General features: G+C 35.3%; 1 long non-coding RNA gene across 3 annotated transcripts; it reads left to right on the top strand.

The window, feature by feature from the left end:
- The first annotated feature begins 17,022 nt into the window (after nt 1–17,022).
- LOC102152841 lies at nt 17,023–44,243 on the top strand. 3 transcript variants are annotated; one of them, XR_005354157.1, is made up of 7 exons: nt 17,023–17,214; nt 17,938–18,195; nt 21,353–21,455; nt 24,122–24,406; nt 29,321–29,385; nt 42,245–42,299; nt 44,145–44,243. It is a non-coding gene; the product is annotated as an uncharacterized LOC102152841 (long non-coding RNA). The 3 variants fall into 3 exon arrangements; XR_005354158.1 differs by lacking the exon at nt 21,353–21,455; XR_005354156.1 differs by lacking the exons at nt 21,353–21,455; nt 24,122–24,406.
- Nucleotides 44,244–72,089: the final 27,846 nt, after the last annotated feature.

Here is a 72,089-nt window from a genome sequence, read left to right as displayed (position 1 = left end):
CCTCCACAATCTATTACTTTCCTAGAAAGCTATTCTGTAGAGCCAAAGGTACCAATTTATAAGAGCTTATATATAAAGATAACTTTTATAGAGTTGTTCAAGGTAATGAAAAACAAAAATAATAACAGGAACAAAAACCCAACTCTCATATGTGTGTATGAATACATATATTAATACTTATCTACATATTTGTATGTAGTCTATAAAAGATTATTAAAATGTGGAGGAAAATATGTACGAATACACACTGAGTTTTTAATATTGAGTTATCTAAGGGAGAGGGGTTGTTGCAATCAGAAAAAAGAAAGGGAGGAATGAAAAATAGGTGTCTTTCCTAAAACAATGTATGTCATTCCACTTACAAGGAAGAAAAAATCATGTGATTAAATATACTCCTCATTATAGCAGTGGGAATTAAGGTTTTTTTCTGTTTTGTATTATTTTGTTTTTACCTATTTTGGGTCAAGTAGAAAGATAATAGATCAGTATTTAGAGAATTCCTATTTTTGATATGATAATGAACTAAAAATCAAGTTAATGAAGCCACATCATAATTAGGTTATTTAATAAAAAAATACACTGCATGTAGAATCAGTGAGCTAGAAATGTTTTTTTTTTTTTTAAAGCTCATTAAAAATAAGTCCAACTATATTGAATAAAATAAATGTAATAATGTTTTTGGAAATTAAGTTAGCCACTTATATCTTCTCATAATGGAGCCTTTACATTATTTGAAATAGGATGAAAGCCAGGAAACTTTCTAGTCAAAAATTAATCGATTGATAGTGAATGATCTAGAAATCTGTTCATTTAAATTAGTCTGTGATAAGTCTTAAAACTAAAAACTTGAAGTAAAATTGCTTTTAAAGTTTTTCTTTCTTTCTTTCTTTCTTTCTTTCTTTCTTTCTTTCTTTCTTTCTTTCTTTCTTTCTTTCATCTTGATAGTTTGCTTCACTTCAGTTCAAACTGCTGGAAGCTGATCCTTTTTATGTCCATGTTTCAGGAAGTGCTGAAGGTCAGATCACTCAAAGCCAACCCCATCAGACATCCTACCAAGATAATCTCTAAAGAGGTCAGAGGTGGGAATGACACAGAGAAGTGGCAGGTATTACCAGTCCAGTTCAAGGGATTTCTCACTGTTCTCATAGGGGACCTTGTTTCAGTGGAAAGATAAAGGGTTGCAATGAGAAAGTAATGGAAATCCCTCCATTTTATGCAGATTTGTTTTTTCATGAGATAAAAGTAAGAAAACATTTATGTTATTTATAGAGAATATAGTGTTTTGCTGAAGGCAGATTATTTATTTGGGGTTTATAGTGCTCCACTGAATTGTGCCTCAATTTTTATGTTCAAGTCCTAACCCCCAGAGTGACTGTACTTGGACATAGGGCTAGTGACAATGTGATAAAGGTTAAATAAGACCATAAGAGTAAGGTCTTAATTCAGCAGGGATGGTGTCCTTTTAAAAGGAGAGATACCCCCTGTGAAGAGAAGGTTGCCATGTGCAAGCCAGCAAGAGAGCTCCCACCAGAAACTGAATGTTGTTGGCACCTTGATCTTGAACTTGCAGTCATCAGAACTGTGAGAAAATTTCTCTTGTTATTTTTATTATGGCAACTTGAGCAGACTAAAACAACTAACTAATAAAACAATGTGGTTGTGTTTGTTTTCAGTTTCATCTATGGTTGCCTTGATCCTTTTGATCTCTGACAAAGGGGATGAATATTCATTTCAGTCAACAGTTTCATTATAATCATTTTTTTTTTAACAAGAGTGCACTTACTATCAAATTCATTGTGTTTGAAAGCCCCCATAATTTTATGTAACCATTTATTTTCATGTGTTTAGTATTTGGGAAATAAATTTGTCATTTTCAGTTTTTTATACTTAAACATATTTACACAATTTTTCCAATGTGGGATTTGAGATGATGATGGATAAAGCTTACCCAATACAAAATTCAGTTTCCTTCATTATGCTTAAAATTAGATGTTTAAAATTTACTACCTGGGCTTCAGTACTTCAGACTTATAAGTATAAAGAGTTTGTTGAATATCTACTGCAGTATATTTACTATACAAATGAAAGCACTGATGAAAGGGAATTTAAAGAACATACCCTCAATTGTAAATTTTATCAGTAGTGAGAAAGGAAAAATATTGCTGGCATAGTGGCAGTGAAAATTGAAACACAGACCACAACTTACAAAGTGTACCCTGAATCACAAAATAGATAAAAGGTGCCAGAGAAATTATGTTTATCACACACTGAACTCATTCTTTTAGCACCAGTTTATTTAGACCAATCTGGTTTACATAAGACCACACACAAAATGATCAACAGTGATTTCATATGGACTCACAAATCCTAAAGATAAAGACCTCTGACAGTTCCAGCAACCTTTGCATTTACATAGTCTGATGACATCCTATGACTCCAGCACCCAAAAATCCATTTCTCCTTCCTTGATTACACTCTCTTTCTTTTGAGGTACCCTATGAATTCCCATGGTGTGAAGTCTCTCTGGCTGCATCAAGTAATAACTTTTGACCACAGGTGTGTACTCGGTGGCCTTTGGTTGATGGAAATTAATATTAGTCAAACCAAGAGTAAGAAATCATAGAGTTCTTTGTATTGTATTTCAGAAAGACTTCCTCTTCCTCTTTTCCATTTTATCCTGGCAAAAGCCCACTCCATTTTTTCAAATCAGATTTCTGGTTAAAAGAAATCCTATCTTTCTACTTTGGCCTTTATTTATTTCCCATTTTGAAGATCATAATGGGAGAACATCTTAAAGAATATTAGTTTCTGAATTCAGTACCAATGGCAAAAATTATATATAATCAAAATACTCTAGAAAAGCTATCTTAAATTTTAACTAAAAATAATATATATTGTTTTGTACAGGCACATTTATTTAATACAGTAAAATTATATTTGATATAATTATATATCATATTGTAATATAATGGACAAAATTACACATCGCACATACTGATGATATTCATGTTAAAATTTGATAGGGGAATTTAAATTATTATTGTTAATTCTTTTTCTATTTGATTTTCATAAGCTTCCATAGATGTATTCTTGTTATTTAAAATTCACAAGTGATATAACTATACTGTAACACTGACAATCCAGAGCCTACTTATATATTTCAATATATGTGTTTGTTTCATTTGAAATCATAATAGTTTTCAGGCAATATGTAGTTATTTTTTAAAGGTCATACCACGTGAGAATGTGGAAGATCTATAAAAGCTACAATGCTGGGTAAGTCCAGTCACTACTAGCAAGTAACCAACTAGTTAAAGAACTCCAAATATGGGGATCCCTAGGTGGCTCAGCGGTTTAACACCTACCTTTGGCCCAGGGCACGATCCTGGAGTCCCAGGATCGAGTCCCGCGTCGGGCTCCCGCATGGAGCCTGCTTCTCCCTCCTCCTGTGTCTCTGCCTCTCTCTCTCTCTCTGTCTATCATGAATAAATAAATAAATCTTTAAAAAAAGAAAAAAAAAAAAGAACTCCAAATATGGGGCAGCCCCAATGACCCAGTAGTTTGGTGCTGCCTTCAGCCTGCGGTATGATCCTGGAGACCCAGGATGGAGTCTCATGTCAGGCTCCCTACAGGGAGTCTGCTTCTCTCTCTGCCACTTTCTTTCTCTGTGTCTGTCATGAATAAATAAATAAAATCTTAAAAAAAAAATAAATAAAGAACTCTAAATATGTATTTTCAAATTATCTTGAAATAACATAAAAATTAGAAATAATTAAAACAAAAGTGTACAATAAAAATTAGAAAAGCATAAAACAAAATGTACATTACTTATATACTTAGGAACATTAGATTTTTCTCAAAATGTAAATATCAGAAGAGATATTTACAAGTATATACTTGGTTATCTAATGAAAATACGTAACAATATAGTAGAATAACATCTGAAGTTTGAATCTGAAAATAGTATTTGAATTTCCCTATTTCAGATATTTGAAGGATTATTGTGGGTAAGTCATTTAAACTCTCTGAGATGATGTTTTATCATATAATAGATGCTCTGTCTGCCTTTCAGGTTTATTCTGAAGTTCAACAGGAATGATGCAGACATAGAATATTGAACCTACATATATATTCCGTTAAAGTTAGAGGTTCTAAAATCACATAACAAAATAAGTGATATATTTTTAAGAGTGAAAATATTTCATGAAAGAAGTGTCTTTTTCATGAAAATAATTTTTTTTGTCATTTCTTCACTATTATGTCAGATTAAATATTGCTTGGCAAAATATAATGGAAAACATATTTCTACCACATGGGAGCTAAACGACCTTAATATAACCACTTAGCTTCTCTGAGCCTTAGTTTTCTCATCTGCAAGTTTGAGATAGAGAAAAAAAGAGCAGAAAATTGCAATCAGATTAGGGTAAGGTTCATGGTTACTGAAACGGCAAAATAGTGCCCGATCCCTTCTATTTTTCCATTAGGCTAGTTTAACAATGTTTCCCCATTCTGTCTTTTTTTTTTTTTTTTAATGATTTTATTTATTTTTTTGAAAGGAACAGAGAGAGAGAGTGTGTATGAGCCTGGGGGAGGGGCAGAGAGGTAGACGCCCCGCTGATCAGGGAGCCAGAAATGGAGCTCCATCCCAAACCCTTGGATCTTGACCTGAACCTAAGGCAGATGCTTAACTGTCTGAGCCTCCTAGGTACCCAATCCCAATTCTCTTCCTGGGCCTTCCCTCTTTTCCGCATGAATCATCCCCCCCACTTTTCCATGTCAAGGCTAGAACTCAAAACAAAACAAAACAAAAAATCAAGTTACTCCTGGGATTCTAGGTGAATTCTCCTTACTCTTTCAATATAGTTCAGCCTGGGCATATTTATGTTCCTATATAATCTGTTCCATCTAATAAAGAATTATCATCAGCCTTTACTTGCTATGTAAACTAATTAAAGGTAGAAAAACAGAGGACATAAAGAGATGACTTAACTTTAAAAAATAGAATCTTGGGCAGCCCTGGTGGCTCAGCGGTTTAGCGCAGCCTACAGCCCAGGGTGTGATCCTGTAGACCTGGGATCGAGTCCCATGTCGGGCTCCCTGCATGGAGCCTGCTTCTCCCTCTGCCTGGGTCTCTGCCTCTCTCTCTCTCTCTTTCTCTCTCTGTGTATCTCTCATGAATAAATAAATAAAATCTTAAAAAAAAAATAAAATCTTCCCTTGATTTTTAATACATGCCTCTCACCAAATGTTTTTGTTTATTCCTGGGACGATTATAAGATGCTATGACTATATATTTTCACAATAACTTTCTATTCATTTTTATTCAAATGAGATGTCCCTTCTATTTAATGTGATGTTGACTTTTGGAAGGTAACTCAAAGTGATAAACCAGGGTAAGCACGTTGTTTCCTTACCTGAGAGTCAAATGAATTTTCTGCATCATTGTTGATTTTTTTTTAAGATTGTATTTATTTATTCATGAGAGACACGGAGAGGAAGAGAGGCAGAGACAGAGGCAGAGGGAGAAGCAGGCTCTCTGCAGGGACCCCTGGATCACTCCCTGAGCCAAAGGCAGATGCTCAACTGCAGAGCCACCCAGGCGTCCCATCATTGTTGATATAATGGAGATTTTTGTATTGCCATGTTTTACTCAGAAATCAGGTGTGTTCTCATCACACAGGACAAACTAACATTTAGTATGAAATTACAAATTGTAGGGCAGCCCGGGTGGTTCAGTGGTTTAGTACTGCTTTCAGCCCAGGGCGTGATCCTAGAGACCCGGGATTGAGTCCACATCAGGCTCCCTGCATGGAGCCTGCTTCTCCCTCTGCCTGTGTCTCTGTCTCTCTCTTTCTCTCAGTCTTTCATGAATAAATAAATAAAATAAAATAAAAAAAGAAATTACAAATTGTAAAAACATGCCTTTTAGTTTTTTTAAAAAATTATGGCTAGTATGAAGTACTTTTACATTTTCTTTAATAAATTTTAATAAAACAGACCAAAACATGTCTTAATAACTTACCTATTTTAAAAAATACCCAATTAAAAAGAATTAAGAAGCATAAGCCCTGAGTTGACAAAAATAAAGCCAGAGAATATTTAATTATATGATGAATTCAGATTATGTAGGCAATATTGAAAATTATGAGAAAGAAATCCTAAAATATTTTTCCCCTTTTAGTGGCAGAATTTTTAAGTTGTGAATTAATGAGATTGTGTTTTTAGCTTTCTACTTCATATTGCCTTATTTTAAATCTCCATAAAGCATGTCTAATTTTTAGCCAAAAATGAATGAAATGACAAAAGCTTTTAATAATTCATAAAGCAGTAAAAGAAACAACCTAAAAATGTATTCAGAAAGCGAAGACAGAAACTCTGTGATTTTTTTTTATTGATACCCACATTTTCATAGTAATTATAAAATAAAACATATCTCTATTTTACTTGGATTATTTGGCATCAAGTATTTCATACAGACTGATTCTGTGCAGACATGTAGAACTGAAGTTCAGATTTGTACTAGGAAAAATCTAACAGTACTGCATGTTTTGATTGGAATGAGTGGTTGAATTTAAATAATTTTGGTTTATTTATATTTATATTTTATGAATACAATGAAGATTTTTTGGGGATTCATTTACTCCTTGGTTTCAAATGAAACTGTAAGAATATTTGTATAGTCATTACTTTTGAATCTTAAAAACAGGCTGTCATGTTTAGCCTTAGAACTACAGGAAAGTAATTAAGAAATTGTACTAGTTTTAAGGAAAACTGCATATCAGTCTCCTAACCCAGGGTTGTTGTCGATGGTTCCCTAAGTCTAACTGAATTAAATCCAAAATCTCTTACTGCATTGACAGTTTTCCACTTTGGGAATTGTTACAGACTAAACTGTCTACCTTCAAAATCTGTATGTTGAAGCCCTAAGCCCATGTGACTATACTTAGAAATAAAGCCTTAAAGGTGGTAATTAAAGTTAAATGTTATCGTAAGGTGGGGCCCTAACCCTATAGAACAGGTACCATTATAAGAAGAGATAGAATCACCAGAGCTTTCTCCCTCCCCACGTGTGCATAAGGACATAGAAAGGAAGGAGGTCCATCAACAAACTAGTAAGAGAGGTCTCAGTAGAAGCTAACCCTAATGGAGACCTTGATCTTGGTTTTCTAGCCTCTAGAAGTGTGAAAAAATCAGTTCTACTTTAAGAAAAGCCATTGTAGGTATTTTGTTATGGCAGCCCAAACTGACTAATACAGGGATCTAGTCTCCCTTTTGAGTCTTATCTCTTCCTTCTGTTGCAACTACATTCATTTTAACAGCTTTCACTTATAATCTTTTTCTTCTTACTTATGTCTCATATTTACCTGATAGGATTCTACCTAAATGCTGAAGTCTGTGTCAAATCCACCTTGAAAATAGTTTTCTTCTTTCCCATATGTTCCTCTCCCCGAACCGTTTGGAGTCCCATTAACACTTTGCATATCTCCAGTGTAAACATGATATATTGTCCCATATTTTATCTCATTGGTCATCTGCCTTACCTTCTCTATTAGATTAACGAAACAACATATAAAGTAGTTAACTCTTTTGGAGTGCCTGAGAACCTAGTATGTTCCAATTTATGATTACCACTTGCTAGGTGTTTTTTATTGTTGCTATTGTTAAATGAAAACTAGAAAAAGGAAAATAATAATAATAATAATAACAATAATAATAATAGAAAATAGAGAAAGGCAAATTTAAAGTCAATATAAGTTCTTTCTCACAATCATAGGTGTTAGAAAGTAAGCAATAGTATCTCAGCATCACAATAGTATTTCAAACAGGATATTTAAGATAGAAGTGTTTTATGAGGAAAGATGGGATCAGATTACCTCCATATGTCCTTTAAATTATTGTATACAGGGACTTGAATACAGATGTATTAAGTAATTTTTTTAAAAGTAATTTTTAGTTCTATTTATTTGAGTTGGTTGTATATCAGGTTAGGTAACTAGCTGCAATCCCTATGCAGTTATCAACAAAAAACAAGATATGTAACTAAACAAAGGTAAGCAACACAAACTAATTTATATCTCACTACAGTGTATGGCTTACTTTATGCTGGAATCCTTTATGTGGAACTCATTTGAGTTCACTATTGAATTTGTGGGGATAAGAATCAATTCTTTCATTTAGAAAGAAGAAGCTATGTAAAATTTTGCCCCAGATTCTTGACTTAAAATAGTTCCCAGTACAGAACATTTTCTTTCTATTTTTCTTCTCACTCCAGCTGCCTAAAAATCTTTTTTTTCTCTCTTGCTATCATTTTATGAATTATTCTGTATCTGGCCTTAACATAAGATTTCATGAAAAAAATAGAGATATCTCTGTCTCTGTAGGTATACCTATATTCTGATGGAGATTTTAGAATGCAGAGTAAAACAGAAGTAGGCTGAAAAGTACTGTCCTGAAGATAATTTTTATAGTATTTATTTTAAAAATTAAGTTGAAACATAACATACATTTCAGGTAACCTACTTGACATATCATTTTAAGTTAATAACTAGTTATTTTTATCTTTTAAAGCATATGTAAAAAAATTACAACATATTATAAAGCTATTTTTCCCCTACATGAGGTTTGCATCTTCATCTATTTGTTTTTTTAAAGATTTATTTATTTATTTTAGAAAGAGAGATTGCATGAGTAGGAGGGGCAGAGGGAGAGAGTGAAGGAGAGAAGCAGACTCCCCAATGAGTGTGGAGCCTGATGCAGGGCTTGATCTCACAACCCTGAGATCATGACCTAAGCCGAAATCAAGAGTCAGATGCTCAAACAACCGAGTCCCCCAGATGCCCCTAGGTTTGCATCTTTAAGAGAAAATATATTTTGAAGGGTGCCTGGGTGACTCAGTAGATAAGCATCTGCCTTCAGCTCAGGTCATGATCCCAGGACCCTAGGATGGAGCCCCTGTTTGGCTCCCTGCTCAGCGGGAATCTGCTTTTCCCTCTCCCTCTGCCTCACCCTCTGTGCTTTCTCTCAAATAAACAAAATCTTTTAAAAAAAGAAAATACATTTTGACAATTCTCTATTTCAGAATATATATATCAAATCATACCAGGTTTCTTCCAAATTAAACTAGAGCCTGAGAATTTTCTGATTATTATAGTAAAACTTTCAAATTTATTCACTCCCTCCTTTGAAAGATATCAATGACTTTTGCCATGTAACTTGTCTGCCTTGCACAAAAGCTGTATACTTCTCCATTCAATTGACTTTCGGCTTGGCCATATTACTTGCCTTGGCCAACAAAACATGAGCTAAAGCAACAGCATATCAGTTCTGAGCAGAAACTTTAATAGTCATTGCATATGTTTGTTAGTTTTTTTATTCCTGTCCTTTCCATGAAAGAACAGCATATATTCAGAGAATTTCTCTGTGAGCCTTAGTTCCAGAATGAGAAAACATCAGGAGCAGACTTACAGTCCTAAATCAGAAAATCCGAGTCTGATGCACAACCTTAAGTAGAACTATAGTTGACCTGAAGACCATTTTGGAGGAGAGACAGAAGTTTGCTACTATAAACCACTGCAATTTGGGATTATTTGACTAATACAAAGAATTTAGATTAAAATGGCCTTATTAAGTATCTACCAAAGATAATCTTCACTACCTAAGACCTGGCAAATAACTGACTGGGGTTCAAAAGACATCCAAGTATAGCTTATATTGATACATTTTTCTCTGGTTAGAATATTTAAAAAACCAACAGCTTTTGTTTTTAGGCTTATAGACTTTAAAATTTCCCTGGGAACTTCCAGGAATGGAATGACATGAAGGTGGAATAGACATACTTCTCTCCATTTGTCCCATTAAATACAACTGAAAAGCCTGGCATTCTATATGAAACAAATATATGAAGATTCTAAAAGATGTAAAGAAGAAAGTAAGATTGTTTAGGGAGCTCAGAAACCGATGATCAACAGTGTTTAATACTCTAGGTTTCCCTTTTTGCCTCATATATCCCATACTTGAAGCTAAGGAGATAGCCAACGAGGAAATACCAAAGAGCACAGGCAAAAAAATTCACAATTAATGACTCTTTTCTCCAGTCAAAGGTACAGCCTAGCAAGACTGAACTTTTACATAATAACTGCTTTAATCCAACTAAACACCACAGAAAAATTGTGGCCCTACTCCAACCTCACCAGTAAATGCTAAGTGGGGAACCTAGATGTCTACACCTGCAGCTGTCATGAAACAACCCAACATGTCCACTGGGATGATGTCAGACTGCCAAACAGGGAGGTGGAATTTTCCCTGCTGCTGGATGGTAACAAAGAGGCCACCTTGCCACTTCTCTACTAGAATAGTGTCAAAAGAGACCTAGAGGAGAGTCAAAAGGTTTACCATTACCCATTGTAATGAGGTCACTTTCACCAGTGTCAATGGAGCCCACAAGAAGATTCACCATGCCTAGCAGTAACAAAAAATACCATCCCTGCCCTAAATCCATCACAAATATAACAGTATAAAGTGGTTGAAATTGGAATAGGAAAAAGACATTCAATGAAAATACTTACCAAAGGAAAGCAGGAGTGACTATATTAATATTGTATAAAATAGACTTTAGATCAAAGAAAATTACAAGAGACAGACAAGGATATTATATAATGATAAAAATTTCTATCTACTGCAGCAAGAAGATACAGCCATCATAATTGTGCGTGCACCAAACTGTTTTTTGAGCTGCAAAATATGTAAAACAAAACCTTAGAGAACTAAAAGGAAGAAACAGAGATGTTCACAATTCTAATTGGAGACCTCAACACCCCCTTTTCAACTACAACTAGAAAGAAAATCAGCAGTTAGAAGAGTTTAATAACACCATTAATAGAATCTAATTGGCATTTATAGAACATCCCACCTGATAATAGTAGAGAACATGTGCCTTCAAGTTTCCATGAAATATATACCAAATATACCACTATCTTGGGTCATGAAATGAATCTCAACAAATTTTAAAACTTGAAATCCTACAGAGTGTTCTCTCTAACCACAATAGAATCAAACTAGAAATAACAGAAAGATAATAAAACTTGAAACATTTGAAAATTAAATCACACATTTTAAATAATCCATAAACTAAAAAAGAAATTTTAAAGGAAATTTTAAAAAGCTCATTGAATTAAATGAAAATACAACACATCAAATTTTGTGACTCACAGGTAAAGCAGTGCCAATAGGAAAATTTATAGCACTAAAAATACACATTAGAGAAGAACAAAAATCTCAATACAACAATCTAAGCATCCACCTCAAGAACATAGAAAAAGAAGAGCAAAATAAACTTGATGACAACTGAAAAATATTTTTTAATGAAGGTAAGAGAATAAATCAATAAAGTGAAAATAAGAAAATTGAGAAAAATCAATGAAACTATAGGCTAGGTCTTTCTAAAGTCCAATCAAATCAACAGATCTCTAGCAATAATAACAAAGAGAAAAATAGAGATGACATACAATTAAATATTATAGGATATTATTACAGACTTGTAGACTTCAAAAGGATAAAGGGAGTATATTTGGAGTATGACAATCTACATAAATGTAATATGTGTGACAATGAAATGACGATTTACACAAAATGGACCAATTCCTCAAAGAACATAAGTGTTCTTGAGAACATAACAATTCACCTGATATGAAATAGATAAATTGAATATCCTTATAACTACTGAGAAAATTTAAATTATAATTTAAAAACTCCCAGAAAAGAAATTTCAAGGCCAGACAGCTTTACTGGAAAACTCCACAAACATTTAAAGAAGAATTAACATGAATTCTACAATCTTTTTATAGAAAATAGAAAAAAAAAAAAAAAGAGAAACACTTTCCTATTCTTTTCATGATACTGGTGTTACCCTAATACCAAAACCAGACAAAGAAAGTAGACAGACAATAGGGTAGAATTAGGAGAACTAAAGACCAATAGGTCTCATAAATATAAACACAAAAATCTTTAAAATATTAGCAAATAAAATTGAGAAAATATAAAAAAGCATTATACGCCATGGCCAAGTATCATAGGATAGCGGTCTAGTTCCATATTTGAAAATCAATCAACACAATCCATCATATTCACAGGCTAGGGAAGACAAATTGCAACATCATATCATCCAATCCAGAAACAAAAAGACAAATTGTAACACCCATGCATAATAAAAGCTCTCAGAAAACTAGAAGGGGAAATTCCTCAATTGGTTAAAAAAGAAAAACAGCTATCATTATACTTAATGGTGAAAGATAATGTTTTCTTCCTAAAATTGGGAACAAAGTGAGGATTTCTGCTGTCACCATTTTCTTTCAGCACTACTGGAAGTTCTAACAAGTACAAAAAAGGCAAAAAATGGAAATAAAAATGGAAAAGGAAGAAACAAAACTGACCTTATTTGCAGATGACATGATTTGCCCCATAAAAATCTTAAGGAATCTAAATTTTACTCAATGAATACTTTATTATCTTATTGGTCTTATTACAATAGGTTTCATGAGAATATGCTATGAAAATCTTAACAAAAGCCATGGTACTTCAAACGTTTCAATTATCTTCACTGTTTTGTTCCTACCATATTCAATCCTATTTGGATAGGATATGTAATGTTATAGTTCTTTGAAATTATAAGAGATTATTTAGATCTCTCCACTGTTGAGTGCCGGGGTTGAGTTCCTGCGCTTAAGACCAGACAGTGATCCACAGAAAGGGTAAGAAAAAGAAGGATGGATAGTTGGACACATTCAAGACAACTTTCTAAGAATTGAAAGGCCACCCAATGAGAAATGTATGTAAAGTCTGGGCTGTGAAATTTGAGCATCTCTTGAAACCCAAGCTTGTTTATTATCAGCTATTCATTTTACCTAATAACTGATTATCTTGGCACACCCTTTGAGATGCTGTTCAGAACAGTGCAAGATCGTAAAAATAAAACTTTAAGAAATATTGAATGGGAGTTAAATTTTGCTGCTTCCCATCCTTTCATTCCAAAGAAAAATTTCATCCCATAGCTTCAAACTTTGACATTCTGACTTAACTTCCTTTCTTTTGACTGAAGTTATGATGTTCTCTTAAGTTATATCCCTGGGATATATCGCCTGGGAGTAGGACTTGTTTTCTTTCTTCCAACTAACATTTTGCTGGGCCAAAAGTATACTGTGTAAATAAAACAAGTTTCTGCTTATAACATGTAGAAAAGGTTTTATACAAAAGTGCTCTGCCCAAATCTAGAATGTCCATTTCTTTCTTATTACACATTTGTACCTAAAAAACAACTCAGACACTTAGTGTGATTTGAATATATTTAGAAATCACATTTATATATTCTCACTGTGATATCTATGACTATTGGTCGAGTATAAGTCTAAGGTGGGGAACGAAATTATTTAGTATGCTACATCAATTAGCCAAGGCAAATTAAAAAAAAAAAAAGTTTGTTTTAGATAATGCCCAAAGTAATTGGGAAATGATAACTTATTAATTGAAGTCCCCTTGGAATCCTTGGTAATAATCTCTTCATTAAAGAGCTGTTTTATATCATACGTACATACATATATATGTATATTTATATAAGGCGAGATAGAGCAAATGAGAGAAAGAGAATACCAACAACCATTTTACTTTATTTTTTTTTAAGATTTTGCTTATTTCCTTGAGAGAGAGAGTGTATGTCAGAGAGAGCATGAGCAGAGGGAAGGGGCAGAGGAAGAAGCAGACTCTCCGCCAAGCAAAGAGCCCAATGCAGGACTCAATCCCAAGACCTTGGAATCCTGACCTGAGCTAAAGGCAGCCTTTTAACCAACTAAGCCACCCAGGCGCCCACCAACAACAATTTTAAATATAAAATGAGGGGATCTCTGGGTGTCTCAGTGGTTTCGCGCCTGCCTTTGGCCCAGGGCGTGATCCTGGAGTGCCGGGATCGAGTCCTGCCTCGGACTCCCAGCATGGAGCCTGCTTCTCCCTCTGCCTGTGTCTTTGCCTCTCTCTCTCTCTCTCTCTCTCTTTATGTCTATCATAAATAAATAAAAATAAATCTTTAATAAATATATATAAATAATAATATTTAAAATCATCTTGGTAAAATGTTGGTGAAGGGTACATGGAAAAGTCCCTTCTACTACATTTGCAAATTTTAAGTTTAATGTTATTTATTAATTCTTAAAAAGTGCTATTTTGAAAATAAAACTTCATGAAACTTCTCCCAAATTTATTCAGGGACAAAGGTGATAGTAGCTATCACTAAAGGTGCATAAATAAATAGACTTATGTTTATGTTGTTAATACTTATTCACATTTAAAGATAGTTTCATAAAGATTAAACTTTGAAGCATTTTACTGGTAGGGACAATCTTCCCTATAGATTACCAAAAAACAATAGAATTACTAGCAGAGTAGAAATGTCATGCTTAAGAATAATACAAGATACATTAAAAAGCTGGGGAACAAAGGTAGTGTTGCAATGGCATTTCACCCTTTCTATCCATCCAAGAATAGAGAATATATGAATCACTTTGACATAACATCAAGTCTTTTTGTCTTCTGCAGTGACTTTCTCACATGTGTAAAAGTAATGCTATTTTTGTAAGGAGAAAATTGATATCCCAATAAATAAAAACCAGGTTATAAAACGCATAATGCATAACTGACACTGATTTAAAAAAAATAGGTATCTATAACATGTGTTCTGAAAATGAAAAATCTTAGTTCCTAAACCAGTTCAGGAAAATTTTAACAAATGAAAACAATAATTAATTCTATTGGGCTTGTCCATTTTAAAATTCAAATATAAGCCAAATAAGGAAAACTGAAATTTAAGGGTTGGGATTTTTATAGATTCTGATTTTTAAGGAAAATTTGTGAACTAGTAAACCAATGACCTTTGATTATATCTCCACAACCTGAACATAGGTCACCAATTTTGTTTTTGGATTTTGGAGAGTAATAGGAAATGCAGGAAAAGTTTCCAATTTGTTTTAGTTGGTTTACTTTTTATCACAACTCCCTACTGTATTCAGAAAATTAAGATCATTAAACTCCAAGAAGTTCAAAAGATATTAAAATTAAATGAATTATCAGAATGAAATAAACACTTTCCACAGAACAGTTACTCTATTATGTAAGGTTTAGACCCTGAACACAATAGGTAGAAGCGCAAACTGAAATCTGCAAATAAGAATCATTTTAATAATGTTTTAGTCTCTTACATACTGATTGAGTTTGGGGCATTTTAATTTAATTTTTAACAGTTTTCTTGTTTTTCTAAAATTTATCTTACCAGCAATTAAATCTCTCCCTCTTCATCTTTATCAGAAGCCATTTCCATGTTAAACTGGTTAAATTATTTCCATTCCAGACTTTAATATGTAGCTTTGTACCAACTTAAAAAAAAAAAATCTTAACCTACAATAAACTGGACCACCCCATAACCTTGATTTATGTTTCAAGCTTTAAACAAAAAGTTTGCATCTGTTACCCTTAAAGTCTGTAATTAGTAGTTGAACCACCACAAAGAATTAACATGATGTCATGTCTAGACAACATGTAAATTAATATGAAAGCAATTGATTTACAAACTCTATACTAATACAAATTAATCTGAATTAAGTTTAATCCCCAGTTATTAACTGATTAAGTGTGGCTGTTGGTAGCTACAGAATGGTGATTTCCATCTGTGAATTTTAGGGACACTTAATCATTGATTCTGTATGGAGCATAGACCATGACTGCTCCCAGCACAGAAGAGCTAGAGAAGCAAAACTGAAATATACAATTTAAAAACATGTAGGAAGCTTTTCTTAAGTGTCATAATTAACTTTTGGCAAGGGGGATGTTTCAGGCGTGTTGACTCTGGCTGTGACTGGCACACCATCCCTCTTATAAAGTGCATTCATCTGTTCTGAAGGAGAATTTGCTCTTGCTTTGAGCAAACATGAAATCAAAATTGCCAATATGTTCTTTCTTTTTTAGCAGAATTATCACAATTTACTGTGGACAGAAAACACATCATTATTAAGTACTGATCCCTGTGAAAGATATTTGGTCTTTGGGATAATCATAATCCCAAGTCTTTAGAGCAAATCAACAGGTGTGTACTCTCAAACCAGAGGAGGTTATTTATTCAACCATCTCATATGTTTTGGGAGTGCCAGAAAAATGTTTTATTTGTCCTATTTACCAAAAACATTTATTTTTCTTTACATATTATGGATCTTCCCCCAGTTTTTTTTTTAAGAATTGCTTTTGTTTTGTTTAGTTTTGCTATTTTGTTAAAGAAATATCTGTACAAGTAAAATTAGCTTTTACTCATTTAGGAGTGCTAAAAATTCAACATGATTATCAGAATATAACAAAAATGTTGGTTTTGCTTCCATTAGCCAGTTCCCATAATTGCATTCATAGTATTTTTCAGATAATTGGAAGCCAAGAACAATCCTATCAAATTATGAAAAATATTTTCCTCTTTTTGATTTGGTGGTCATTAACTTAGTTTGTCAGAAAATTCTCCAGCTTATGTTGGAACAAAATTCAGGAGTATTTTATGACTATAATATATATGTTTGATAATTAAAAAGCAACTATGTAATATCAAAACGAGGGTCATTGTATTTATATAGACTCTTTTATAGACATCCTACTCATTGTCATAATAACTGAGGCTGTCATGACCGTAGTCTGTGCCTCACATGAAGCCCTAAACAATTCTGACAGGCTGCAGCTCATTAAGGGACAGTCATTTTGTTGAAATGTCTATCAGCTCGCAGGGATGCACCAAGATGAATAGGCCCAAAACAATAGGCCCATTTGTTAGAGCAGTAGCTTCTCTAATACATGATGAGACAATCAAGCCAAGCTGCCTTCGGCACAAAGACATAATTAATCAAATGGACAAATGGTTCAAAAATTGCTCTAGTATATTCTGTAGTGGACAGAGGTTTCCATGGAAACATTGGCGTTTGCATCACAGTTAATGACCATTCTGTACAATGAAGGCTCCCCCTTCACACACACTTCTTTACTCCCTCTCCACTACGCCTGCTCTCCCCACTGTTCCAACCATTAAGAAACACAACCTGGAGAAAAACAAACAAAACAGGGAGAACGAAGAAGCATAAAGGAGAACCTTGAGTACCCGATTTTCCTATCAGAAAATCTAATAGTTCTATTTCAGGATTTATAAAAGTAATTGTGAATTTACTATCATGATTTCATTACTTCGACATATAAATATATAGGAAACCAACTTTAAACCATGACTTTTAATGGTATTAAATAACTATAGTGGTTTCATTGTAGTGTTTACAGATACAGCTTAGGTTATGGCAGTGACTTAAACTGTATTTTAAAAATTACATTGCAACATCTCTAAAATGTTAAATGAAAATTTAGGAAAGTCTTGTGAGAAAGGAAGATTTTATCTTCAATCTCTGGAGAATGACACAAAAATATTAGGTATAAGTGTGATCTTTTACAATGTGTTCTGAAACATCATTGAGTAATATCTAATCAGGCTATGGGCAACCACTACTTTGTACCTAAAACATATTCTCTATAGATAACTGAGTCAATTTGTTTTTGAAAGTAGTTTCTTGTTACTTTATGGTGGCTTTTGAGTTTTTAATCATTGCTCACCATTTCCCCCGCAAGAAGACAGCTTATCAAAATATTCTTTCCAATCACAAAAAGTACAATCTTTCAGAAGTGTCCTGATAAATGCAATATTCTTAATCTTGATAGTTTAAGAAGCACAAAAATAGCTAATTTCACGTGTGTTAGAGGGTCCAGTGTAGTACTTGAAATAAGAGTTTGATTCTTTGGAAAATATATAACAGGTAATTTATTGAATTTTTTTCCTCTAATGCAGTTTTCCCTTTCTCTTAATTTTTTTTTTTTATCTCTGTACAGGAGCTGGATACCTTTGTAGTGTCCCTTGAAGGCATGTTCTTTTCCTGATATTTAAGTTTTTATTTTTAAAAGCCTATGACAATGGAATCCTTTGCTGGTGAGAAGCATGAAGAGAGAATTTCAAGGCTTTTGGAGTGAGGGTGGCCTAGGGGACAAGCACAGCAAGAGAACTGGTGATATTTTTAAGACTTGAAAGGAGAAAGTAGTTTCCCAGGCCTGAAAAATTGAAGAGCCCAGACCAATATACTGGAAGTGATGGTTAGTTTTATGTGTCAACTTAACTGGGCTAAGAAATGCCCAGTTATCTGAGAGTTGGTAAGACATTATATCTGAGTGCATCTGTTAGAGGTTCTTGAACAGATTAGCTTTTGAATTGGTGGCCCGAATGAAAAAGATCCCCCTTACCAATGCAGATGGGCATCATTCAATTTCCTATGAGCCTGGATAGAAATAAAGGCAGAGTGGTTACTTTAGGTGGAGTAATAATTGGCAGAGTGAGATAGGAAGCTCTTTATTCTTGAGCTGCTGGGACATCCATTTTTTTCCTGTCTTCAGACATGGGCACTCCTGGTTCTCAGACCTTCTGGTTCTCAGGCCTTTGTGTATGGACTGAATTATATAAGTGGCTTCCTTGGTTCTCTAGCCTGCAGAGAGCAGGTCATGGGACTTCTCAGGCTCCTGAATTGTGTGAGCCAACTCCCATATTAAATCTCAACCTCTCTCTCTGTCTTTTTTTTTTTTTTTAAATTTTTTTTTATTTATTTATGATAGTCACAGAGAGAGAGAGAGAGAGAGAGGCAGAGACACAGGCAGAGGGAGAAGCAGGCTCCATGCACCGGGAGCCTGATGTGGGATTCGATCCCGGGTCTCCAGGATCGCGCCCTGGGCCAAAGGCAGGCGCCAAACCGCTGCACCACCCAGGGATCCCTCTCTCTGTCTTTCTTCTCTAGATAGATAAATAGTTGATAGATAGATAGATAGATAGATAGATAGATAGATAGATAGATACATACATACATACATACATACTTATACTATTATATCTATACAGAGTTATATAAATATATATCTCCTGTCATAAATATATCCTATTAGTTCTGTTTCTCTAGAGAACACTGATACACTGGACAACACAGAAAGAAAACTGCCAAACTCAAAGAAGACTGGCTATATGGTACACTTAGGGAGGTTGTAACTAAAGACAACCTGTCTGGGTACAGATTTCTTTGTACAGACTCTGTCGGAAGCCTACTTTCAAAGAGCTATGTAAGGTGAACCCTGAGCATATCTGTAGTTACCAAGATGTATGGAAGGAAGCCCATGGACCCTAACATGACTTTCCTGTATCAAATTGGTATTCCATATTCTTGTACCATCCTAGAATCAAAAGAAATCAAATCACTACCTAACTTATATACAAAAAATTGGTATTTCTTGCACATCTAAATTTGTAAATTTTATTTTTGTGCCAAGTGTTTTTTTTTTTTAAGATTTTATTTCTTTATTCAGAAGAGATACACAGAGAGAGACAGAGACATAGGCAGAGAGAGAAGCAGACTTCTAGTAGGGAGCCCGATGTGGGACTCGATCCCAGGACTCTGGGATCATGACCTGGGCCAAAGGCAGATGTTCAACCACTGAGCCACACTGGAGTCCTGTGTGCCAAGGTTTTGCTATAGAGAAGAATGAATGAGAACACTCTTCTTATTACTTACTAAGGTAAAGAAAAGGACATGGACATGGACAGGTGTTCAGTTAAACTATCCGGTAAGGGTTTAAGCCATGTAATATTTTTCTGTAAACATTTTATTGAATTCTAAGATACACACAGAAAAGGTACACAACACATACATAGAATCCAGCTCGAGAAACAGAACACTAAAAAAATAAAAATAAAAATAAAGAAACAACATTACCAATATTCTGGAAACTTCCTATTTCACACTGCCGATTATTACTCAAACAAGGGTAACCACTATTTAGACTTCTACTGCCAGAATTTTTTTTTTAAGATTTTATTTATTCATGAAAGACACACACATATTGAGAGAGAGAGAGAGAGAGGCAGAGACACAGGCAGAGGAAGAAGCAGGCTCCATGCAGGGAGCCCGATACAGGACTCAATCCCAGGTCTCCAGGATCACACCCTGGGCCAAAGGCAGGTGCTAAACCGCTGAGCCACCCAGGGATCCCCTACTGCCGGGATTTAATTCTGCCTGTTTCAAGTTGTGGATACTATATTTTTGAGTTGATAGGTACTCTAGGTATTCAGGCTGGAATGACTACGTAAATACAAAATTAATAAAGTGATAACAGAAACAAATGAAAAGAACAGGAAAATAAATAAATTTGGAGAGTTCCTTGACATTATATGGGCAGTTTCTGTCAGTGAAGTAATTTGATACAATATCTACCCAGTTTGCTTACATGAAGCAGTGCCCTGGTTCACCTTACTCCATAGCAACAAGACTACCTCTATATATGGATTCATCACTGAATGGTGCTATTTATATGAGGAAGACAGTCTCTTTAGGACCCAATTTCTTTAACTGTAAGAGGAATGGTAACATGATAATGTTATTAGAAAAATAATAAAATGACCTATCACGAAATACTTTGAAAATTTTAGGATCCTCACAGTGAAGCTATGAATAAACAGGTGTCCATTATATTTTTGGTGGGAATGAAAAATAATCCTACCATTGTGCTAAGGAGGGTGGAAATATCCACCACAATTACAGTTGTATTCACTCTTTGATCCAGCAGTCCTAATTCAGGAAATATATCCCAAAGAAATACTTTCCCATGCATGAGATAACATATACTATATATAAGGTTATCCACAGCATATTATTTTTATTAGATTAGAAACTCAACAGTCCAAAGGATTAGAGCTACCCACGAGTCCAAATTTTTGTTTGAATAAACTATGGTGTATCCACACCGTAGAATTCTATGCAATTGTGAGAATGAATGAGAAGACTTCAATGAAGCAATTTCTAGGATATATTTTAAGTAAATAAACTGATATTTAGGATTGTATATATAGTATGCTACTGGCATGTAAGAAAGGCAAAATAAGCATACATTGACATTTCTTTGCATTTGCATAAATCATCACTGAAACGATAAACATAAAGCTGAGAATGAGGGAAGAATAGAGTTGATAGAAACGGAGCTGAGGTGGACTTTTTAAATATCTTTTAACAAATTATTTTGAAAAAACTTAGGCTTACAGAAAAGTTGAAAAATAATAAACAGAGTACCATATACCTTTCTCCATGCTTCCTTAAATCTCAACATCTCATATAGCTAAAAAAATAAATAAATAACATTAGTAAATACTATTCATTGAAATACAGATTTTATTCAGATGATTTTATTCAGTATTTCAAATGTTCATTTTTTGTTTTAGAATCAACCAAGAATTCTCTTGCATTTATTTCTTATGATCCTCAGTCTTTCCTAGAAGTCTGACAGTTCTTCATTATTCCCCTGTTTTGATGACACTTTGAAAGGTATTTTGAAGAATGTACCTTAATTGGGTTTGCATTATGTTTCCTCACAATGATCTTGAGGGTATGCATGTTGGGGAAGAAGATCACGGACAATGGACCTTCTCTACTGCATGATGATCAGGGGGCTCATGTGATGTCTCATTTCCATTGGTATTAATCTTGATCACTAAAATAAGGTGGTGTCTGAAGGTTTCTTCATTGTAAAGTCACTATTTTCCCTTTGTAAATACTGTTTTGAGAAATATAATCTGAGATGAGACTATGTAAAAATCTGTCTCTTCTTATACTTTGCCAAACAATTTTAGCATTCACCCATCAATCTTAACCACAGCAATTATTACTGTGGTTTTCTAATGGAGGCTTTTAATTTCCCTCAGTCATTCTGTGTTTATTAATTCAAATTCTATTATTAGGAGGAGTTGTCCCTTCTCAGCCTCTTATTTATTTGATAACTTATTTATATCAGTATAAACTCACTGTGTATTTTGTATGATTTAATTTTAATTCCTTTTTGGTTCTATCATTTAAACTTCCTCTTCAAAAAAAACCCCCTTTTTTAGAGGTTTTACTAGTGTTTACAATATACATGTTAAAATTGTCTAAGTACATCTTTACATAACAATATACTGTTTTATGTATAGTACAAATACACTATAACCTAGTATCCCAAATCTTCCCTTTCTCTTGTGACATTGCTGTTATTTGTTTCATTTATCCACATAAACATAAAATATTACTATCATTGCCCCAAATCATTGTCCTTTAGGTCAGTTAAGAATAAGACAAATGAAAGAATTTATTTTACCTTCATTTATTCCTTCTCTGATGCTCTCCTTTCTTTTATGTAAATGCAAGTGTCTGATCTATATCTCTTTCCTTATGCTTGAAAATCTTCTTTTAACATTTCTTGCAGGGCAAGTCTGCTGTCTGGGAATTCTCCCAGTTTTTGTTTATCTGAGAAAGTATTTCTTTTTTACTTTGGAAGGATAATCTCAATGGATATAGAATTCATGGATGCAGTCTTTGTTTTCAACATTTTAAAGATCTCATTCCACTCTGGCTTGCTTTTTTTTTTTTTTTTTTTTTTTTTTATGAGAAGTCTGCTGTAATTTTTATCTTGTTCTTTTGCATGGAAAGTATTCCCCAATCCTTGGATTCCATCAATATTTTCTCTTTATCTTCATTTTTCTGCAGTTTAACTCTGTGATGTGTCTATGCATATTTTGAGTATCCTATTCTCTAAACTTCTGGTTCTATGGTTTGGTATCTATCATTAATTTGGAAAGCTCTCAACCATTATTATTTCTGCAAACATTTCTTCTGTTCCTTTCTCTCTTTCTTCTCTGATATTCTAGTTACACGCATTTCACAACTTTTGATATTGTCCTCCAGTTCTTGGATGTTCTACTCTATTCCACTCCATTTCATTCCATCCTATCCTTTTTTCCCCCTCTTTTGTCCTTTAGCATTGTAGTATGAGAATTTTCTATTTACTTATGTTCAAGTTCAGGGATTCTTTCCTCAGCTGTGTCAAGTCTACTGACTGATGCACCCATCAAAAACAGTCTTCATTTCCAAATCTGTTTTTCATTTCTAGCATTTCTTTTTTCTCCTTTCTTATAGTTCCCATCTCTCTGCTGACATTCCATCTGGTCTTGCACATTGTCTACTTTTTCCTGAAGAGCTATGACCATATTAGTCATTGTTACTTAAAATTTCCTGAGATAATTCCAACATCTTTTTTATATTTGAGTCTGGTTCTGATACGGCTTTGTCTCTTCAGATGGTGTTTATTCCTGCCTTTTGGCATGCCTTGTGAATTTTGTTGAGACCAGACACATTACACAAAGTAATAGTAACTGAGGTAAATAGGCCATTAGTATGAGGATGTGTGTTAATCTGTCTAGGGGTTTAGGTACACTTAATGTTCATTTTAACTTGTAAGCACCAGAGGCTTTGCATTTCTCTAGCGATCTTGTTTTCCACTCCTCTTGGCTTTCAGTTTCCTTTTGTCCTGTTTTTAGAGAGAGTGCATGTCTTGAAGCCCTTTTTCTATAATCCACCTTTATTACTTCTGGAGGTTTGTTAGTATTATGATAGGTTATGGAGAAAAAAGGGTGTACTCTAATTTTCTGATTAAATGTGCATCTTTTTAAAAAAGATTTATTTATTTATTCATGAGAGACACAGAGAGAGAGAAGCAGAGACATAGGCAGAGAGAGAAGCAGGCTCCATGCAGGGAGCCTGATGCACGACTGGATCCTGGGACTCCAGGATCACACCCTGGGCCGATGGCAGGTGCTCAACCACTGAGCCACCCAGGTGTCCCAAGTGTGCTTCTTTTAATAGGCCGGTCTTGGGGATTTGGCCAATGAAGTATTTCTGCTTCTCTTCAAAGGGTAGAGCTTTGATCACTCCTATCGACTAGTCTTTCTGGCCCTAGTATTTCTAGTATATTTTCTTGAAGCCATCTTCCTTGTTGACTATGGCTCCCCCCCATCCCACGCCTTAGGTGACATGGGAAGATAGAATCTCTCTAGAGTGTATTTTCTTTCCCCAAATTGGGATATGTTTCCAGATTCATCCTCAAGTGATGTCCTCCATCCTAGAGATTAGGAAGGGTCTGTGAGAGTTTCACAATACCTACTGCTCTCTTTTCCTGTTAGAACCAGGGAAATGGAATGGAATGGAATGGAATGGAATGGAATGGAATGGGATAGAAGAAAATATCTAAGAACTGTGGAAGAACCAGGACCAGCTCCTTAGGAGCTTTCTCAGATCTCCCAGTGAAAACCTGACGGTGTTCCTGGAGGAAAAGCCTGAGAAGATATTAGGGGATCCCCTCTACGTGCAACCTCTAGGAGCTTCTCACAGCCCATAGTCTCTATGCAACCTGGTAATTCCTAATGTACACTGCACAAATGATCCTTGATTGGCAATTCTTGCTCCAGGTAAGCCAATCTCAGGAACTTTCTCTCCCTGGATGCACCTGACTCTCCAGTTTTTGGGAATGCAGTTTGTCCTGCAACCTTAGTTCTCTTGCCTAAGAAAGTCATTGATTTTCGGTTTGTCTAGCTTTGTCTTCTCAAGGTTAAGAGTATTGATTTCCAATCATTTTACATGTTGGGCTAAAAACTGAAGTCCTCAGATTCATGGATATATATTTTATTTGGGGGTTATAATCTAATATCATTACTATTTATTTTGTTGCTCAAATTATTCCAGCCTTGGTCACTGAGAGCTGTTTAATTTGACCCTTTTGTCCCCCTTTCTTTCTCTAATAGTGAGATCCTGACTCTCATTATCTAAAACTTATTTATTTATTTTAAAGATTTTGTTTATTAATTCGTGAGAGATACAGAGAGAGGCAGAGACATAGAGGGAGAAGCAGATTCCCGGCAGGGAGCCTGATGTGGGACTCCATCCCAGGACCTCAGGATCACGACCTGAGCCAAAGGTAGACACTCAACCACTGAGCCAGCCAGGTACCCCTAAAACTTATTTATTTGTTCAAGCCTAGTATTCATATAAAGCAGTTTGATAATATGTCCCATAGGTGCATGTGAAATAAGTCTACCAACTAAAATGCAATATCCCTCTAGTTCTTTTAGCCTTAAGCCTTGTACGATCCAGTCAAAACACTATTTCATGGTTACTTAGGTTGGCTTTTTCTTCCCCACTCACTTCATTGTGTTTATTTCATTCATCTGTAGGCTCCTCAATCACAGTCTGCATTCTATCCTGGGTGACTTCTGTACACCTGTCTTCCAGTAAATGGATTCTGTCCTTGGCTGTACCCAGTTTACTATTGAGCCTACTGAAGACATTTTTTTGTGACTGTGTTATGCATTTTTAGGATTTTCATCTGAATCTTTATTATAATTTCTAAATTTAACCACCTGTCTTGCATGCTGTCTACTTTTTCCTTAAGAGCCTTTAACATAATAATCATAGTTATTTTAAATTCCTTCTCAGGTACTTTTAACATCTCTATCATATTTGAGTTTGGTTTTAATGACTGCTCTGTTTTTTAGGAATGTGCTGGTTTTTCTTACTTTTTTGGTATGCTTTCTAGTTTATTCCTGAATATTTTCTTGAAGCCATCTTCCTTGTTGACTATGGCTCCCCCCTACCTGCCGCCTTAGGGGAGCAATTTGTTTAACCCATTAAACCTGGTTTTTCAGATTTGCTGTTGCTATGGTTACTCTCAGGTTACCACAGGTTTCAAATTCTAATACTACCATGTGTTTAGGGTAGGGGTTTTCAGAGGGCTTTTTATTTCAGTGCTTGCTCCATGCCAATCTTACTAGTTCTCTTCATACTGGACCTCAGTGAAGGTCTGTCTTTTACAAATTACTTATTACTTAATGCTTCTTTTCCTGGGGTGTGTGCTTGAGAATGGGGGCCACAGGTGTAGTTGGTCTCTATTCTGATTAACTGTTTGACATAGGCACTATATATCTGCTTCTTTGTCCTGGAGCTTGCTTTGGAGTTCTGAGTCCATTAGACCTTTATGCCCATCCTCCAGGTTTCAAGTTTCTTTTTTCCTATTTCCTTCTCCTAGCTGCAATGGGTTTTCACCAGTGACCCATGAGCACCAGTGTGCTGACCATCCCCCCCTACAGGTTTAGGTTTTTTAGTTTTATAGGGAAGATAGAGGAGAAATGTCTCCGTTGAAACTTGGGTGTCTCCCCCACCTCTATAGAAGCTACTGACTGTTTCCCTCCTCTAGTTCTGTACCACAAGGGAGACTTTCTCAGAAACTTTCACTTTCTATGAGGTCTCAGTTGCCAGACCTCCTGGTATTTGCAGTTCCCAGGATTTTTCACCACTTCCCATGCACATTTATTCTCCACCAATTTTCCAATAACCCGAGCTGACTTGCCAATAAGGAGCATATAACCCCTTCTTGCTGTCCAGCTGCATCCTGTCCTGGTAAGCCACTGTTCTTATCTTGTGTTTTCCTGGAGGCTCCAGTCTTTTCTTAGATTTTTTTTGGACCAGTTGACTGCCTTGCAACTTCAGCACTCCAATGGATTCCAGAAAAGTTGTGAACTTGCTGTTGTGTGTATACCTTTTTATATCACTGTGAATTTTGAATCATGCAAATGTATATTCACAAATTTTAAAAAGAAAGAAGTGCAAAACAAAGTAGTACCTACTCAAAACTCTTGCATGTGAGAAGCAATCTGTTCAAAAAAGTATAGTAGTAGATCTTGATAGATTATTAATATATGTAACCACACCTAACTATAGAGGAAAAACTAATACTAAAATTCTCCATGCCTGAACTCAAACTCTAAAAACCTCACTTTTGCTAAAAGTAAGAACAACAAATAATCAGTGGAGCCCATATTCAGATTAAAAGAGATGCAATGATACAATTGTTGCCATGTACTAATGGAATTTTATGATGGCCTTTGCTTTCAAATTTGAATTAAGCTGCACTTCTGTACTGAAACTTCATTTTTATTTATGACATAGTTATGCACTAATAGCCTTCCTACCTTTGGTGGTAATCTTATTTGCCTGGCTATATAAATTGTTCTGTTTATTTTTTGATTTTTATTACTTTGAAGATTCTTTCATTGAACTTAGTAACTATTTTATTTATAACAAATTTGTTTTCCTTCTAGGAATTTATTCTTCTCTATACACATTCACACACAATTGCAGATGCTTTTATTGAAATGAGTTTATATCTGTGTATATATATTTATATATACATAAAATATATTGCATATTTTTCCTACTTATGAAACATTTTAGCCACCCTGAAATTAACATCTATGTATTTTAATATATTTATATATATCCCTTAATAAAATTTATCGTGCTCAACTCATTGTAGATGTTGGAAACTTGATAAATTTCTCTTATTTTATAAATGGTAAACATAAGTTTACCATAAGTTAGGTATGAAGGAAGTATTTTATTCCATATTTACTCATTGGATTGCTTGGGAGCTAAAATTAGAATACAAACATTTAATGAATAACTTCTGCAGTTTTCCTCTTGTCAAGGAACCAAGTGACACATATTCTGAAAAGCACTTTTTTCTGAGCTCTACTAATTTACCTTTTGTGTTAGACTAATATATTTAATTCATAATAAAAGAAATTTTGTTAGCCCTGTGACATCCAGGATACTGTTCAATTCCTGAATAAAAAACAAACATGCAAGATAGAATTAGCAGTCCTTGTCTATCAAGAGCTTACAATCAACTGGGCAAAGCCTAACAAGAGCAACATCCTGTGTATCAGACCTGTTTGTGACTCCTTGTGATATTCTAACTTCTGAAATTGCCAGGAGTAGAACAAAATTCTTTTCAATGGGCTGAAGGTTCTGTATTGTTAGGCAGGCCTGGTATGAGTAAAATTTGTGCTGTCACTAAGAAGAAAGTGAGCTTATTTCCAGATTCCATGGAATACTCTACAGTCTCTTTGACCTTGGCTCTTAGACATCAAGCACAAACAAGTCTCAGAGCTCACCAGCTGATGAGGAAATAGTCACCTGGGGGCACCTGGGTGGCTCACTTGGTCAGACAACTGCCTTCTGCTCAAGTCATGATCCCAGAGGCCTGAGTCTGAGCCCCACGTTGGGCTTCCTACTCTGCAGGGAGCCTGTTTCTCCCTCTCCTTCTGCTGCTCTCTCCCCCTCTCGAATAAATAAAATCTTAAAAAAAAAAAAAAAAAGAATAGAACCTTTCAAGATGGGGTTCCTTTATGTACAAGCCAGAAAATGAGAGTTAAAAACTACTGAGATAGTTTAAATAGGAGGTTAAAGAAATATAAACATTGCTTTGTTGAACACTTAGATGATTTTTTTTTTTTGAGGTATAAGAGAAAGCAAAAAACAAAACAGTAACATTCACAGAGGGATAGAAAGATCAAACTAGCTTAGGTATGTCAAGAAGGGAAGTTTCACCTAGAAAACAATATTCAATATTACAAACAGAGCAGAATGATTGGGATAGATAGATAATATAAAAGGGCCTTCTATTGTAGTAGCATGGTATAGATTCGAAATTTTAAATGAATAAAGTTCTCTTCCAATTTACTGATAAGGAGCAAGGTACAGTTACCTTAGGGTTGAGTAGGGTTGACAAGAAAATATTGCCCACCCCTCCACTCCCCACCATTAGTGAAAGAAGCAATAGACAGTGAGCTTTGGACTCAAGTCTCCAGGGTTAAAGCTCAGTTCAGCTACCTATAAGCTGTGTATCCTTAGATATTTAACCTCTCTGCCACTCACTTTTCTCATCTGTTAAATGGTAATATGAGTATCTCATAGTACTATTTTGAAGATTATAAAAAAATACTATTGATAAGTGTTTAATAGGTTCTTTATATGAAATCCTGAGTCATAGATACCATGGAATTCAGAATTTGAAGTAACAATGATCATATACTTTATGTCACATAATACCTATCATGGGTTCTGAGGAAGCACACATGAATAATTCTGCAGCAAAAATATATGAATTTTAATACTAAATGGAATAAAGAATATAAACAGATTCTTATGAGTCCATTTCAGGTGTTGATGACAAATGAAATCAACCACAAAGTTCTCCCAAATTTTTAGTTTTTTAGAATTTTCTAGATAGAAGATTTGTCTATAAAAGATCATGAGCAGCAGGAGCAACATCACTATCTAAAACTATAGGATGGTATCAGGTGTCAAGTTTACTCTTGACAAGAAAGTGTCTTTACTTAGACACCTGAAAGCATTTGGAGTCATCACAATGATGTGGAGACCCTCTGCTTTGGTAAGTTTTATTTTTGTATCTTGTAATGTTAGCCAAGACTTCTAATACAAGGTTAATAATTGTTGGTAATAGCAGCATCTTTGTTTTTTTCCAGATCTTAGGAGGAATATGTGAACTGGTTAAAGTTCCAGAAAGCTTGATACAAATTCAGCATATTAGGTAATTTGGTTTATAAGAATCACAAAATACCCATTCAAGTACCTTTTTTCTATTAGTGGCTCTATATAATTTTGACAAGCTTATAACTATTTCTGTGTTTTCTGAATTATTCTATACAAGAAACTAGGTGGACTTCTGGTTTTTCAGTTGTACATGAAAGGAGCGTGGAAGTTGCCACTCCTTGCTAACAACCACAAAGAGAACAGACTGAGAACCTAACCAATCTTAAATCTGTAAGAGTGAGGAGGACACAGGGCAAATCATTGCTGTCCAGACTGAAGAGGCAGACAGGTGAATACAGGGAGGTGGGTGTTACTAGAGCAGAGATTAGGAGAGGAATAGCCCTGGATACTTGTGCTGGGATAGGAAAATATGAAACATAATTGAGGAATTGCTAGAGGCTCAGTGTAGACAAGTCTGAGAGTTAAAATCTTCATGGGAAGATGGGGAAGTAGAGAGGTCCCTACAGTTTTGTGAGATTGACCAGAATCTCACAATAAATGTCAGAGAAAATTCCCCTTGTGCTTCTGGCACTGAGAAGTAAAAGTTTGAAATACTCCAAAACATTCTAGTCTTTGAATGAGGCCTTTCCGTAGGGCAAGCTGGTTAACTGAAGCCTAAGATCCCAGGTTATTATCAGCCTAACTGACCTGGGGATGGGAAATACCAAAATCCAGCTCACTCTGCTAGCCTCTCCCACATTAGGGGTGTGAAAAACCTGAGAAACACTCATGAATTTCACATTCCAGAGGCACATACTCACTAAAAGACTAGAACCTAACCATGGACTATGTTTCCATTCCCCCTACCTAACCACCATATTGTCAATGGCCTATTTACAGCAGTTCCTTTAACCTGTTACATCATGTTATCATGATGTTATCAAAAAAAAAAAAAAAAAAAGATAATGTATACCTAGTGGCAAAAACACCATTTGAAGTTACAGAGCAAGCATAAGAACCAGACATGGCAAGGATGTTGGAATTATCAGATCAGGAATTTAAAACAACTAATTAATATGTTAAGGGCTCTATGGATAAAGTAAACCATATGTAAGAACAGATGGACAATGTAAACTGAGATTTGGAGATTTTAAGAAAGAATCAAAAAGCGATGCTAGAGATAAAACAACAACAACAACAACAAAACCCAAAAACCTCTCTAACAGAAATACAGAATGACTTTGATGAGCTTATTATAGACAAGACACTAATACATCTGACTAAAGAAACTCTGAGTTTGAGGATACAGAATAAAAACTTCCAAAACTGAAAAAGCAAAGAGAAAAAGACTGAAAACAAACAAATAAACAAACAGACAAACAAAAAACACACATCAGAATATCTATAGACTGTGGAATAAATTACAAGAGGTATACCATATAAGTACTGGAAATACCAGAAGAAGAGACAGGAATAGATGAAATATTTGAAACCATGAAAACTTCCTGAAATTAATGCCAGATACCAAATCACAAATCTAGAAAGCCCAAAGAACATGAAACAGGGGAACCTGAGTGGTGCAGTCAGTTAAGCTGCCAACTCTTGGTTTTGGCTCAGGTCATGATCTCAAGATTGTTGAGATTGAGCCCTTCCTCAGGCTCTCCACTCAGCATGGAGTCTGCTTGAGATTCTCTCTTCCTCTCCCTCTGCCCCTCTCACTCATGTTCTTTCTCTCTCAAATAAATCTTAAAAAAAAAAAAAAGAACATGAAGCAGGATAAATGCCAAAAAACTACATCAAAGCATATCATATTCAAATTACAGAAATCAAAGATATAGAAAAAGTTCTGAAAAGAGCCAGAAGGAAAAAAAAAATCTTAGAGAGAAAAGATAAGAATTACATGCAAGTTCTCAGAAAACCATGCTAATAAGAGAGTGGAACGAAATGTTCAAGTATTGTGGGGGAGAAAAAAACCATCAATCTATAATTCTGTTCCCTACAAAATTATCTTTTAAATGTGAAGAAATACTTTGTCAAACAAAAATTAAAGAAATTCTTTGCCAGTGAACCTGCTTGGCAAGAAATAGTAAAAGTTTTTTTAGGGAACTTGGTATTTCCCCAAACAAATTTTAAACAAGTTTAAAACAATGTCTACAGAACAACTTATATACAAATGTATAGCAGTATTGTTCATAATTATCATACTTGATAGCAACTAAGATATCCTTCAGAAGGTGAATAGATAAATAAACTGTGATACAACCAGAGACCAGAATATTTACTAGAAAAAGATCAGTGGCTTCTAGAAGTTAAGGGGGAGGGAAAGATAAATACACACAACAGGGATTATTTTAGGCAGTGAAACTATTTTGTATGATACTATAATGGTGGATATATACATACACCTACATAAGTATAACAGTGGATATTATACATTAGTACAAAATCACAGAATACACAATACCAAGAGTGAATCATAAAGGGTAGACTTTGAGTGATAGTGATGTGCCGATGTAGGTTCATAGATTGAAACAAATATACCACTCCAGTGGGCAAATGCTTATAATGAGGGAGGAGGGGATGAGGGTATGTGAGAAATCTGTACCTCTGCTCAATTTTGCTATGAACCTAAACTGCTCTGTATTACAAAGTTTAATTTTAAAAAGTACAAAGTATTTTTTTTTAACTGTCAAGTTCAACACTTTCAAGATCAGGAACTATTGTTCTGAAAAATACACTGATAAGAAAATAAAAGGCTAACCACAGTTTGGAAGAAAATATTTGCAAACCATATATCCAAAGAGGATTCATATCTAGAATATGTAAAGAATCCTTCTAACACAATATTAAGATAACAAAATTTAAATTGGTCAGAAGACTTGAAAGACAAAAATATACGGATGATAAAATATGCTCAACAGTATTAGTAATTAGGGAAATGCAAATTTAAATCATGAGACAATACCACATAATTGCTAGAATGATTAAAGTTTAAAAGAATGATAACATGAAGTGAGAATGTGGATCTATAGGAAATCTCAAACATTATTGATGGGAATATAAAATGATGCCATCATTTATGAAAAAATTTTTTTGATAGTTTAAGTTGTATGTAACACATATAAGTAATTTAAAAAAATACAAAAATATACTTTCATCCAACATCTTCTCTCTGAAGTTTTAAAGAACTTTATTCATAATAGCTCAAACTAAAAATACCCCAAATGTTCATTAAATATTTAATGGATTAACAAATTGTGGCATATTCATACAGCAAATACTACTTGTAGTAAAAGAATACAAACATAAGGGAATGATCTACTGATATATACAATATTACAAATTAATTATTTTTAGATTTTTATTTATTCATGTGAGAGAAACAGAAACATAGAGGGAAAAGCAGGCTCCCTGAGGGGAGTGTGATGCAGGACTCTATCCCAGGACCTCAGGATCATGACCTGAGCCAAAGACAGATGCTGAACCACGGAGCCACTCAGGTGCCCCCACAAATTAATTTTAAAGCATTATGCTAAATAAAAGAAGCAGCTACAAAGCTGGTTTCACACATATTGTATGATTCCATGAACTACGGAGTAATATGTAAAAAGCAATGACTATCTAAGGGCTGAACTGAAGCAAAAGCAGGCAGATGTTATAGATAAGTCAATATTTCGTAGAAGATCCAAGACTTCTGAAGACTGAAGCAAAGCAGGCAGTTGTTATAGATAAGTCAATATTTGGTAGAAGATCCATTTCAAAAAAAATATTTGGTAGAAGAGAACAATCGTAGGTAAGCTTCCTGGTTTTATCACTCATAGCCTGAAGGCAGACATCATTAGTGCAATGCTGTACAAGTAACATATGAAAGTGATAAGACTTTCTCATTGGACTGATGAGCCAAAAAAGGCAGAATCTGGGACAACTACATAGCTGAAAAATTAAGAGGGGTCAGAGTCAAATGGGGAGAGGATCTTTAAAAAGAGATAAGGTAGAAAAAAAAAAAAAAAAAAAAAAGAGATAAGGTAGAAACACATTATACCTAAATATCTGACTGAACTTGCCATGCACCACCTAGAAAAAAATGGCAATTTAGTTCTGCCAAGATAACCACTCAAAAAAAAAAAAAATCAATCAATCAATCAATCAATCAATCTTCTTTGGAAGTATATAACATAATCTAGAAACTCAACAATGTATAATTCACAACATCCAGAACCAAAATCCAAATTATTCAAATTTCAAAGAAACAGAAAAATACCACACTCAATGGAAAAAATAATCCATGAGGACAAAACTAAAGCTGATCAAGAGTTTGGAATCAAGACAGATTTTAAAGCAACGACTATAATTATCTCCATGGATATGGAGATACATTGATGATGAATATAAGAAATCTCAGCAACGGAATAGAAGCTATTGGAGAATAAAAAAGAAAAAAGTGAAAAATGCAATCCAAAATAAAAAGTGTATCTAATGGGATTAACAGCATATTGAAGATAAAGTGAATGAAATCTAAGACAGATCAATATAAATTAGCTACACTGGATAACAGAGACAATAAAATGCAAAATATGAACAGACTCAGAGAAACTACAACTGAAGATGGTCTAACATATATGCAATTACAGTTCCAGGAGAGAAAAAGATAAAGGGACAAAATAAATATATGAAGAAATGTAGCGTAAAATTTCTCTAATTTGGTGAGAAACAAATTTCAGATTCAACTTATTGGAACACAAGGATGGTACATGCAAAGTAAATAGCACCTAGGGACATACAGTCAAATATATGATTAATTTGAAAGTTTTGAAAGCAGCCAGAATAAAACAACATATTACATGCAGAAGAACAAAATTTACTTGAGTTCAGTCAAGGTAACTCTTACATCTCTACTAAGTAACACAGAGATATTAGGAATATTAGAAATTTAGTAGATATTTACTAAACAAATAAGAGATTTATTGAGATGTCCAAATGAAGCTATAATTATTTGAGCGAGCGAGTGGAAAAATACTATACTTGGGGTAGAAAAGCGCATTTAAAGTTCACATCGACCATCAATTTGCTGAGATTCTGAACAAGTTCCTTAGTCTCTATAAATCTAATCTTTACAAAGTAATTGTGAAGATGACATAAGACAATCCATGTGAAAAATGTCTGTTTCTTAACATACAGAAAATGTAATACTTAGTTGAATCTAAATGATGTTTCATGTTTTAATGTTTCTTACAAAGATACTGTTGATTTTCTGCAAGGAAAGGCCATATTTGTTGTGCTTTCTTCTGTACAAATGGTTTATGGACTAAAAATAATTGCCCATCATAAAGGCAAATTACTTGTTGACATCTGCAAAACTACTTCAATCTTTTAAAATCTTGTCCATATATCCTCTTGAGCCCTAGTATGATGATAGAAATTTTAACTTAACGCTTCTAGTTATTGATTTTCTACAACTGGCCATCCTCCAGAATTGCCTTAAGTGAGTTTTTAAAAATATTTGTTATATTAAGATTTCTAATAAATAAACTGAAATTAAAGAATTTTCCTTAAAATTATTTATTAGAATTTTATTTTGTACTTGCCAATGAATCTCATTAAATACTACTATCTAATATCTATCTCCAAATAGCTACTAATATTTTTAACATTTGCACCACAATAAAGTTTGATGGTTTAACAGCTGTAAAAGTATACTGCACTGTTTAGCTGCACTCTCATTGCATATACAATCAGGACTTATTTAAAGCATATCAAATATACATAAATGTAAATTTTTTATCTAGTAAAATTGAACTTGCCCAAGGTTGGCTGATATGTATACCTCAAACATATAGGAATCTGCTTTCCTTTTTTATGGACTAATGTTTACCAAAGAAATTTCTTTGACAAGGTTTCTGAAACAAACTATGACCTCCTACAAAACTGAAGTGGTCAAAATGAGAAAATACTACTAAATCATGGACAATACTATGTTTTTACTTCCCTGGAATCTGGAGATTAAGAAAAAAATACGTTCTACTCCAAACCATGTCAGGTTGGGATTATTATCCTAATACTATGAAGACAATTTTTCATTAAGTCACAGATTTTTATGTGTGAAGTACAAGCAGAGAATTATCTTTATGAAATGGGAGAAAATTGCAACTACTTTTCAAATGTAACCTTGACATTTTGAAAAGTGCAGTAATGGATCTGTCCCCATGGAGACAAATATTTTACTCTTCATTTCTGCGCCAAAATTCAGCACATTATACCCAGATCTGATCTAGTCTCTATGGTCCGTCTTGGGGGGTTATATAGTTATGAAGACATATCTGAATTAAAGCAAAGTTTCACTGAATATTTCTGTTCTTCAGAAATTGATATTGACAGTTGTCTTTTTTTTAAACTTCTAAGTTTTTCAAGATAAAATCTGTTTTTATGCAGTAAAATAGATGATGCAATCAAAAGAAGAAGTTTGTGAGAACTTAAAAGCAGCTATAAGCCCTGGGACTGAGAACTGGATCCTACGGCCCCATTGTCCCAGTAGGACACATTTATAGAAATAAATGTCACTTAAAAACATCCAGATTTTGCCTTCATTTTACCCCTTATTAATACTAAGTGGAAGAAATGCTTAGATTTACAAAAATTCACTGATATGTGTGCTATTATTTTATTTTTTATCCTCTTTGCATTGAGATAATATGCAAAAGTGCTTTACCTGGTACCTAAAAAAATTAGTTGTCCAATAATGTGTTCATTTTGGTCTTTTAGTTGTTTTGTTTCATTCATTTTCCCCTTCATACTTGAAAACATACTAATTAAAACATTCTAATCAATACAAACAGCAGACCTCATGTTTATTATTTGCAGAACTTTCTAAATCTTTAGAACAAAAACAAAACTTTTTAATGAATCTCATAATTAGCCTATTTTTATTAGTAATTTCATACATGTGGCTCATCAAAATGTTGACTCTGTGTGTGTGTGTGTGTGTGTGTGTGTGTGTGTTGAGAAATAGGAGAACTTAGATTTTTGTCACCACACCAATGTGCTTGACTTGGTATTATCTCTTCTTATATTTCAATGTTGTTGTCTATCTCGGTGTCTAAGGACCTAGCCTTTGAAAACTCTATAGAACTTGCTAAGATTTCAGTGCAAACACAGTAATTTCACTTGAACACCCTATCACAAGATATCTAAACAGCAAAATCACATAGTTAATCCAATTTACTTCAATGGCTTACTTATTTCAAGGCTTTGTTTTTTCTTAGTCACTTTATGTTTTTACTCTCCAAATGGAATTTTGCCTTTGTGCACCTTCATTTCCATAGGCATATCAAACTTAACATAGTTCATTTGCAAAGGCAAAACTTCATAATTCATTTCATGCATTATTGTTTTTAACTTAATTGATTTTTCCTCATGGAAAACTTTAACACGTAAAATTACATAATGCATTTGTTTGTTTACCTATTTGCTGTCTCTCTTCTACACTAGAATATCAAGTCTATGAGGACAAGAACTGTATTTCTTTGCTGCTATATCTTCACTCAATGTAGTACCTATGATACATCAGATATACAATAAATATTTGTTGAATGGATGAGCAAATAAAAGTATGGTAAATATCCACCTGTACTTGTTCAATCCTATGGAGGGTCAGATATTTATAATTTTAGGTGGGACAGGATGGCTCGAATGGAATGGGATTGAGTATTTTGTTTCCCTGATGTCATTTAGGCTCTGTTAAAAGCCCAGAAGATTAGGCTGCGGTTAAATCCTCCTGAGGGCTGATATTAAAAACAATGCACTGAGGTATATCAAAATAGTTTCTGTGAGAACCTGGTAAAACTTCGAGATAAAACACGTAAAATGTATGTGGCTGGTGGCGGTGGGGGGTTGCTGTGACTGGTCCCTATGGAGTTTTTGTCTCTTAGACTTGTCCACATTGAGCTTCCAGAACGTTGTCAAAGTTCACTTTTCCCTCCCCCAGTACTGCTCCTGCAGAGTGTTCTGCTAGTGGATTTCCATCACTCAAATTCATCTGTCTTTCCAATTCTAGGGATAGTAGTTTTCATGTAACCTCACTTCTCTTAGAGATCTGAGAAGAGCTGTTGACTTTTTAGTTTGTTCACTTTTTACTTGTTAGAATACAGTGGTGACTTCCAAACTTTTTTATATGGTGGACTGGAAATTGGAAGTTCAATTCTGTGTGTTCTTTGTCCTCTTTAAGAAATCTTTGCCAAACTGAAAATCAATTTCTCCTAATTTTTTTTCTAAAAGTTTTATAAGTGGGGGTTTACATTTAGGTCTATGACTCATTTTGAGTTAGTTTTTATGATCATCCTTAAAAATACTTTAAGTGGGGGATCCCTGGGTGGTGCAGCAGTTTGGCGCCTGCCTTTGGCCCAGCGTGCCATTCTGGAGACCCGGGATTGAGTCCCACATCAGGCTCCTGGTGCATGGAGCCTGCTTGTATCTCTGCCTCTCTCTCTCTCTCTCTCTCTCTCTCTCTGTGACTATCATAAATAAATAAATTAAAAAAAATACTTTAAGTGATTTTTTTGTGTTAAAAATTTTTAAAAATCATTTTTGTGCAAAAAGTATGTATGTCCCACCCTCAGAGATAATGCACTTTTAAGTGAGGAAAATGATACTGCTAGCAGTTTATTGTAAAAATTAAAGTTCATTTCATTATTTGTATTTGGCTATGCCATATATTTCCAGCACAATTTGTTGAAAAGAGTATCTCTACCCCCATTGAATTGCCTTGGTAACTATGTCAAATGGCAATTGGCTTTATGTATATGGTTCTATTTCTGGTCTCTCTAGTCTGGTCCATTAATATATATAAAGATCTAATTTTTAAATAATCACCACACCCACCACAGGGCTTGAACTCAGAACTCTGAGGTCAAGAGTCACATGATCCACAGACCAAGCCAGCCTTGGACCCCTCATTCACTTCTCTTTTATCTTTACGCTAATGCTACATTGTTATGACTTTTGACCTTTATCATGAATCTTGAATTTAAGTGGTGCAAATCTCCAAAGTTGCCCTTATTTTTCAAAATTATTTTGGTTATTCAAAGTTCTTTGCATTTCCACACGTATTTAGAAATGTACTTTTCAGTTTCTATAAGGTGTCTGATGGGAATTTGATTGAGATTGATTTAATCTATAGGTAAATTTGGAGATAATGTACATTTTAGTTTTGATTATCTTGGTCCATTTGTCACTTGTTTTTAGGCTTTGTTAGGGAAAGTCTAAAATAGCCTTTACTCTATGGTAGTTCATCTCTGCTATGAAGCATTTTATGAGTCTGCTCTGAATACTCCAGTTATCCAAATGACTTCTAGACCTGTGTGATCTCTGAATTATCCAGCATAGAGCTTCCTAGAATTTTCACCTGCTTAGCCTGATGGAGGTTACTCCTTTGTGTGCAGTTTAACATGCAGCCAATATTCAAAAGGATCCCTCTGCCATTCTTTACAGTATGCTGCCTTGCATGACCAGCTGGCATAGGCTTCCCCAACAGTAATTTCTGTTTTCTCAATCCAACAAGACAACCCTGCTCCCCTTGGGTTTCTCCTTCCAGCGCCACGGCCCAGGAAGTGCTTTTAGACAGGAAATGAGGTAACCTTGGCTTCCATCTCCATTTTCTTGCCTTAAGTGTCATATTCCAGTGCTGTATGTTCCAATATCTGAAAAACAACTCTTATTTCTGCTATCTAGTTTTTAATAGCAAAAAGAGATATTTGGTTCCAGTTACTCCAACGTGGATACCTTGAACTTGTGAACCTTTTAAATAGAATTCTCTTTTCTGCTTCTTGCTTATACAATAAGACATATGAACATTGGTTTGTATGGTGGCTTTGTAAAATATTCATACATGGGACCTTTTTCTCTTTTGTTTTTCTTTTTCTTTCTTTTGTATTTCTCCCACAGAAACAGAAATTTTTTTTTAAGTCATATTCTTCATGCCACCCCATCATCCTCCTGTTGAGAGTGATTATTGCTAGGTACTCTAACGACGTAACATCTCAAGCTTAACAGCTTAAATGATTATTTCTCACCTAGTCAACAGCCCAGTGTGATGAGCCAGGCAGATTCTATGTGGTAACTCAGGTATCCAAGATCTTTTCATCTGTGATGCTGCTGAATTCAGAAGAGCAAGAAAAGAGAACAGGGGGTGATTATGTACAAGGTATAATGATCAGGCCTAAAAGTGCTATTTTTCATTTCTACTACATTTCATCATCCAGAACTCACTCTCATGGTTGCAAACTACTCATATGGAGTCTAAAAGATACAGTATTTCATTGCGTTCAGTAGAAGGCAATGGTGTGGGTAAATGACCCAGTCTTTACCACAAATGCTAACTCATACACAATTTCTTTATTATTTTATTTTATGTCATTTCTTCCTCTGTATCTCTGATTCCAAGGCCCATTATCAATCCTTCATCATAGGCAATTACTTTGTTAGTTTTTTTTGATATGATTTTTATTCAAAGCTTTGAGTTGTTTAGACATACATATAGTTTAGATATAATTTATTTAATTTATATTGTGCCTAAGAATTGTTTTGAAATAACATGTTTTAAAACATATTTCTGTCGTCATATGTATCTCCATAGAATACTGGAGATTTAAAATTTTTAATCACTTAGTATCATAATTTGAGATTCTGATTTAGTATTTATAAGGTAAGGTCTGAACACTCAAAATAGGAAAGAAATCAAAACACTAAAACAAGCAAAGATAAAATAAAATAAAACAAAACAAAATAAAAAAATGCAAAAAAAAAGCTGTCAATAGAACTGAGATTCATAGCCATGATAGAGACATAATGACCTAGTTTTCACAACTTATTAGAAACTATATTAAGAACTGTCATTGTTATTTGTAATCTCAAGGACCCCAAATTATGCTAGTTTCTTCCATTTGTATCTTTCTTCCCCCAAATTACTTTATAGGGATCTATCTGATCTATTGATCAGAGATGAATACTCTATGTCAGAAATATCCTACTAGACTCTATATTCTTAATACTTCTAATAATGCTCTGATAATAAAATAAAAAAGTACTCATAAACAACATTTGAGAATTTTATTTTTTTTAAAGATTTTACTTATTCATGAGAGACACACAGAGAGAGAGGCAGAGACATAGGCAGAAGGACAAGCAGGATCCCTGCAGGGAGCCCAATGTGGGACTTGATTGACTTGATCCTGTGACTCTGGGATCACGCCCTGAGCCAAAGGCAGATGCTCAACTGCTGAGCCCCCCAGGCGTCCCAGGAGGTGGTGTCCTCAATCTTAATCTTCTCAGGTCAGTTGTCTCTCTTCTATGATTAATCTCCCCCCACCCCATCTTTCCATTTCTAAGTTATGCCAAATAATAATTGTAGCATCAGAGAATTAAGTTATGGCATGCACAGCTTGTACTGAATTACTTATTTTGCAGATTTTTTGTATATTTTTTATTGGAGTTCAACATATAGTATAACACCAAGTGCTCATCCCATCAAGTGCCCTGCTCAGTGCCCGTCACCCCATCCCCCTGCCCACCCCACCTTCCACTACCCCTTGTTCATTTCCCAGAGTTAGGAGTCTCGCATTTTTTGTCACCCTCTCTGATGAGAATCATATAATTTTAATGCTGAGAAATGTCTTCCTAGACATTTCCCTATGCACATGATACTTGCACATACACATACAGCACATATTCATATTCTTGTAAAAAGAATATAAAATGCATACACAAATTGAGAAACAAACCATGAAGATAGTTTACAAATAAGGAATTGTTCAAATCAATTTAAAATGTTCAGTTTTTCATAAATTTTCTGTAGGCCCATTAGCAAATTGGAGATTATTTTGAATGACTATCTTCTTGGAAAGTATATAACTCTTCTAGCCTCAAAAAGTAACAGAAATGACCAAAAGAGGGAATATTATTGATTGAATAGTTTCAATGAGTTCTGAGTTCCAAGGTTGGAAAGTAAACTAGAGAGTTCCAAATGTGGAATTCCTGACAAGTCAGAGAAGCAAGTTAAATAAAAAAGCAACTAGCAAGGGGTGAAATATCCTAAAATTTGTTCATTACATATATGATGTCTTTAAATACACAGGTTTTGTTGTGCTAGAAAAGCACTTCTATGCCTAGTGTTTTAAAAGTTTGTAATCACAAAAAATGTTGAACTTTATAAGTGTTGTTATAGGGCTCTTGGGTGACTCATTAAGTTAAGCATCTGCATTTGACTCAGGTCATGATCTCAGGGTCCTGAGATCGAGCTCTGTGGTGGGTTCCCCACTCAGTGGGGAATAGCTTCTCCATCTACCTCTGCCCCTATTCAGACTTGTGCTCTCTTTCTCACCCTTTCAAAAAAAAAAAAAAAAAAAAAATAAATAAATAAATAAATAAATAAATAAATAAATAAATAAATAAAATCTTTTAAAAAATGTTGTTATGACATCTATCAAGATATGTATTTTTTTCTTAAGTACAGTGACACATTGCCTGACATTCTAATGATAAATCATCCTTGAATGTTTGGATTAAATCTTTCTTTAATAGAATGTCATTGTCACGTATTTTACATAGTAATGTAATGCTAGTTGCTATATTATTTTACTTATCTTACTTTTCCTTTATTCCAATTTTTTTGGTTACCTTTTTATTGTTGGACTAATTTCATTGTATAGGCTACCTCAAATCATTTTTCTGATCAGGTGGGATATAAATAATCACACATTTACAACACTGAAATGTAAACAAAAGAGCAACTTCAGTTCTCATGTTTCCTTCATTGAAATAATAGTTATATTTGTATATATACATAAATATGCAATTATATATATATTTGTACCCATATGAGATGTTACTATCAGTATATTGAGCAGCAATTTTCAATCACTCCTTAGGGCATGCCTCCCTGTTCTATTGATGTGACACAATTATGTACTAAGAACACTGAAGGTAAGAAAACACAAAATTGAGAACTACTGGCTTAAAGGTAATTGATCTTCAAGGTTAATGTGAATAGCAAGATGATTTAGTATGAAGGAGGTAGAAGTTGAATGGCTAAGCTCCTCAATTCTCTTTCATGCTGTATGCAATGGAGTTTAGTATAATTTCTATTTCAAATTTAATTTCTAAACGCTATCTTTATTAAAATATCAAATAATCAGGGTCACACAAAAAGTAAAAATAGTACAGATACTTAGCTATGTTTTAACTTCTCTATACATATATATTTCTGTCACTGAAGGCTCTAGACTGTTGCTTCAGTATAGAGAGACCTAGCCCTAGAAACAGGAGTTGTAACACCAGAATCATACAGTAGCAATGCTATTAAGTAAAAGTGTGGGAAATAATTCTAATTGAGAATATCTTCTACCTTTCTATCAGCTGAAAACCTCAACTGTTAGCCTAGCATCTTACGCACTAAAAACACCAGGTACACAAGATCAAATAGTATTACTGCTTGTATAATTTTTCTTATGGCTGCCAATTAGGAAAATACTTCTCAGCCTATCTGTACATTTTAACACAGATTTAATTCCTAATCTGGGGATAAGATAAATGATTGACCCATCTGACTCAACAGTAGTATCAATTTGTCTCTTAGTAACCATGGACTATATGAGTATATGGGGGGGTGCCCACTTAAATTATTTTATATTCTTTGTTATGGACTGAACTTTGTTCCCTACACCCTACAAAAAAAAAAACAAAAAAAAAAACAAAAAAAAAAGTATGTTGTAGTCATAATTCTCAGCATCTCAGAATGTGATTCTATTTTAGAAATAGGATCTTTACAGAATTAATCAAGTTAAAATGAGACCATTAGGGTGGGCCCTAATCCAACGGAATTGTTATTCATACAAAAAGGGGAAATTTAAATAGAGAAACGGACACACGTAGAGGAAAGACAATATTAAGAGACATAAGGAGAAGACAGCAATTGACAAGCCAAGGAGAGAGGCCTACAACAGATTCTTACCTCATAACCCTTGAAAGGAACCAGTCCTGCCAACACCTTGATTTTAGACTACCAGTTTTAACTCTGAAACAGTATATTTCTTTTGTCTAAGCCATGCAATTTGTGGCACTTTGTTCTGGCATCCCTAGCAACTAATACACCCTTGTATCGATGCCAAGTGGGGTTATTAGTCAGCACGGGAAGTCCAAAGTGAATTCATCCAGTCTTTCCTATTGCCTTTCCATACCAGGAAAACTTATACTCATGACCTTTGATATGGTAATGTGATGGCTTTGGGTGTGGTGGTAGGATCTATGAAATTTTGTCATGTGTATGCTCCTTGTCATTGATGTCACTTGCCTATATAATTCTTAATTACCTAAATACTTCTCAAAGTAGTCTGTGCCAGGGTGTAAGTTCTAATATGAGCTACTTGAGGCAGTTAGGAGTCGTAAAGACAGAAGTCTCAGTATTTTTTTTTTTTATTATTTATGATAGTCACAGAGAGAGAGAGAGAGAGGCAGAGACACAGGCAGAGGGAGAAGCAGGCTCCATGCACCGGGAGCCCGACGTGGGATTCGATCCCGGGTCTCCAGGATCATGCCCTGGGCCAAAGGCAGGCGCTAAACTGCTGCGCCACCCAGGGATCCCAGTCTCAGTATTTCAATCTGAGAACTTAACCAATAGAAAGACCAAGTCTGAATAGTAAACCCAGGAAGCAAGTCACTGAGAATAGGCAGCCCTCAAAGTTATGCAGATCTCTATGATGGGGGGTGGGAGTTGGATGACTATAGGAAGTGGTTCCAGAGAACAGGGACTAACCCATTTTGTCTCCATAGGTGAAGTTTGATTATGAAACACATCTTTTGTGTCAACATTTGAAAAGCATATGAAAGGTTAAATATCCTCCCCTCAATAAAACACTGGAGAAACACAAAGATAATATTGAATCTGTTGCAAAAAACATCAAAATGGGAAATGAGAAGCTTGAGATTATAGCTTATGTGACTTGGGACTGCCAATGTAAGAATCATCCAGACCCAGGCCTACAGGTGAAGGAAAAACTCTCCAACTGTATTCCATCATCAAGAAGAGTAGTACTCGTACCCCTGAAACTAATAATACACTAAATGTTTACCTACCTGAATTTAAATAAAATAAAAAGACTTCCATTCATGAAAGAAGATGTTAGTTGAAAGATGCTTTCAAAAAAAGGAAGGAAAAAAATAAAGAAAGAAAGAAAGAAAGAAAGAAGAAAGAAAGAAAGAAAAGAAAGAAAGAGAAAAAGAAAAGAGAAAGAAAGAAAGAAGGGTAGCACTGAGAGACTCTATTAAATAATATTCAGGCTTAGGGCACTGAGTGTATCTTTTTTGTAGGTAATGCCAGCCAGAAGACCTGGTATGTAAAAGTCTCGGGAAAAGTATCTATGACTCTTGATCCTATTAACTCATAATGTTCTTTAAATGTTATGACCTTTCAATTCTGAAGATTCCATAAATGCCTGAGACTGCACCAACCATTCTAGAGTGATCACCAGAACCCTACGAAGAAGACCCGGAGAACCTGCAGTCTTGAGGCTGATAAAGAACTCTCTAAGACCCTCTGAAAGGTTTTTTTTTTTTTTTTTTTTTTCTGACACAGAACACTTGATACCCAGAAAAAAATCTCATGACTCATATTATTGTTAAGTTTTTATCCAATACTTCAAGTTATTTGTAAACTAGTTTGAAATGTCAGAATATAAACATGCAGAAGACAGTGTAATGGAGGTCAGTGGTCTAAATTTTCTTCCATTTCTACAGTTTCCTGCCTAATATCAGAAGCCATTATGATCTGTAAAAGGACTGTAGCAATAATAAATATATAGAACCAGAAGTTTACTTGAGGTTGAGTAGCAGACACAAGATTTGAAACAAGGTCAAGATTGTTTGGGAGTGAGAACAAACAGCAGGTACAGAGAAATTGAGGCAAGTCCAGGGAATTGCTGTAATCAACCAGGAAAACCTACCCTTTATTTTTCTAATTCACTGTTAAGATATTTGGGGTTCATTTAAACAAATTAGAGTAAGGACAGACATTTAGATAGGATAAGATTCCATTTTATGTAGCTTCTCTTACATTCCCAGTTACTGTGTTTGTATGAGAAGATTGCTGGACTTGATGCTTCTCTAAAGAGTAGTAGGTTCAGGTGAGGGAGGTAGTTAATAAATACCCTTGTCCGTGTATATAACTCCAGAAATAAGCACCTAGGAATTCTATGAAAGACATAGAAATATGGCATAGGATGCAGTCTTCCAGAATTGAGTTTACTGATTCAGTCGACTGTCATTGTGCAGGTGATGGACACGTTGGAAGAAGGCAGGTAAGAAAAAATTTTGTATAGTGTTCTTCAGAGTCAGGATATGAACTGAGAGCACTTTCAGAGACTTAGTGTAGTGAAGGCTAAAGGCTCAGTCTGAGAGCAGACTGTCTGTCTGTAGTGGAACTCACTACAGAAGAAATTAAATAAATTCAAACAAAAAATAATATTCTGTTGAAAGGAATATAACACAACTTATTTATCTATTACATGTTGATAGGCAAGAGTTGTTTCTAGCTTTTGAAGAGTACTGATATGAACACTAATATATACATGGGCATATGAACTCTTTTGTGTTTAGAAGAGGAATTCTCTTAACTATAGAGAACAAACACTAGAGGATGGGTGGGGAGATGGGTAAAATAGGTAATGGGGATTAAAGAGCATACATATCATGAACACTGAGTAATGTATAGAATGTTGAATCACTATGTTGTATACCTGAAACTAATACAACACTATACATCAACTATACTGGAATTAAAATTAAAACGTAATTTAAAAAAAAAGAGGAATTCTATGATAGAGGGTATGTGTGGTTGATGGACATAACTCCAGTGCAGGATTAAAGAATGACTTCATTAAACTATGACATTGGTTGCAAAATCCTATCTCTGTAACTTCTGACTCTGACATAATGTCTTCTTTGCTTAATATTTCATATTTTCAATCCACAGCTCTGGGCTTACCTGTTATTCTTTCTTTCCTAATAATTATCTCTTTTCAAACATGAAAATACTAATGACAAACTCCTTGACTATGTGCTTAATATTTTTAAAAAATATTTTATTTATCTATTCATTAGAGACACACACACAGAGAGAGAGAAAGGCAGATGCACAGGCAGAGGGAGAAGCAGACTCCACGTAGGGAGCCCGATGTGGGACTTGACCCTGGGTCTCCAGGATCACGCCCTGAGCTGAAGGCAGCGCTAAACTGCTGAGCCACCCAGGCTGCCCTGTGCTTAATATTTTATTGTTCATCTGATCAAGTCCCATTTAACTTTCTTCTTCTTTTTTTTTTAATGCTAGCCCCTGATGCAGTTATTCTAAGAAGTTACTACTCCCAACTGTTCTTCATATCCATTTTCTTTTGGCCACTTCATATGTGTCTCCTCATTTTATTATGGTTAGGTATTGTTGTTATTGATTTTACCTCTGCCCTGGCCAACATCTGAGGACCTCAACTCTAGGGCCATAACTAATTAATACATTTTAATATTCCAGCGCCAAGTAGGCAGAATGTATGACCCATAGCAGATGATAAATAATACTCACAAATATATGAATAAATGAACATATATCTCAATTTGTATAAACTCAGTCTCTTGTTTAGGCATGGAGTCTCCTCTTTTTGCCTATTGTAATTAAATTAATCTTTTTATGTTTGTCTCATATATTTTTTTATGCCATACATAGGGCCCACTTTTGCCAATAGTTTTTTTAAAAAGATCTTATTCTGTTGATTAGTTATTGAAATACATGCATAGATGAAGAGGTGTTAGTATTAAGGTTATTTATTTCTTTTAGAGAATCCTGAAAGAGATAAAACAGTTCTTCCAGCTTCATAGTGTGTTCCTAGGCTAAATTCTATTGCATCTCCTCTCATTCAAATATTAGTTTTTTGTCATCTGATTTATTACTACTGTGAAAGCCCTTTTTATTGTATATAATACCAAGATTTCTATATCTATGATTTAAAAACAATGAAGATAAAAACATTTTCTATCTAATTAATCCATAGAATTAATTTAGTTAAGACTTCTAGTTATTGCATGTTATCAGGGATAGGTCTGAAATTTAAAGTGACATGAGTACAACATTCTCCCATCCCTCCAGAATCCCAAGTGAGAGCAAAAAATAAAGGCTCAAATTTACTAACTATATATAAAGATGTAACCCAAAATCTATAAAGAACTTACCAAATCAACACATACAAAAAAGAAAAAATCCAGTCAAGAAATGGGCAGAAGATATGAACAGACATTTCTCCAAAGAAGGCATACAAATGGCCAAAAGACACATGAAAAAATGCTCAACATCACTTAGCATCAGGAAAATACAAATCAAAACCACAATACTACCTCACACCAGACAGACTGGCCAAAATTAACAACTCAGGAAACAACAGATGTTGCTGAGGACGCAGAAAAAGGAGAACCCTCTTATGCTGTTGGTAGGAATGCAAAACGATGCAGCCACTCTGGAGGCTCTTAAAAAGGTTAAAAAGAGAACTACCCTACAACCCAGGAATTGCACTACTAGGTATTTATCCAAAGGACACACATATAGTGATTTGAAGGGGCACATGCACCCCAATATTTATAGCAGCAATGTCTGTAATAGCCAAACTATGGAAAGAGCCCAGATAGCCATCAACGGATGAATGGATATGGACAATGTGGTATACAATGGAATATTACTCAGTCAACAAGAAGAAGGAAATCTTGCCATTTGCAATGACATGGATGGAACTAGAGGGTATTATGCTAAGCAAAATAAGTCATTCAGAGAAAGACAAATGCCATATGATTTCACTCATATGTGGAATTTAAGGAACAAAACAGATGAACAAAGGGGAAGGGAAGGAACAATAAAACAAGATGAAAACAGAGAGGGAGGCAAACCAGAAGAGACTGTTAACTCTAGGGAACAATTTGAGGGTTGCTGGAGGGGTGGTGGGTGGGGAATGGGATAATTGGTGATGATCATTAAGGAGGGCATTTGATGGAATGAGCACCAGGTGTTATATGCAACTGATGAATCACTAAATTCTACCTCGGAAACTAATAATACAGTAAATGTTAACTAAATTGAATTTAAATAAAGATTTTTTTAAAAAAATAAGTAATTCATTGTCTCCTTCTGGATAACCAATTAAGAATAAAGAATAAACAACTATTGGATGGGCATAAAGCAATGGTTATGAAATCAAATACATGTGCAGCAAGCTAGGATCTTTCTTTTCTCATCACTTTAAAAAAGGAATTATTATTTGTGGGTATTTGCCAGGTTAGAGTAAAAGTATATCGTAAAGTCAGGCTTTCTATGAAGAACCTAAATACATTAACTGAGAAATTATGTGTCTTTAACATTTGTTTTTAGAAGTGTGATAATTTGATGTAATTTTTGTCCCTAAAAGACATATTTATTAACTTAATACAATTTTATATTAATTTGAAGGTTGGTGACAACTTATTTTCTGTGCTTGAAGGTTGTTTTTATTGCTTCAAGTATTATTTTGACAACTATAAATGCCAAAGATTTTGAGAAAAGCACTTTTGCACAATCTGTTGGAAAAAAAAATGGATCCACTGATACATAAAGCAAATTCTAAACTTCATGTTTTCAAGTATCTTCACAGATGTATGCCTTGATTTTAATTTTCCTCTTCAAAATACTGATAATGATCCCTACCTGCCGTCTTCACAAAGCTGTTCTAAGACTCAGTTGAAATGGGTATGAAAGCAATTTGAAAAATCTAAGAGTTCTGAAATTAAGAACTTTCATACAAAAGAGTACTCTACTAGTCTTTTGAGAGTTTACATAATTAAACTAAGTGCTTAATTTTCTAAGTTATGGAAATACTCTGGAGAATAAGCATGATGGGTCACTTGCAGTGTGAGTTTCTACAGTGTGACTAGAATAATAAGTTAGCAGTTTTGTAGGGCTAAAGGCTTCCGTTTCATTCTGTTAAAACAAATTGGTACCTATGTGTCATGTTTCTCTTGAGTTTTTCTTGGCATTTCATTGGTTTGGGAAAGTTTCTGGTTTGCCACTCAGTAGTGATTTGTTTATTTATAATTTGGGAAATGCCTTTTTATTAACTTTAGGAATACTTCAGGAAACAAAGACATTTTTGCTCAAATACAATCCACTTACTAAGTAATATCTGCTTTTAAAAGTGCATTTCAGTTAGATCATACGTATCTCAATAATAACATCTACCAAAAATATTTAAGATCTACTATTCTAAGAGAATGTTAGTTCAGGCAATTTTCATTAACAACAAACACATCAGGCATACAAACATATATCTTTACATACTATGTAGACAGACATAGATAGGTACAAATTATATGTCTCTATAGACAAGTATGTATGTGCATGCGTACAGACACTCGTGAAGAAAATTTTTAAATCTGCCTTGTTGAGGGCAGCCCAGGTGGCTCAGTGGTTTAGTGCTGCCTTCATCACAGGGTCTGATCCTGGAGACCGAGGATCGAGTACCACATCTGGCTCCCTGCATGGAGCCTGCTCCTCCCTCTGCCAGTGTCTCTGCCTCTCTCTCTCTCTCTCTCTCTCTCTCTCTCTGTGTCATGAATAAATAAATAAACTCTTTAAAAAAAAAATCTGCCTTGTTGAAATGTACTCTTAAAACTGTGTTGATCATTCATAGCCAATAACATGAACTCCAGTAAGTTTCTCTTATCTCACAGAGCCTTAGAGATACCATCCTCATATGCCCTTTCCCATTTAGTTGAGTCTTTGTCCATCAATCTGTCACTTTTGGGCATGAATAGTTAAATGCGCATTTCTTTTCTCTGAGTTATGTATTTGAAATCACATTACTGGGCTCCAGGTACATGTAAATGGTGGTCAATATAGACCACTCTTGGAATATTAAACAGAAACTCTGTGACTTTTGGCAAAAATATTTCATATCCTTTCTCCTTTCTGTTCCTTGATAGTGTAAAAATAACATGGTATAGTGAAAGGAGCATAAATGCATATACCTATAAATTTGAATGCTGCCCATTATTTCATTATTTCTTTTAAAATAGAGATTATAGTATGAATCAAGAGATAACGAGCAATCAAATTGGTCCAGAATCTCTATATCTCTATCTCCTTCCTTCCTTCCTCCTTCCTTCCTTCCTTCCTTCCTTCCTTCCTTCCTTCCTTCCTTCCTTCCTTCCCTCCTTCCTTCCTTCCTTAAGTATAATCAACTGCACCACCCAGGTGTCCCCAGAATCCCTATTTTCAACATAGTTGTTATTGTGTTATTTTATGGACAGAAAATGGTATTGGCTTGATGAAGAGAATGTGCAGTGGCTTATTCATCACTTGGCTAAATAGGTGAATTCATGAATTTTCAGCTCAAAATCTATGCTGGCCGTCTGTTTCTGAATACCTGAGAATCTACTACAGTAGTAAGGGAGCCTCACAAAGTTTTAGGCCTTTAAACCTTCTCCAACACCTCTCATTTCCTTTAGTTTTATAAATCTCTATGGAATTTAGCTATAAGTCATTCACACTTTAGTGAAAATATACTCAATATTCATCTAATGAGTATACATTATATTCCAGATATTGGGTGACACAGATGGTATCTTAGAAATAGATTGAAAAATTCTTCCAAACTTTACTACCTAGAGACAAATCTTAAAAGGAGGAAGCAGGATAAAGAGTATTTTTGTCTAGATGATTTAAGCAGTCCTACCCACCTTCCCACCACTGCTGGGAAGCAGATAAACTTTTAACTTATTGACAAATTTCTCAACTATAAACTCCCACACTCTACAAGGCTTCTTCTATTCTCTCATGTCTTATCCACAAATTCTTTCACTGTTTTCTCCCTTTAAAGCCATGCTTCATTTTTCAAATTTGATGTGCATTGGTGCCTTCCCTTTTATGACTTTAACTTCTTGACTGATTTTATCGACTCATAGACAGTACCTCCCACAATCACTTGCAAAAAACCTGTTCTAGCTCTAACCTTACACTGGGGAATTTATACTTTATACTTACTAACCCACTTCTCCACTTTGAATTCACAAATAGGATTCACACTGTTAAGGAAGAGCTACAGAACTGGGAAGCTAAGGTGACTGCATTTGAGATTTTCAGACAAAGAGAATGGGTCGGCCTCAGGAGCATCATCACAAAGCTATATAATAGAGAACTCAATGGTCTTACGTTGTGCCCAGGGTGGAGGGCCTGCAACATATATATCCTGTTGTTCAATTTATTTTTTTTTTTGCCTTTTTATAACAAATGGAATTCAGAACACTCAAGAGAGTATATTTCACATATGGCAGTCATTCTGACTCTGAAATTAAAATACAAAAATGGAATCTCTTGGTAAAAAAGATAATAGTATAATCAGAGAACGTTCATGATATGATAATTCTAGTCTCTAGTTATAATAAATTCACATCTAGGAAGATGTCCATCTACAAATTTAAAATTTTTATTGTTTTTTTTAACATTTATATTATTTTCTCAAGCCTTAAATGTTACCATCTTATGCTCCATTGCTTGAACTAATCACTTCCTGATTATCCAAGATCATTTTAGTTTTTTTCATCCCAACTCTAACATACTTCTCTAATTTTAAAATGATATTTTACGGAAATGATTTTTATCTTATGCGTAACAATACTGGGAAAAAGAGAAGATACAAATGATGTCCACAAAGTCATATGCTGGGTCTCAACCTCATAAGAGTATAGATCTTGTGAATAAAATTGCAACTCCTGCAAGCCAAAGCAAATGTTTGCAAAGCAAAGAACACCCTCTGGGCCAGACAACTCCTGGGAGATAGTTCAAAGCTAGGTCACAACAGAGAAAAAAAATGAAATCTTGACTCTCGCCAGAACACCCAGCTTTCATTTTGTTCTGGGGGACTTAAAACCCAGAATGCCTCACTAAAGCTGAATTATTCAATGTTAGGCATTTTACAACTTAAAACATCCTATCTCCAAACTTTCAACTATATTGGATAAATTAGGTCATAACTAAAATTCAAAATTGGAAAGTAAAAGCTGGAAAATCTACTAAGCTTACATTTTTATCCACACTAACAGATAAATTATGGTTTGTAAATGTGGTGGCCACTGAACATCTGTAATAATAAGGCAGATGTGTACATTCTGATTTACAAATAGGTGTCTAAATCACACTGTGAATTAGTAAATAAGCCTTGGGACATTCTTTATGTGTTATGTGTTAGAATGACATTATTAAAAAATAAAAAATAAAAAAAATTTACATACACATTTTATCAATCAGAGTTCTCCAAAGAGACAGCAATAATAGAATATAGGCATATACTATACATATACACACTATTCTATATATAGTGTGTATATATAAAAACAGAGAATTTAAGAAACTGGCTCACATGATTGTGAGACTTGCACATCTGAAATCTATAGGGCTACGGCTAACTAGGAAGCTGGAAACTCAGGTGTTGAAGCTTTAGTCTTAAAGCAGAATTTCTTTTTCTTTTTAAGATTTATTTATTTAGTCCAAAATTGGGGGAGAGATAGAGGGAGAGGAAGAGAATCTCATGGAGACTTCATACTAGCATGCAGCCAGATGCTGGGCTTGATCTACAATCCCTAGATTAGGACCTGAGCCAAAACCAAGGGTAGGACAATCAGTAACTGAGACACCCAGGTGCCCCCAGGCAGAGCTTCTTTTTCTCTGAGAAATCTCATCTTTTGTCTCAAAACCTTTGACTGATTAAACAAGGTCCACCCAAATTGTTGACGGCATTCTCCTTTACTCAAAGTCAACTAATCATAGATGTCAACCATATCCACAAAATACCCTAACAGCAACACCTGATCAATGTTTGATCAAATAATGGAGTACCAAGACTTAGGCAAGTTGACATGTAAATAATCATTACAGGGAGGGAATTATACAAAGGAGTGAACACCAAGAGCTGGAAATCAATAGGGCTCCTTGGGGGTCTTCCTGTCATAGGAGGTATTTAGTTTTGTGAGGGTTTATGTTTTTAAATTATTTTTCACAGATAAGAATAAAAACCTTGGGAAATGGGAGTGGCAAGAAGTAACATTCTTTGGTTACTTTTATGTTTTTGACCTTTGTGTTGATAGGTGGTGGTGTGAAAGACAACTTCTAACTTGATTCAAAATCACTCCCATTTCCCAAGGCTTTCATTATTGCTCTGACAAGAATTAGGTGGCTATGTTTACGTCTGCGTTTATGTGTGTGCACAAGTGCTTGGGACAGAAAAAGAAGCTGTGACTTAACAGTAGGTGAAATAATTCTCTAACATTGTGTCAAGCCTAAATTCTCAGTCAATGAAGAAACCTCAATTTCCTGTTCTTAGTCCAATGTCAGAGCCTGTAGCCCAAGGTCACAGCACATGAGTAGGGCTGTAAGATCACAGGAAAGTCTTTCCTGAGATTAATGGCCAGACTGAGCCAAAGATGACTGAAGGGGCACCCTCTGGCATGCTCATTTATCAGGGATTTACTTGTTGGCTAATGATAGCAATAACAGTTTGTATCTGACAGACACAACTGGATATGTGCAGTGAGAAACTCTCTATTTGAAGTTGGATTATACTGGATCTATACAATTTCCTCTTCTGGTGCTCAGGCGGCCGTCCCAGTGTCTGTCGGTGAAGTTTGTGCTTTACTTTATATTTTAAGGAAGAGCAATTGTTTCTGCTAAAGAAAAAAAAATGGTAATAATTAAAAATCATATCAAATTAATTTCATTTTTCCTTCATTCTTTAAAAATGTATTTTTCATATGCATAAGCAAAGTGTAGGATTGCTATAATCCTAGCTAGAATTAATGTTTTCACTTACACTTTTACTGCTAGTACTAATAGTACAGTATTATTCTGTACTCTGTATTCCCTAATAGTATTTTGATTGTTTTTGTTACTACAAAAGTGTATTCCCTTAGAAAATATATAAAATATCAGTCAATAGAAAAAAAAAAAACTTTATCACTTTTAATCTCCCCATCATGTGATAACTACTAGTAGCAATATCTTTCCTATGATCTTCATATTACAAATGCATTTATGTTGTGCCCAAGATTGCGAATCCGAGAAACCACCAAGGAGCCGACACCGATGCAAACACACGAGGGTTTATTTACAAGCTCAAGCTTGGGTCCAAGTATACCCCACACAGCGACACAGCAGAGCAGGGACTTGGACCCCGAGGTGGGTCACAGCTGGGTTTTTATGGGCTAGTCTAGGGGATTTTCAGAAGGGGTGGAGGAACTTCTTCATTCTGATATGGGGAAAGGGTGGGGAGTTTCTTAAGCTTTTAGTTCCTCATTCCAATAAAGGCATGCTCTGCAGTTTTTTTTTTTTTTTTTTTGTTGCTTATCTAGGGGCCAGGGGTGGGAACATTTTCTGAATTTCTTGGGTCCCACAGTATATATTCATATATGTGTATGTGCACATATGTGTATATGTCCACATGCAATGAAATTATACTGGGTTTTTCCTTTTTTGTTAATGTTATATTATGATAATAGTTATTTCATTATTTATCCTTTAAAAATACAATTTTGGAGTGCCTTGATGGCTCAGTTAAGCGTTTTTTGACTCTCTTTTTCAGTTTCAGTCATGTCTAATATATCTAAGATATATTGCTAGAAAATACGTGCTAGGAAAACTGGAAAACTCAAAACACAAAAAGACACAAACAAAACTCCGGGGAAAGCCTATTCTTTCTAGCCAAAGAGCGAGGAAAAAGGAAAGCCTATCAAGACAGACAGCTTTCAGAAAGTAATTGCCCTACCCTACTATTGCCAAATATCAAGGATTCTACTCCCACTTCCATCAACAAAGCCAAAGTGAAAGCCTCTATTTTCACCCTTGTCTCACTGTAGTATGATCCTTCTCCTCCCTTCAAGATGATCATAAAGGACTCAGTGGAGAGGCAAAACTTTCATCCCAGCCTGAAGATCAGAAACTCTCCACGCCTCCATACCCACACACACAATGGTGTCAGTGGAGATCAAATGGAAGCAGTAATGAGGTGTCCTTCCCAGCCAGGGTAATGTAAGCAGAGGCCTCCTGGGGATCCCAAACTTCCACCTCTGCATCCTTTCCCCCAGGAGACTGAAAGAAGACTAAGTGAGGAACCTGGATATCTACTCAACCTTTCCCTTAGCTAGAGTATCAGGAGTTTATCTGCTGAAACAAAAGATTAAAATAAGAGCCAGAATCTCAGAACACAACACCCAAACTCTTTAGCGTACAATCTCTTGACAGATTAATGGGTAAACAAACAGTGGTTCATCCATACCAGGGGATATAATCAGTAATACAAGGGAATGAACTACGGATGCATGCAGCAACTTGGATGGATCTCAGGGCATTACGCTGAGGAAAAAAAAAAAAAGTTAATCTCTAAAGGCCACATTCATTGTATGATTCCCTCTATGTAACATTATCAAAGACACAATTGTGGGGATGGAAGACAGATCTGTAGTTGTGGAGGATGGGCAGTGGGTGTGCCTGTAAAGAAGTAGCAGCAGGAAGATCTTTGTTGTGAAAGAATATTTCTGTAGCTTCATTGAAAGGATGGTTATACAAATCTACATACAGGATAAGAAAGGGCACAGAATAATCAAACATATTGTGTCAATGTCAGTTTCCAGTTTTCTATATGATACTTAAGTTACATTAGATATAATAACTAAGAGAGATTGGGTGACAATTGTACTTCTCTGCTATCTTTGCAACTTCCTGTGAACCTATAATTATTTCAAATTTAAAAGTTTTAGAAATCAAACAAACAAGCACAAAACTCAGTGTATCTGGAAATAAATATTAATGGGAAATAGAAAATATTTTGAAGTTAAATAGAATAGAAACTATTCAAAATCGTGAGAGCAGTTAAAGCAATATATAGAGAAATCTACAGCCTAAAATGCATATTAGAAAGGAAGAATGGTTAAAAATTGATAAGCTGAGAATTTGTCTCAGGGCGTTAGAAAAAGATGAGCCAAATAAATCTAAAAGAAATAAGCATATAATAATAATAATAAATAAAAGGATCAACTGTATGTGGTCATCTGAATGTCCAGCAATCTATTTTAACAAGACTTATATGAGGGCACCTGGGTGGCTCAGTGGTTTACCTGTGGAGGCCGAGAAAAATTAAGGCCATTCCACCTCAAGTTTAGCATTAGCACAAGTACAGCCCCTGTGAATAAGAGCTGAACTTTACAGGAAAAACTGCAGAATGTCCTCGGCGGGGAATCCCACATCAGAAAGATGGCAGAGCTCAGAATTGCCCTCGGCAGAGAATCCCATATCAGAATGAGAACAGAGCCCAAGCCAGTGGCAGAAAGTCTCATATTAGAATGAGAACAGAGCTCAATGCCCTTGAAAGCCCCATATCAGAATGTAAACAGAACATGAGAAATTCCTTCAATTCCTCCACCCCTTCTGAAAATCCCCTAGACCAGCCCATAAAAAAAACATCTATAACCCACTTCGGGGTCCAAATCCCTGCTCCACTGTGTTGGGTGTACTTGGACCCAAGCTCGAGCTTGCTAGTAAACCCTTGTGCGCTTGAATCTGTGTCGGCTCCTTCGTGGTTTCTCGGATTTGCAATCTTGGGCACAACATTACCATCTGCCTTTGGCTCAGGTCATGATCCTGGGGTCCTGGGATGGAGTCCTGCATCTGGCTCCCTGGAGGGAGCCTGCTTCTCCCTCTGCCCTCTCTCTCTCTCTCTCTCTCTCTAATGAATTAAAACACACACACACACACACACACACAAAATTTATATAGGTGATTCTGATACATAGAATTTGAGATCTACTGATCTAGATTTGTGAAGACTCATGTGCACCAGATGCATGATCAAGAAAGTTTATGGCAGCATTGTTTGTCATCCCAAGCTGAAAATCACCAGATGCCAGTCAACAGTAAATTGTGGTGTTACTATAAAACAGTAGGTTGTAAAAACAATAAAAATGAACAAATGGCAGGTACATGCAACAATATGAATGAATTTAACATAATATTCGATGAATAAAGGCAAACAAAATAATGTATTCATTATTTCTTTCTTTTTTTTTTTTTTTTTTTAAGATTTTATTTATTCATGATAGACCTAGAGAGAGAGAGGCAGAGACACAGGCAGAGGGAGAAGAAGGCTCCATGCCAGGAGCCCGAAGTGGGATTTGATCCCAGGACTCCAGGATCATGCCCTGGGCTGAAGGCAAGTGCTAAACTGCTGAGCCACCTAGGGACCCCTATTCATTTCTTTTTATGTAAAATTCCAAAAGAGGAACAACTAAGCTATATTGCTTAAAGATGCACAAGCAGGTGATGGAAGGAAAACAAACTAGCAAAACACACACAAAAAAACTTCACAAAACAAAACCTAGGACATGAGGCTCTTTTTTCAACCTTTTCTATGTGTTATTTTTCACAGTAAAAGTGTCTAAAAAGTAAAGCTAAGATAGATAAATTATAATGCTTACTTAATAGTGATTCTGAAGCTTTGTCTTGTCTTTTTGTTTGAAACGTGTCTCCCTGTTTCTTCATTTGGCTGGCCGCCGGACCCACGTGAGCATGGAGGGTCCCCTCCGCAGCAGCCCAGAAATCAGGGCACCGAAGGATGTGAGAACCCGCTTGTGGGAGTTGTGGGGGCTCTAGAGCACAGCAGAGGGCAACCGCGAAGATGGGCTGCGGGGAGCTTCAGGGGGAGCCCAAAGATGGCACCTGCCCTGGAAAGGGGGGGGCGGAATCTAAAATTAAAAAAAAAAAAAAAAAAAAAAGTATATTTTTTTAATTTAAAAAATTTAAAATTTTTTAATTTAAAAAAATTAAAAATATATACAATTTATAAATTTTATATTAAAAAATTATATATATCACCCACCTTCTAGAGCAAGGCAGAAGAGAGCAAAACTGGAAACCTGGCCCTCATCAGCTTCCTTCCCTGAAGAATATTCCAGCAGGTTCCCACTTGTGCGTTAAATTAGAGGACCCCTCAGGCCCATGCTTTAGTATAAGCAACCAGCCTCTGCTGGAAAGTCTGGGCCAGTAAGTCCCGCCAGAGGGGTGTTTTCTTCTGTGGATTCGTTGGTAGGGGAGGGAGGGGGAGGAGGGAGGGACGGGAGGGAGGGAGGGGAGGGAGGGAGGGGGGGAGGGGGGAGGGGGGGGGGAGGGAGGGAGGGAGGGAGGGAGGGAGGGGGGGAGGGAGGGGAGGAGGGGGAGGGGGAGGGAGGGAGAGGAGAGGAGGGGGAGGAGGGAGGGAGGGAGGGAGGGAGGGAGGGAGGGAGGAGGGCGGGAGGCAGAAGGAAGGAAGGACGGAAGGAAGGAAGGCCGGAGGAGGAGGAGGGAGGGAGGGAGGGGAGGAGGGAGGGAGTGAGGGCGGGAGGGTGAGGGAGGGAGGCGGAGGAGGGGAGTGAGGTGGGCTGGCGGGAGGGTGCGTAGTGCTTCTTTCTTTCGTGCGGGTATCTGTTGCGGAGTGGCGTAGGGGATTTCAGTGATCTTCTAGGTGCTGGTTTTATTTTTCTTCTTTCTTTTCTTTCTTTCTCTTTATGTCTTACTTCCTTCCTGCCTTCACTTCCTTCCTTCCTTCCTTCCTTCTTTCTTTCTTTCTCTCTCTCTTTCTTTCTTCTTTCTTTCCTTCTTTTTCTTTCTTTTCTTTCTTTTTCCATATATTTATTTGAGAGGGGCAGAGGGAGAAGAGAGAATCTTAAGCAGGCACCAGGCCACCTGACCTGAGCTGAAACCAAGAGTCTGACACTCCACCCCCTGGGCCCCCAGGCGCCCCCAGCGGCAGCTCTTGAAGGGCCCTTTCTTAGATCACGGCTATCTTGTGTTCTGGTAGACATACCACTGGTTGGTTTTCAAAGCTAGATGTTTTGGGGGGATTGCATCTCAGGTGCAGGTTTTAAAAGCTGGGTTGCCCAGTGTGGGCTGGAAACTCTTCTTTACTCAGGGGGGAAGTCTGGGGGTTGGGATCCCTCCTAATTGCCCCTAGCTGGCCTAGGGTGGGGTTTACGGGACCTGTGGTCCAGCCTCTCCCCCACCCTGTTCTATTGGCTTTCTTCTCATTAGCCTGATGTGTAGTTGCTACTCAGCTGACTTCAGGTTTTCTTTTCTTTCTCTCTCTATTTAAAAAGATTTTATTTATTCATTCATGAGAGACACAGGCAGAGGCATAGGCAGAGGGAGAAGCAGGCTCCTTGTGGGGAGCCCAACACGGGACTCGATCCCGGGACCCCAGGATCACACCCTGAGCCCAAGGCAGACACTCTGCCACTGCTGAGCCACCCGGGTGCCCCATTTTCCTCTCCACCCCACAGGAAATTTTTGTATATGTAGACTCAGTGTGTCTGAGGAAGGAGGTGAGTTCAGAATCTTTCTGTTATCATCTTGAACCTTAAGAGGATGCTGAAAGGAAAGAGTAAAATAAATGGACAGAAAAAAATTTAAAGAAATAGTTGAAAATACCATAGTAAACCAGAATTAAAGAAAAACTGTAGTCATACTGAAACTAATCTCTTAAGAGCTAAGCAGGGTAAAAGTCTCACTAATAGAAAAATGATGGTGGTGAAAACTAAGAATAAGAACAGTGGGAAATCCTAAAAGCTTCAAAAGAGAGAAGGAAAAATGCCTCAAATGGACAAGAATCAGATTGATATGTCAGATTTATTACTAACAACTTGGATGCATAAAGAAAACAGGCCTATAGTCTCATTGCTCTGCAGAAAAATAACTTTGAATCTGAGTATATCAAAAGTATTCAAATTTGAGTGAGAAACAAGAGGGTTTCTCTTGCAATGACACAGAATATTCAAAGCCCACCAGCACTGGGGAACTAAAACAATGACTTAACTCAAACTTACTCTAAAAAATGACAGAATGAATGAATAAATAAATACTGCCAAGAACTTCAACCTTAAACAAACATGTACTCTAGCTGCATGCACTTCTCAGAGCAAGAGGGTAACAGACAGTCCTGCTGCTCAAAATGAAGTTTCTAGTAAATTTCTGCAATGTTTGCTTTTGAGCATTCTGTTCATTGCATTTATTTGCTACAAACTTTATGTTTTCAGTGCAATTTCCTTCTACAGATCTCTGGCTACCATTTTCTCTGGTTTGATTATTATCCCTGTCTGCTTTATACTTTGTGAGAATTCTTCAAAATTTCTTGAATGTTGATGTTGCTTTTGGTATTTCCCATTGCTCTTTATGTGTATTTAAGTTTTCATTATTTTTATCTGTAATTTTGGGTGGAAGGCAGAAGTAAATATATATGCTCAACCCATCACCCCATGCACTATCCTAACTGCATATAGTACCAACCTATGGAAAATTTTATTGAAAAGACAGATTCCAGGTGCCTGGGAGGCTCAGTCAGTTAAGTATCTTCCTTCACCTCAGGTCATGATCCTGGGGTCCTGGAATCGAGCCCCACCGTGTTTGGTTTCCTGCTCAGCACAGGGCCTGCTTCTCTCTCTTCCTCTAACCCTCTCCCCTACTTGTGCTCTCGCACATTCTCTCTCTGTCTCTCAAATGAATAATTAAAAAATCTTAAAAAAAAAAAAAGTGCCAAGATCAGCTGCTAATCCAACCTCATGTGGTAACTTCAACGTAAAGTTGAGGAAACTGGAGGACATGGTAGATTGATGGTTTGCTCTGCTAGACAGAGGAAATTGAAACAGAATCAGTAGAAAATGTTAGTTCTGCAAAGTCCTAAAGCCAAAACCTTTCTACTGGATCATGATGGATATTTGGTTAAATTACTACTACTATATATATATATATATATATATTTAAATTATTTATATTGTGTTTACAAAAGTAAAAAAAAACTAATATAAGAATTTAAATACTAGGAAAACAAATATAAGGTTTTTTTTTTAAGATTTTATTTATTGGGATCCCTGGGTGGCGCAGCGGTTTGGCGCCTGCCTTTAGCCCAGGGCGCGATCCTGGAGACCTGGGATCGAATCCCACGTCAGGCTCCCGGTGCATGGAGCCTGCTTCTCCCTCTGCCTGTGTCTCTGCCTCTCTCTGCCTCTCTCTCTCTCTGATTATCATAAATAAATAAAAAAAAAATTAAAAAAAAAAGATTTTATTTGTTTATTCATGAGAGACACAGAGAGAGAGGCAGAGACACAGGCAGAGAGAAGGGATCGAGTCCCACATTGGGCTCACTGCGAGGAGCCTGCTTCTCTTTCTGCCTGTGTCTCTTCTCTCTCTGAGTCTCTCATGAATAAATAAATAAAATCTTTAAAAAAATAATACCTATATTTAACAACCAGCTCCCAAAATCTCTGAGAATTTAACAATTATCTCATGTAAGTTGGTGTGAATTGGTTCCAGTAGGCTAAAGGAGGTTAATCATGATAATTTTTGCTTACTTGTAGTTTTCAGGTGCAAAATATACTCCTATATTGTCTTTGCTTATCAAAATACACATTCTATTGCTTATTTTTCATTTCTGTTTTTGTGCAGGGTGGGGATTGCTGTTTAGTTTTTCTTTCTTTTTTAAAAATTTTATTGTTTTGAGGTTTGTTGGTTTCCTTTAAAGAAAGAACCATAACCCAAGGTAGTACATTACACAGTATAGTGAATTAATGATGTAGAAGTGTTATGTATCATCGCATATACACATACACATACATATACATGGGAAAGGCATCCCTGCTATCTATGTGTATGGTTGTATTGGGACATAGGAAAAAATAAATTTGGGGTAACAAGTTAAAATAAAAAAGTAATAGTTTTACCAAGAGTATTATTAGAAAGTACTTGAAGGCTTTTCATTTATGATACTGTATATATCAGAATTAACTAAAAGGTGAAATCTGATTTACTCAAATTTAAATCTGCCTCCTCATCCATGGAAAGTTAACAGTGACAGTAGACAAAAGATGGTCTCTGGTTGAAGCCTCTAGTGAGAACATTTCTCTTTCAGACACAGAATTCAAGACAAGGTCATTGATTGTGTTCCATAAACATCCTTTTCTATTATGTATGGCTTCTGCATTTTTGCCTTGAGATGTTTTTCATTCACGCTAGTACTTATCACTCATCCATCTGTACTTTCTGTAGAATATCTTATTTTACCATTGAACAGTTCAAGATAAATGACTGCTTTACTAGAAGGTAAATAAGACTCTTGAATTTTTTTTTTTTTATACTGAAGAAATTGTTATTTGGTTCAAAGCTATTAAAGGTAAGTGACATTGTAATGCAAAGAAAGAACCTTAGCTATAGCCCCAACTTTCTATTGATGCTATTAACTTCTTGCATGATTTGATCATATATATATGTGTGTGTGTGTGTGTGTATGTGTACATGTGTGTGTATATATATATATATATATATATATATATATATATGTATTTCAAGGCTATCTTACAAACTCATAAAGCACCTAATACAATTACCATACTTAACAGTTGAAAAGTTGAAAAAAGATAATTTTAATTCACTTTTTGGATACATGTTTCATCATAAAGGATAGCAAATTCTTTGCTTTGTATCTGATTCTGATACATTTTTTTTCCATTATAGAAAGAGTAAATGAATCTAAACATCAAGTGGCTATCATCATTTCACTCTCTAATCTACAATTTTGTTTCTGTAAGGAAAGAGCTTGAAAGGAAATTGGTTTGGTTAAGTCAGATGAAATGCATGCCTCTGAGGCAATATGTTCTCCATTACCAGAGGTATTCAAGTATAATTTCAATGACTACATATTAATTATATAATAGAATTATATAGATAGAGTTTATAGAGGAGATTTAAGTATCAGGTGAACACAGAATAAAGGATGAATGATCTACATGACCTAAGTTGTCTCTAATACCTGTTACAGTTTGGTCACTGGAACTACCTCCTCTTCTTCCTCATTTTTCATACAATAAAACATCTTAATAATTCAGTACTCCTCTCATGATAAAGTAATGCCCTTTTGCCTCATTGGTCTATATGTTTGTCAATATTTTTTTTACATCTGCTTTAATTATTTTAGATCAGAGTCAAAGAAAAGAGCTTGATGTAGTGGAAAACACATAGGATCTGCAGTTGGAATACCTGGGTAGTCCCAACTACTATTAGAAATTCTGTGATGCTAAGAAAGCTACCAGGCTTCAGTGTCCTCAGGACTGAAAGGACTGATCTTGTCTCTCAGTTTCCTAGGAGCTCTAGAAGTATACAGTTATAACATCTGCTCTATCTGCTTTCTATCTCAGCTACCTCGAAGTAAAGATGGGTTTTACTTTCTCAACTCTACTTTCACCTCTTAGTCTCAAAACTTTACTATCAACTTACATGAAGTAAAAAAAGTATTCACTTATGTAAACCTCATTTGCTAAATCTTGGGTTGATGTTAAATGTCTTTGTTTATCGATTTGGTGCACAAGATTTGAGTACTAGATTTGAGTACTAGAATCAGCCTCTTAGAAAAGATTGCCAAGAAAAGCTTAAAACCAAGTGCGTTGTGCTAATTTGTTTTTCAAAGTATTAGAAATGTAGTTGCAAGGATAATGTTTTGTGGATTGTGCTATCCATCCTTTCTATTTTGCTGATGTCACACTGAGGTGTCAATTAAAGATGATATGTGCAAATCATTTAAAGCCCTAAAGAGAAAAAGGAAAAGGTTACAAAATATAAGGTCATGCCCAGGCAATTAAGGAAGCAATAAATGGAAATTATAAATGGCAGCCAAACCAAGCCCATAAGAAATAGTATGGGCTTTAAATCTCAGAGACTGTTTTAGGAGGCTGTGTGTATCCTGGCCTTCATATGGAACATGTCATAAATTGAATAATGTCTTTTAGAAACACAAGCATTAGATTGTGTGTAAGTTTTCTGCTGTACTGTTTGGTGTTGATAAAATTTATCAGCCTGGAAGTATTATTTTCAAGGATTATTGAAAAAAAATAGGAGACTTTGCTATTTATCGTCTTTTTTTTTAAAGAATCAAGCATATGGCATACAAGATATTAGTAAATGCAAATTAATACTTCTTTAAATAGACAATTATGTGCTCATATATGACACTGCACTCTTCTGTGCTATATTACTGATATGAAAATTCAGTACCAATACTATATGTTTAAACACATAATATATCAAAACTATATGTTTAAACAAAAATATAATATGTTTAATCAAATAATATGTTGCTTCAAACCATAAACTTGTCTATCTTTACATTCTAAGAATTTCAAATATTTTAAGGTTTATTTATTAGACTCACCCTCGCCTGATATTTGCCTGTGAACAACAGACTTGTGTAAAAAGTATCACATATGCTATTTTCATAGAGCCAGAGGAAAATCAGAATGTAGGCGATCATTCAACCCTGCTGAGTTTTACACTGTTATCAGTAGCTTAATGTAGTATTTGCCAGAGTACAACGAGATGATCCTGACAATATCATGATTTCAGTTTGATGACTTTCTTGCTAGACTTATCTCTCCCCCCAACACAGTGTGGCACCCAGAAGGGTCCAGAGTAGTAGAGCAGCACAGAAATTGGCAGTGCCTGTTGACATAGGGGTGTGGTAGTGAGAATGACCTGTAAATCTTAAAAGGGGAAGCTATTTGCCTTCATTGTGATTTAACAAGCCAGTCAAACCTTCAAAGCAGGGATCACCTAAGAGAACCAGAACAGAACAGAAAGAATTTCATAGTAGGTATGTTGAAGGCTGTATATTTTTTGGGAGAGTTAACTTGTTGTTTTCTTCTGCTTGGAATATGCTTCCTATCATTCTTCACAGGTCCTCCCATAGTATTAGCATAGAAAATGTTTTCAGTTTTTTGTTCCTTCCCTGTCACAAGGACCCATTGTTCTTCTCATTACCTCTCTGCTTTCTCTTTCATTACAGAGTCCTATGTATCTTATTCTGGTCTTTCTCTTCCTGGTGAGTCTTCCATTAATAGATCTGCCGTATAGCTCACATCACTAAAATTTAAGTTGCTTATTTACTAGTCAGTAGGAGGCAGATGTTCCACCTACTATTTGTAAAATATCATTTCCTCAGAAATTTGTAAACTCCCAATTTAAAGATTCATAAGGTAACTCTTTGTGTACCCAAATCCTCTCAAGTTTTTATTTACTATTAAATGGTTGTTTAAAAGTAAACTGTAAGAGCACCTGGGTGGCCCTGGCTCAGGTCATGATCTCAGGGTTCTGGGATCAAGTCCCACATCCAGCTCCCTGCTCTGTGGGAAGCCTGCTTCTTCCTCTCCCTCTGCCGCCCCCCCCCGCCCTCGCCCCCTGCTCCTGGTCTTTCTCTTTCTTTCTCTGTCTCTCTCTCTCAAGTAAATAAAATATTTTTAAAAATAAAATGAAATAAGTACAAGTAAACTATGTGCTTCTTTTTCCAAAGCACTTTTAGACTACAAACTGCTATTTTAGTGGAAGGATTTTCCCAAGTCAAGAATGTCCAGCTTCTTTGCCAGTGAAATGTTTCACTCTCTCCCACAGACAAGTTTTGCAAAGTGAAAAATCAATTGCATTAACATTGATCTTTAGTTTCCATCTATCAAGATCTCTAATGCTTTAGTCATGCATGCTGAAGACAGAGTTATTGAGGAGCAATAATCTGTGAACCTATACATGATGCTGGGAGACTGTGACGTAGACAATGAAATGATGATCTATATCTATTAGAGAGAAAACTCAGAGTAGAGAGGGATCAATTTCTTAATACAGCACTCTGGAACTTGTGATGTACACATCGTGTGATGATGGATGATTGAGTTATCTAATGTGACTTTATCACCAGAGAATAACCAGCACTATTGCTGCAGGGAAAGAAAGCCAGGTACCAGTATGTCTCTACTGGACCCCATGATAATTAATTTTTAAATTGTATTTTTTTATTATGCTTTATCGAACCAGGTTCACTACTTTCAACCATTTGTCTCCATGCTTTTGTTCGTGTATTTCTTCATTCCATTGATCACCAAAATACTTTTCATTCAATAATTATCTATTGTGTGGCAGGTGCTCTAAGAGAGATCCTGTCCCTAGACATGAAAGAAGGAGCCTCTTTCCTAGTACATCAAGGAATAAGGAGTCTGTGGCACCATGGAAATGTGCCTCCCCCTTTTAATCCATAATTTGGATACCTTGAAGCTCAAATTTCCTATCTAAACAACCCTAACTTTATCCTAGTCAGGGCTGACGGGACAACAGTGTGTCTCTCTTTAGCCCTGAGGGGTGGCTAAGTTATAACTGTGCAGAGGAGTAGTTACTGTGAAAAAGCTTGGATGTGCATTGTGGTGTCTCCACAGTCTCCATACATGCAGGCAGGGTAATGAGAGATATTGAGGTTGAAAGAGAAGAGAGACAGCCTTTAGGCCAGAAGACATTATTTGTAAGCTTTCCCCAAGTCCTGTCAACAGTTGTGGTGGGCCTGGTTGGACATGCTACTAATACAGAGGTAGTTGGAATATATTTTTTCTATGTTAGTAGATTGCAACATGTCAGAAATTTCTCTCTTTTCTTTTCACATCTTGATGTTGTTGGAGGAATGTTATATACGTGAGCCAATAATGGCCTCTGTATTGCCCCTATGTTATTTATTTCTTCAAAGCAGGCTGAAATTCATTAGCTCAAAGGTCTGCTGGAGACAAACTCAAGTTTTTTATGAATCTTACTGTTTCAAATATGGCCTCAGAAAGCACATTGCTAGCCATTTAGAACTGCCTGCTTTGCATACCACAGGAAATGGATCCCAACATTTGCTAGCCACAGATTAAATCCAGGGTCTATTTTAAAACAAAAACCAAAACCAAAACCGAATATCCCCCCCCCCCAAAAAAAAACAAACAAAAAAACAACGAACCATTGAGGAAACAAACCCAGAAAATGCAACAGTTCTTTGGAGCTCTCTGACCCAGAGATTTCTACTGTGCAGCTCAGTGACATTACCTAGACAGATGACTCCCCTTTCCAGACTCTTTCTCTCTCCCTCTCTTTTTCTCTCTCTGTTCCTCCCTCCATTTCCCTCACAGGAGTTTTCTTATTCTCTTCCCCTTCTGGATGGTGGTTTCAAGCCAGAGCTCTGGAGCCTCTCCTGCTGTGGGGGACTTACCCTGCATTCAAACTTCCAGTGTTATTCAAAGCTTGTGTGTACTACTAATATGTCATGGTCACATCTTTTTTCCTTGATCAGGCCCCAAAATCCAAACTCACTTCCTACAAGGAAAAGAATTTTTTTCTCCTGAGGTGTAGAACAGTGGTTGGCAAACTATGACCAAATTTGGCCTACTGCTTGTTTTTGTACAAACTATAAGCCAAGAATGGTTTTTACATTTTAAAAGGTTAGAAAATGGGACTCTATTATGGCTCTTAAAAATTTGAAATCTGTTTTTCACCATCTTTGCTATATGAGATTTCAATTTTTCTTAAAGATGTTTGATTTATGTTATTAGAAAGACCCGTCAATTCTGGATTGGAAGCGAAAAAGCTAACAGTGAGTTTGTAACCTACTCTCCCCTTCTTTGGACACTTTAGGTCTTATTTTCCAGCAGATATCGTTATAAAATGTCATTAGCATTTACTCTTGAAAAGATCAGGAGATTTATTATGTACATATGTTTTATCAGAAAATACCTGATTCCCTGATACCTAATACCTGATCAGGATACTTACTGCAAATTACTGGAAATTTATGGATTCATAAAATGAAGCTGGTTTGAGAGAAGAAGTTAGTACTATAAATTCTTCATCCATACAACAAATGGGTTATAAAAATGAAGAAACTTCAAACTAAAAGGGTTTCCTCTGAGCGACATTTACCTTTACACTTTGTAAGCATTTCTCTCTTACTCCAAAGCCAAAATATATTCCAAAAGGGAAAAGGCCCAGGCATGAGCCTATTATGTTTTATTTAATTAATCAATTGCTGGGTTTTTTCTTCCTTTTGATGTCTATAAGTTTTTTAAGTATATTTGGGATGGTTTTCATTTTTCAGGTATAAGTATTTCAAATACCTTTTCCCAGTTTGTATTTCTTGGTATCATTTTTTAACTATAATTTTTGATCAACAGAAGTCTTTTGTTTTAATGTGATCAAACTTGTCAAATTAATCTATCATTTCATTTATGATTAACATTTTCCTTTGTGACTTTATAATTCTATATTTTATTCTAAGAGTTTTAAAGTTTTACTTTCTTTTCCTCCATCTTTTTATTTTTGAAACACTCATATCTATTAAGAAGCTAAGAGAATAGTACAAGGATCGCCCATATACTCCTGCCCTAGAGTCACTGATTGACTTTCTCACCTTAAATGTTTATGTTTTTGTTTGTATGTGAATACATACACATATGCATATAGTTGCAAATATGTCTACTATTTATTTGCTTATTTATATCTAGATACCTAAGAAGAGTTTTATCTCTCTCTTTTCTCCTTCCCAATTTGTGCAATATTACTAAAAACACAATTTTTTTTTCAATTTAATATTGTGCAATCCATTAGAACCATATCTTTTGTCCCAAATTTGGCTGGGGGAGTCCTTTTAAGATGGGTTTTGTGTTCTTTTGACATGTCCTGATTAATCTTTATTGTTTGTTTGCTTGCTTTGTTTTGTTTTTGGTCACAAAAACAGTGTTTCAGGCTCACTTTGTACTTCCCTTGCTAAAGATTTAGAAAAATATTTTCTCTAATCAGCTTTATTTTTCTTTACTAAGAAGTGGTATTTAGACACAAATAGATGGGCATCAGATGCACTAACTACCCTCATGTATCATTGCTTCTAAGATCTTTTGGTGAAAAGATTAGGAAAATAATTTTAATAAAATATTTGTGATAGATATACTTTGAGAGAACCTTCAGTAACCTCCACCTGTTGCTACTCACACCTCTGTTTAATCTCTTCTCCTTGAGTATGAGCCAGATTTAATGACTTGTCCTAGTAAATAGAATGTGGATGAAATTATAGGATGTTGCTTCAAAGAGTAGGTTATAAAAAAGACTGTGGCTCCCGTATGGGTGATTTTTCTTGCTGTCTTGCTTGCTCCCACAAAAGTAAGCCACGTGCCATGCAAAGAGCCAGTGAGTAACTGAGGCTCTCAGGAAATAGTTTGTGAGTAACCTGGTGAGTAATATTGTCTCCAGTCAAATCTTCAGATGAGACTGAAGTTCTAAGAATTCTAGTGCAAATTCCTCAGAGACCTGAAGCCAGGGGCACCAACTCAGCTGCAATATGCATTACACAGACACTGTAAGAAGATGTGATCATTCTTTTACAAAGCAACACAACAGAGAATTAAGGATTTCTGGGTACCATAAGACAATACTGACTTAATACTTAATACTTTCTTCCATATATTGGCAGAAACAAAAACGAAAACATACAGGTCAACATAGTGACTAAATAAACCGAGCATAACCCATGTTTATACGATAATTATGAAACAAAGGATAATATGAACATCAAATTTGATGTAAGCAGCAATATGAACACTCCTTCCAGTGAAATCAGAATGACATGAGAGTTAGAAGCAGATGGTACAGACAAGGAGTCAGGGAAGAGGCTAGGCATAATGGGATTAGGTTGCAAACATTTCAGAAAAAAGAGGAAGTGTGACTCTAGTGACAAAACACTCACATGAGATCACTGACTACATATGAACTGAAATGAAGAAGGTTGACAGTGCGTGAGAACAGAAATGGGAGTCGTGGGAAGGCACCAGTTCTGAGAGATGAAAGTCTGTCACAGGAAATGGAGATGCTTCCTGGTACAGAGGGTTGGGAGTTAGGGAGCAAAAGGTGTAAATTAAGGATCCTGCCAAACTAAAAACTGTCAATCAGAAAACACTGTATCCTTTTTAATACATGAGAAATGGCATCATTGATTAAAGAAACTGCAGTTGACCACACCTAGAAAGTTGAGTGCAAGCAAATTCCTACATGAAATGGAAACTAAAGGAAATACAAGGATCAATTAATAAACAATTAAAGATCAATCAATTAATAATAGGAAATTCTAACACACCAAGACAGATCTAAACAAGTGCAAAGGATGAAAAGTAAGTGAGTATATAGAAACGTTTTAAAAGCATATAAAAAAAATACAGGGATATGTATTCTGAACTCTAACCCTATCATAGAAAATAAGCCTTTTTCTCAAATGCATGATGAAGTTCACTACTATACTAGTCAAAAGAAAATATTGGCCACTTCCAACTGGTAAAAATATGGCAAACAAAACTCATTTATGATAAATAAATCAAGCTATATATTATTAAGAAAAAACCTAAATGACTGTTAGAAAAATTAATAAGAAACAATTATTTGGTAAAAGGAAAAGTGCAAAAAAAATGAGAGAATTTCTAAAAAGATAAAGATATTTGGTTACATTATCTTTGTGATAATGCAACCAAATAAAATTTATGAGTTATATTTAAGGCATTGATCAGAGGGAATTTAGTATTTATATTTATAAAAAAATAAATTAAATGTAAGTGAACCAGAATAAATCACAATCAAGAACATAATAATTTGAAAAATGAGAAAATTAATAATGTGAAAAAAATTTAAAAATAGAAGAACTGAAGAGAAAAAAAGTTAATGGAAAAAAATATCAAAATAGGTCATTAGATGACCTAAATAAGAACAATTTGAGAAACCACAGATTTTTATATTTTTTGTAATACCAAACAGCAAAGGTAAAATAAGAAACTAAGTATATGAATTAATTTTAAAACTCATAAAAATTATAAGCATATATATTTTTAAATTTGTGTTGAATAATGTCCAAGATAATATAACTTACCAAAATGTCTTACTTGAAATAGAAATCTTAAACTTTGGATCAATATCCAAAAAGGGAATTAATGTTATTTAAAAATTTACAAAGTAATAAGCACAAATGACTTTACATGTATTTCGGCCAAATTTTCCTAACAGAAAGTATCAAAAGACTACAGAGTTATTTTACAGCATGGAAACTAAAGAATAATTTTTATGAAACGAGATTATGTTGCTATCCAGCACTAATTAATGTAGTACACATACACACTAAAAAAAATCTAAACTCATTGAGAAATATTAATGAAAATATCTTGAATAAAATACTAGAAAACAGAGGTAAGAAACTCATATATCATAACAAAGTAGAATTTGTTCCATTTATTCCAGTAAATGCGAGACTGGTTCAATTTTTGGGAAAAGCATTAGAAAAATCATCAAGTTAATTCACCATATTAACATATAGGAGGAGAAAAAATCATATAATTATCTTCATGGGTGTTGAAAAAGTCATTTGGAAAAAAAATAATAATCGCAAGAATTAATTGATATTTTCTTAACCTTGTACAATTAGAAACTTCAGATCTAAAGCCAGCATCCTATTTAATTGGGGAAAAAATGAAATATTCCCAGTAAGGTCAGGAGTAAGAAAATAGACACGTTTTCCCCTGAGTCTTCTGTGGCCTAGCAAACATGCTGGGCCAAGGAAATGTGAATCTGATTTTGAGGCTGGTAAGGTGTCTAGAATCTGTAGGGCAGGACACCGGAAAGGAAGGATCCTTAGAAGAAGGAAGCCTAGAAATCTACATAGATTTCTACATAGAGAATTCTGAGGACTTGGACCCAATCCTAAACTGTGCCTGTGCCAAGAAAAACTTAAAAGTGCCTAACAGAGACAGCTATTGGGGAGCAGAACTGAAACTAGAACAGAGATGTCA

This window comes from Canis lupus, chromosome 1 (genome assembly GCF_011100685.1).
Source record: "Canis lupus familiaris isolate Mischka breed German Shepherd chromosome 1, alternate assembly UU_Cfam_GSD_1.0, whole genome shotgun sequence".
Classification (NCBI taxonomy): domain Eukaryota; kingdom Metazoa; phylum Chordata; class Mammalia; order Carnivora; family Canidae; genus Canis; species Canis lupus.
This window is presented reverse-complemented; position numbering and strand designations above follow the sequence as displayed.